Consider the following 72,089-nt stretch of genomic DNA (forward strand, 5'->3'; position numbering starts at 1 on the left):
GTGGCTCACCCAATCCCTGGGCTATGTCTACCAAACAACAAGTCCAATATTATTAGGATCCAATAATAACAACCTAATTACAATCTATAATCCCTTACAACTCAATACCACTACAAGAAGCAATTTTCACATCACACCTTATTAAACAATCCCTAACCCTAAGCCCTTTTATACAAGTTTTTTTTTGCTTTAGGGTTAAAATTAGTTACAACATGTCAGCCATAAATTGGTAAATAATTGGCCATAAATTGGTGAATAATATCCAATTGGCCAATAATAACCAAAAAAAATTATGAATTATGTATAGTACTTCCCTGATCAGTCACCACAAACTAACAATCTCCCACTTGGAGACTAATCAAACTCCACACTAGACAACAATCTCCCGCTTGGAGACTGATCCTATAGCTATGTTGCTACTCCATGAGGCTCCCACTAGATCAAAATACCCTAGACCATGTTTTTCATTTATTCTATTTAGTTTAGAAGACCAACCAAAGATGAAGAGGAATTCAACTTCTTCTTGTCACTACCTTTGTTAACATATCTTCTGGATTGTCATTTGTATGTATCTTGTCCAACTTTAGTTTTCCATAATCTAAAACTAACCAAATGAAATGGTACCACAACTAAATGTGTTTTCTATTTGAATGCAAAGTAGAGTTCTTCACAAGATGAATGGCACTCTCATTACCTATAAATAAATATTTATCCTTCTATGGATGTGTCAATTCTTCTAGGAAGAACTAAAGCCATATCATCTTTGTGGATGCCTCGGTAGAAACAACATACTCTACCTTTGTAGTGGATAAAGTGTTCACCTTCTATAACCAAGAAACCCAACTCACTACAATAGTAAATACATAACTTGTATTACTCTATCTAGTATCAATATCCCCTACCAAATCTAAGTCAACATAGCCCTGCAAGTCAGTAGTAGAGCCACCAAAGTGTAAACACTTACTAAATGTTCCTCTCAACTATCTGAGAATCCATTTGATTGTATTCCAATGCTCAATTTATGGATGACTCATATACCTGCTAATGACTCCCATTGCATGTGCAATATCTAGACTTGTACATACCATAGCATACATCAAGTTTCCTACAGATGAAGCATAGGGTACCTTGGACATCTTATCCTCCTCTTCTTATGTCTTTGGACACATCTCCTTAGTCAACTTCAATAACCAAGTAAAGGTGTGCTGACAATTTTAGCATTCTCCATAAAGAAAAGTTTCAACACCTTCTTAGTATAATCAACCTATGATAAACTCAATTCCATGTTCTTCCTATCTCTACAAATCTTCATACCAAGGATTTGTTCTTTCTTCCCCAAAATCCTTCATAGCAAATGCATGTGCTTACTAGAATTTTAGCCTCTTAATGTGATCCATGTTAGACCCAGCTACAAGCATATCATCAAAACATAAATATAAAATAATGTAGTTTTCATCATCCAACCTCTTAAAATAAACATAATGATCTGAATGACACCTACTATATCCATACTCATGCATATAACTATCAAATTTTAGATGCCATTTCTGAGGTGCTTGCTTCAAGCCATATAAACTTTTCTTAAATTTGCACACTAAGTTCTCCTTACCATTGACCTCAAATCCTTGTGGTTGTGCCATATATATCTCTTCATCCAAATCAGCATGGAGAAAAGTTGTTTTAACATCAAGCTTCTCCAAATACAAATTTTCAGTAGTTACAATACTCAAAATAGTATGAATAGAAGTCATTTTAACAACAAGACAGAATATCTCATCAAAATCAATGCTTTTTTTCTATGCAAATCTTTTTACAACTAGCCTGGGTTTAAATATTTTTCTTACCTCCATCCTCTTCTTTCAACCTATAAACCCAATTATTCTATAAAGCCCTTTTACCTACAAACAACTTGCATAAATCTCAAGTCTTATTTTTTAGCAAGGAGTCCATTTCATATTTCATTGTAGACTCCTATTGAATCTTAGTATCCACCTGCACAACTTCATCTTAACATTCAAGTTCACCAGCATCAATTAGTAAAATAGAATACAAAGAGGGAGGAAATCTTTCTAGAGGTCTACTTAGCCTTGTTGATCATCTAACATTCACTGGTGTGTATGGTATTTGTTGTTATAGTTGTTGTACATCATGAAGAATTACCAAAACATCATCTCTTGGAGTATCATATAGCACTACATAATCATCTTCTTTCTTCTTATGTTGCTACAACAATTTTTGTACACCACTTTCTCGTTAAATATGACATCCTTACTTTTTACAATTTTTTATTTTCAAAATCTCAAAGGCTATAACCAAATTCATCAATGTCATATCCAACAAATACACATTTATTTGACTTAGCTTTCAGCTTGGTTCTATTTTCAAAATCTTTATGAGAAAATGCTTCACACCCGAAGGTTTTGAGAGAATAATAACTCACCTTCGTACTAGTCCATGCTTCCAAGTGCCTTTCTACCAAGAAGATTTCAGCCCTCCTTTTTCATAGTTCCCTAGTTCTTAGTTTTTCCTTCCAATGGCTTCCATAAATCCTTCTAATAAAGATAGTCCTCCATTTGCATCTTTCATAACTAAAAGTTCTACCCATTTGATGCAAGAGCATCCTAGGTGTAAGAGCAATCTTGCACTCCCCAAAAATATTTTCTTTTCAATCTATTATATTTTAATAAGGACTAGTAAACATATCTATTAATGGAAGCTTACTATTATTAGTAATTTTTTAATATGATCTTGGAATGTTCTCATTTTCTACAGGAAGGTTCATTTTAGAGCTGTAAGCCTGCCATGAAAATTACATCGATCCAGCTTAAGTATCAGAGAAGTTATTGCAGATATTCTGTGAGAACATTTGTAGAAAAATATTTAGGCTCACTATTGGAGGCCTTAAAGTGCCTAATTGAGGTCCAAAAACTTGAAGGAAGGGCACTTTTATAAATCTAGGCCTATATATCATGAGTTCATGTTTTCAAAAGCTGGCTATAATAGCCAATTGGAGCAACGGTTTGAGAGTTATGGCCTTCTAAAGTTGGGCTACCCAAAACTTCTAAAATAATTGTCAAAGATGTATTTGGCCAACTCTATATGTATTTTTTGGGTCTTTTGGCCCTAGGTATTAAGTTTCAACGTCTAAAACCTTCTCAGGAAGTATAAAATTGCTTATTTAAGAAAGGCTCGAACATTGTCTAGAACAACTCTAAGTGGTAGTTTGTAGCCTAGTCTTGCATATTACTATAATGAAGGTGCCTATGTGGGTTAGCATATTGTACATGTGAATTCTATAATTTTGCATTTGTCGTGCATATAAGAAGTCCATATTTTGTTCTCACATTTATTGTTGTTTCTTTGTTTATGGTATGTGTTTATGATATTAAGGGGAGCACCCTTCATCAAGTGGTGTCAAAGCTAGAGTTATTGAGTATGTAGATAAATCATCGACTATGAAGTAGATCACACTAGACTATGGTTTGGGTTGAGCATGTAGACATATCACCAATTGTGAGGCAGTTTGTACTAGGTTTTTAGTGGAAGTGCGAAAATACCTCCACAAAGAGAGCATGGTAGAAGAGTCAAAGGTGTTACACCGAAGGATTTTAGAGACCTCTAGAGGAAAATGCAATTGATGCAAGAACAAATTTAGAGAGGAATGAATCTTTTTCTAGGAGATGATGAAAGTGACAATAAAAGAGAAGTGTAAGGAAATGTAGACCTAGATGCAGTAGAGGAAGTTCTTAACCCAGAGGAAGCAAAGCTTTTTAGGGTCATTTCTAGTATTTGAAAAAGACCTAAGTTTGATGTTCCCACATTTTTGGGAAATCTCAACCTAGAGGAATTGATCAACTGGATCAATGAATTGGAAGAGTACTTTGAGTATGAAGATATTGAAGATTTGGATAGGGTCAAGTTTGCAAAGGCCAAACTAATGGGTCATGCAAAGATCTAGTGGTAGGAGATCTAGTTGGATCAAAATAAAAGAGGAAAGGAAAAAATCACTAGATGGGATCAGATGGTAGCTAAAATGAAGTGATAGTTCTTTCCTATGGATTATGATTTTGATCTAATCAAGAAAATACAAGGGTTGAAGCAAGTGGAAAAATCTATTCAAGAGTATATTGAAGATTTCTATCGAGTTCTCATTAGAACCAGCTATGAAGAAGTGGATAAGGAGAAAGTTGTTTGTTATCTTAATGGGTTATAGTCAACCATTTAGGATGAGATGAGTCTTCTTCAAGTGACTAGTATTAAGGAGGCATACTAGTTTTCCCTAAGGGTTGAGGAGAAACTAAGAAAGAAGTTTGATAGCAAGAATAGTGGAAGAGGTCACGATGGAAGATCTGGTAGACAATCTTATGGAGGCTATAATGATGATTAGAAGAACAAGGATGAGGCTAGAAGTAGCAGTCATAACTAGAGGGGGGAAAATTCCAACCATTTCCATGATCAAAACAATAGAGATCAGAGAGGAAGAGGTAGAAGACAAGGATCTAGAAGAGGAGGCTTTTGTGGAAATGTTTTCATTGTGGAGAAGAAGGGCATAGAGCATTTGAATGTACCCAGTGCCAAGGAAGGATGAATCAAAGAACCAAAGGTCAGGCCAGAGTTGTACATGTTGATGAAGATGCCAAATCATCACATTCTAAAGATGCTAAAAAAGGAGAGTTCCTAGTTAATAGAAGAGTCCTATTGAGTGGTTAGAATGAACCTGATCAAAGAAGGAGCTTGTTTTGCACAAGGTGTAGATGTGAAGATAAGTGTTGTGATGTGATCATTCATGGTGGAAGTACTGAGAATCTATTGTTAGAAATGATGGTCATGAATTTGAAGCTGAAGAGATAGAAACACCCGTGTCCATACCAAATTGCTTGGCTACAAGATGACCACAAGGTCATGGCCAATGAACAGTGCTCAGTAATGTTCAAGATTGGAAGCTACCAAGATGAAGTACTATGTGATATCATACCTATGGACATATCTCATATGTCACTTGTATACATGAAAATGTGACCTTAGATCTTTCACCTACACTTCAACATAGTCATTATATGTCAAATCATCCTAGAATAAACATGGAGTCATTTATCCAAGAGGCTCAACAATGTGACTTGTTGCCTTCTAACTAGAAGGATTTTGCTTATATGCTCTTAGAATGAGAAGTGGGAAACCACACCTTTCTATAATGAAGGATTTTATGTAAAGATATGATTATGCAATTAGTCTATATGAAGTGCAAGCATTAATCTAAGAAGCAAAAGATATTAAGCTAAATGTATGCATCTTAAATCTAAATGACATTAGAATATTCAAGCAAATATGAAAGCTAGAATGAGTGATTATTTCGATAGAAATTCAATATAAATGCAAATTCCAACCTCTATAATGAGGGATTGAGAGTCCCTTAAATAGAATACAAGAATTGATCAATGGTCAAGATCAATTGGGATGAACAGTTTGGATCAAAAGAAGATTCAATTGAAATGGAAACTTCCTTGTACAGGTGAAGTTAACTATTTCATATCTAAGTGTGATGAGTAGTTAACTAAGCTTTTCATGAGTGTGAGAACAAGTTAACTAAATTAATTCCAATTCGAGATATAGTTCACTCAGAGTTTCCATTTTGGAACTGAAGAGAAGATTTTGAAGAGATTATTTAATTTAATAAAGTGATATATGACCTCACAAATTCCTTTTTCATTTAATTGAATAATCAGATTCAATTAATTAAAGTGAGCATAATTATTAAATTAAATATTTTTAATTCCTTACTACATTAGCCTTAGGGGATAATTTAATTTAATTAAAGTATAAATTCTTAAAATTAAATTAAATATTAATCAATAGGTTTTAATGTGACTAATTCAAGTCAATACTTTAGGAATTAAATAAGTAACATGATTAATGTAGATTAGGATTTTTTGCATTTGACAATTAAGTCAAGTAGCAAAAATTAGAATAAGAATTGCCTATTAAAATAGACTTAGGTGTTGATCAAAATAGACTAGAATTGATTACCATGGCAATGAGCCAATTTTCCTAGTAGCATTACATTTTGCCCCTCTATGAATAAATGTGCAAGTAGCACGTTAAATTCAAAGAAAATTAGAAAGCCTGATGCAAAGATTAAGAAAAGAGATTGATTCTACAATTCGATGATGTAGAAACCAATTGATAAGCTTTTAAAGATTATCTCCAGAATGGAGCTTAATCTTAAGAGATCCAGATAGAACACCTAGATACCTAAGACGAATAAGCTTTTAAAGATTATCTCTAGAATGGAGCTTAATCTTAAGGGATCCAAATAGAACACCTAGATACCTAAGATGAATAAGCTTTTAAAGATTGTCTCCAGAATGGAGCTTAATCTTAAGGGATCCAGATAGAACACCTAGACACCTAAGATGAATAAGCTTTTAAATATCATCTCTAGAAAAGAACTTAAACTTAAGGGATCTAGATAGAACACCTAGATACCTAAGATGAATAAGCTTTTAAAGATTATCTCCAAAATGGAGCTTAAGCTTAAGGGATCCAGATAGAACACCTAGATACTTAAGATGAATAAGTTTGTAAAGATTATCTCCAAAATGGAGCTTAATCTTAAGGGATATAGATAGAACACCTCGATACCTAAGATATAAAAGATAAAAAGATTTAATCATGAGTTGTAGAATCATCCCTAGAATGAGGCTTGATCCTTAGGAGTTAGGATTTAGCATATCTCGATACCTATCCATTGAACTCTGACCAAAAGTGTTATAAGGTTGATCAGCGGATCAAAATATGAGATAGATGAAAAAGATGTCTGATAGAGGGGAACAAGATGGCCCTAGTGATGAGATGCCCAAAGCAAAGAAGATTCAAATCAATTTGAAATTCAAATTCAATGATGTAATCATCTTGCCCCCTTGGGAGCGAAATCAAAAGATGACATGCCAGAAAAATGATAGAAAGCAGTGTATTAAGAGATACAAAAGAAATTCAAGAGTTAGTAGGATATAGAAGAGATCAAAATGATTAGAAGAAAATTCAGAGTCAATTCAACATGATTTCAAGGTCCAGAAGATCAAGTTTGACCAAAAGTTGACCAGATTAGACCATACTTGACTTGAGTTGACTTTTTCCAAAATAAATTTAGAAAATTTGAAGAATTTTGGGTTGAAAAAATTATAAGAATCACAAAGTACCAGAAAAAATTGGACTCCACAAGCATTCGATTGCATAAGTCCCAAAATCTTAAAATGCATTTTTGAGCTACTTAAGTGTGTTAGATTTTGAATTTGATCCCAAAAATGGATTCAAAGCAATCAAAATAACTAGAGGCTAACTTTTGTGCAAATTGAAGCACTTTGAAAAATTAGGTCAAAACCTATAGAAGGTCCCAAAGGGTCATTTTCAAGTCATTTATGCTTTTGTCTTTAGTGAAGAAGTGAGCTCTGAAGGAAGATGGCAATTCCTATGCGGATGCATCATTTTGAGCACTCTTGACAACACAACCAGTCGGCGGACTATGAACCTTCAATAAGTAGTCAACAATCCCTCTTTGCATTTAATTTTTTCATGCATTTCAAGGTGTTTTTGTACATTTTTAGCTTGTTTTTAGGTTAGGTCTGTTGGTTCTCATGTGAGGGTTTCATTCCTCACGTGAACCCAATCTATCTTTCCATGAAGATTCACTAGCCTAGTGTTTCTTTGTGCACACTAGTGGGGAATCTTGCCTGCGAGATACCCATATATCACACAAAATGTGTGAGAGTTTGCACGCATCTTGATTATAGTCTTGTTATTTCTCGCGTGAGAATGTGATTTCTTGTGTGAAGACATGAAATCTCATGCGAGAATGCACTTTCTTGCACAAAAAATTGGTGTCCTTTTTAGCATTTAAAGTTGAATTTTTTTTCATTTCATTGAATTTTTGAGCAACAACTGACTGTGTTCCTATTTTCATGTGCCATGTGTGTAGGTTGTCTTTGATGACATCATGTTTAGGTCCCATTATCCACCCTATAGAGCTTTGTTATGGAGTCTTGACGATGTTGATATGGCACATATAAATCAATTGGGGTTAGCATATCTATGTCAGATCGCAATAGTGCTAGTGAATCACGGCTTGTTAACTTCCTTGGTGGAGCACTTCTCTTTGGAGGCAAACACCTTTCACCTACCCCAGGGAGAGATGACCATCACTCCTAAGGAAATCTATAGGATTTTGTAGATACCCTTCCATGGGCCACAAGTGGTCTATGACATAGTGCCCAGAGTAGGTATAGAGGCCCTATAGACCATCTTTCAGAGAGACCTAGCTATAGGGTGAGCCGTTACATGGGACGAGCTCATCCATACATATGGCCCTACTCACAAGTTGGCCTCAATTTTGGCCATTTTCATCAGTTGCTTCCTAGTACCAGATAGAGGGTAGAATAGACTAGAGTGTGGTTGGGGTGTGATGTTGCAATAGATGCTAGATGCCCTAGAGAGATTCGGGTGGGGATAGTGCATGCTTACTCTTATGTATCATGAGATGCACAAGATAGTCTATCATGAGTGGAGGAGCATGGCTGTCAGCATCTATGTTTTGCAAATTTGGGCATGGGAGCACCTACCGATTACCAAACCCATTTTTTAGGATGCATAGGAGCCTATGAAGCCTTACATATGTAGGTATAGAGGCTAGCTTACCCAAGTAGGTCTGGGTAAGACTGAGTACTAGAGGACATGTCTCGATGACCTAGTCTTTATCGTATGGCAGCCCTAGAGAGAGACCAAGGACTACGACAACACTCCTAAAGAGATAAGCTGTATGTTTTCCTCACAGTCACTGTTAGGCCAAGCCACACAAATTGTAGAGAGATTTCCCATTACTTAGGTATTGCAACAGTATAAGCATCCCCAGGACATCTCGTAGGAGTATTGTTCATATGCTAGATTAGCTAGAGATCTAGAGCAGGGATGGTCAACAAGATTAGACCCCAGGATATCAATGATAGATGTGCACAATCTAGTTGCAACACAGTGGGACTACTTCCTAGAGATAGCAAATGTTAGAATGACGCCTACCTACTAGGCATATTTTGTCATCCATCCCTTCCCATAGTTCACAGATCCATTGGGGATGGCAACTCCCATGCCACAAAGACCTTAGTAGGTACTAGTACAAGGACCAGTGTAGTAGCCAACACAATATCCACCACAAGGACCCATTGAGTAGGTGAGACATAGAGTGAGGCAAGTATAGATTCCCCCTAATAGATGGGGTTAGATCCAAGTGCTGGTGACAATGGGGCAGAGCAGGGTCGATGGTAGAGACCACATACAAAGGAGCAGGTATTAACAGAGTAGTAGGCAAAGATGTTAGATGAGGAGATGTAGGACCAGCCTAAGGATGCACTAAGGAGAGCTAGGGAGAAAATTTGGTAGGCCTCTCAGTGACTAGGAGAGCTCCAGATACAAGTGGCCATATGGGACACAGATAGTGGAGCGTAATTCCAAGATCCTGAGACTATGGGAGTAGGTATAGGTAGCTGAGTGGAGAGTAGAGCTATTGTAGGATGAGGTCTAACTATAGACAACATGAGCAACCTACTATTTTGTAGCTTACTCCATAGTGGTGCCCAATGAGGCTTAGCAGGTTCCCATATTCTCCCAGTATGCTCAAGATTTAGGAGGTGCATGCCCACTAGCTAGGCTAGACATGTTTTCGCAACCTCCTCCTCCTCTAGGAGGTGAGAGTACTAGACAGAGCTAGAGCTAATGTTATTTTGCCTCTAAGTTTTGACTAGGCTATGTATCAATTGTTGTGCCAGCACCATTTTATACCTTTTTTTATTAATAGTGCTCGAGTAGCACCCATTTCTACACTAACACATTCATGGATACCGATATATATATATATATATATATATATATATATATATATGATATTTTGAGTCAAGTAGCATGTGTACCTATCATTGTCATTGTCTGACTTTTAATTTTATGTAGATGAGATGTTTATGCTATGATTATGAGATGCACAACATGATGTATGGATGCATGTTTGATTTGATTTGTACATGTAGCGAAATGAATTTATGGATTTATAGACTTATGGATGAAATGCACAGGTAAATGTACTAACATCTCATGTAGTGTTCCATGTTTTTGCTTGATAATGACAGCTATTCCATTGAGGAGTGAGAGGATGAACTAAAGAATCGAATGCTTGTGTAGCCATGAAGAAGCATGATATTGTGAAGAGACCAACAATCCTACATCATTCAAGATGGAAGTAGATTTGCAATTGAATTATGTGCTGAACCAAATAATGTATGCAATGTTGATCTATGCTAGATGCAACCTTAAACTAGATGCAACCCTAGTTTTGGTTACCAAACTTCAACAATTATCATCAATGAATGTATAGCATAACCCTAGATGTAATACAATTCTCACTGATATTGCAATCATGAGAATATGAATATGACACCTATTATAGTTTTGTCAAGATGAAATGTAAGCATTCAAGACACTAGAAGCCAAAATGACCAGAACATTTATCCCTTTTGATATAGCAAGTTAACATAAGCATCAAACCATAAATGCTAGGATGACCAGAATGTTTCTTGTGTATAGATACACTAGACACATGAGAGATCCCTCTTATGCTAAGTAATCCATAAGTGTTCTATCCACAATGACCCTTGCATTCATAACCTGAGATAGAAGTGTGCTAGATATACTCGCAATGACCCATGAGTTCACTTAATAGGATGAGTATTAGTATTTAGTATAGTAGTAAGAGTTCACTCCAATAAGCAAGGAGAAGGACCAGCATTATTGATGTATCTATATAAAAGGAGTCAAGGTACACCCAGCCATCCAATACGAGATGGAGGCTCTTATAGTGGACACCCCTCTTATATGGATGCCTCAAATTTTTGGAACTAAACCACAAATAGAAAGAAAAGAAAAGATCATGCCCCTATTCATTACTTCTCTAGTCAGAATGACATCATCAAGTTGCTCAAGGAGATATGATGAAGTGAAAGCTAAATAAACAAAATAAAATGTTCAGCATATCCAAACAAGTATACCATTTTGATTTTTTGTGTTATGGGATTGATGTCAAGTCTCAGTGTCTAGAACATTGATCAAAGAAATCTCTTCAGTAGGGTGATGACAGTAGACAGACACAATTAGAATGACTAGTGACTGAAGTCAAGAGGAATCTTCAATGTGAAGAATCTGAGTAGAATTGAGTGATAGTAGATAGACATAGCCAGAATGACTGGTGACTAACACAAGAGAGATCTTTGATGAGAGGAATCTCAAAAAGTGACATGAACAATAGTAGGTAGAAATAGTTGAAATAACTGGTGACTATCATGAAAGAGATTATATGAGGAGAATCTCAAAAAGTAGTAACACAAGCGATAGTAGGAAGATGCAGCTGAAACAACTGGTGACTGTCATAAAAGAGATTCTATGAGGAGAATCTTGAAAAGTAGTGACACAAGAAATAGTAGGAAAATGTAGTTGGAACAATTGGTGACTATCACGAAAGAGATTCTATGAGGAGAATCTCAAAAAGTAGTGACATGGGCGATAGTAGGCAGACACAGCTAAAACAACTAGTGACTGTTGCGAAAGAGATTCTATGAGGAGAATCTTGAAAAGTAGTGACACAAGCGACAATAAGTAGATGGAGTTGGAATAACTGATGACTATCATGAAAGGAATTCTATGAGGCTAAAGGGCAGCATCCCTAAGTTGTGACGAGATTCAATCCATGAATACATGAGCAAAAACTAGGAAACTAAAGCAGGAAAGAAACTATATAGGAAGCCAAAAGATGCATTGTAAGGTGGAGCATTAGGAACAAGAGGCACCTGTTTACCAAGTTTTCACCTTCTTGGAAAAGCTTCTATTTTTTTTGCTACCATGATGCCTATTTCTAGGTTTTCACAAATGGCATTTTTCTTGTTTTTCAATTTTTTTCTATTTTTTGAATTTTTCACACTTTGGATTTTTTTAGGTTGTTTAGATATGTACATAGAGCTTTTGAGATTAGATAAACTATAGAACTACTTCAGGTGGAGAGTGTTAATAGGCTCCTTTAGCACCTCTCCCTTAGCTATTGAAAGTTGGTAAACATCAAATCTATATACTACAGTGACTATGTAAGGACCAAGCTACTTTGGTTTGAACTTCCCTTTTTGGACCCGTTGTTGCTGATTCTTAAGATTTTCTCTCAAGATGAGATCACCTAGTTGGAAGTCACATGGCTTAACTTTCTTATTGTAGCTTTTGGACATTTTTTGTTGATAGGATCGCAAATCATCATACGCCACTTGTCGATGTTCATCTAGCAATACTAGCTCTTGAAGCTGAGATATTTTGTAATCGTCATCATTGATGAAGCCTTTCATAGAGATTATTAGAGTAGGAATCTCAACCTCTATTGGAATCACAACATCCACTCCATAAACCAAAGCAAAGGGCATTGTACCTGTCAGAGTCCGGATACTTGTTCTTTATGCCCACAAGGCTAGATTAATCTAGAGGTGCTATAGTCCCTTCTAGATTTGTTGACTATGCAATGGAGGATCTTGAGGATAGCCTTGTTGGATGCCTCTACTTTACCATTACCCTGGGGGTAATAGATAGAAGACCAATGTTTTTTTAATTTTGAATCATTTGCATAGCTCCTTAAGGTCTTTGTTTTTAAATTGTCCTACATTGTCAGTAATGATTGAGGATGGTACACCATACCTACATATGATGTAGTTTGTGATAAAAAGAGCTATAGTTTTTCCATTTGCTATTGTGAGAGGTACTGCCTCTACCCACTTTATGAAGTAGTCTCTAGCTATAATAATGAACTTATGTCCATTAGAAGAAGATGGGTGAATCTAACCCACCAAGTCAAAGGCCCATTGTTGAAATGACCATAGTGTGGTAGATGGAATTAGCTCCTAGGCTGGAGTGTGGATCAAATTCCCATGGAACTGGCACTGCTTGCAAGACTTGGCATACTTGATTGCATCTTGCTCCATTTTTGGCCAATATTAACCAGCTCTAATGAGTTTTCAAGGTAGTGTCAAGTCATTTGAGTGAGATTTGCAAATCCCTTCATGAACATCAATTAATGCATGTTTGGACTCTTCTGGTTCTAGACACCTAAGGAGTGTTCCTTTAAGCAATAATGACATACTGTGAAGCATTATGGATAAAGTAACATTTTTTATTTTGGGTTAGACCATCCAGAATGTTTTGGTCATGGAGATACGAGTAGATGTGGTGGTAGCGAGATGAGTCTCATCCTACAATATAACAAATCATCCTAGAATTAGGAGTATTGTAGGCAGGATAGAGTAATGCTTCCACTAGGAACTCATGCCAGAGATCATTTTCAAGCATCTGTAGCAAGGAGCCATGGCATCAACCACTTTGTTATCTACTCGAGGAATTTGTTGGAAGGTGATGTGAGAAAAATATTTCTTCATGTCATCAACCATGCATTTGTGAGGGATTAATTTCTCATCCTTTTTCTAATACACATCATTAACCTGGTTGATTATGAGCTGAGAGCCCCCAAAGATATTCAACTGATCCACTCTCTATTCAGCTACAATCTTCATGCCATTAATCAAAGCCTCGTATTCCACAATGTTGTTTGTGCAAGGAAATACAATTTTATATTATTTGGGCAATGAATATCTTTGTGTTGTTATAAAGAGTAACCCAACACCGGATCTTTGTTGTGTGAAGGACCCATCAAAGAACATTACCCACATTTGGTGTGTGAGTGTCAGAATTGCCTCATTAGGGAAATTGATGTTCATCAAGAGAAGACTCTGCATAGGTGCATCTACTAGCTTATTTTCAATTGCTTGTCCCTTGATAGCCTTTCATTCGACATATTGAATGTCAAACTCACTGAGTATCATGACCCACTTAGCCATTCATCCTATGAGAGCCACCTTACTAAGAAAGTACTTCAGTGGATCTATTTTAGCCACTAGCCACATAGTGTGGGCAAGCATGTAGTGTCTCAAATTTTGGGAAGCAAAAACAACTACCAAGAAAGCTTTCTCATTGATGTTGTAATTCATCTCATAAGAGATCAGTGTGTGACTCAAATAGTAAATAGCTCTTTCCTTGTTATTTTTGTCCTCTTGAGATAATAAGATACCTACAGATGTTTCAATTACTAAAATGTAAAAAATCAAAGGCTTCCCATAGATAGGAGGCATTAAGATTGGCAAATTAGCAAGATATTATTTTATCTGTTTCAAGCTTTGCTCACAATCCTGACTCCAGTTATATTTCACACCCTTATGTAAAGTCCTTGTAAAAGGTTGTGATCTATTCGCCAGCTGTGAGTTGAACCTGTGAATAGATTGGAGTCTTCCTTGTAAACCTCTCATCTGACTAATATTATGGGGTGGAGGCATATCCATGATTGCATGAACTTTCTCTAGATCCACCTCTATTCCTTTCTCAAACACAATGTAAACCAGTAATTTCCCCAATGTGATGCCAAATTCACATTTCTTAGGATTAAGCCTGAGACTAAATTTTTCCATGCGATCTAGGATAGGTCCCAAAACTTGTAGATGATTATTATGTTTTGCACTCTTGACCAAGGTATCATCCACATAGTCCTCCATGGTCTTATGCATCATATCGTGGAAAATTTTAGTGACTGCTCTCTGATATGTAGCACTAGCATTTTTCAAGCCAAATGGCATTACATTCCAATAAAAGGTTTCCCATGCACGTGTCAAATCAATCTTTTCCTGATCCTTTGGTGCAATTTTGATTTGATTATAATTGAAAATCCATCCATGAGTGAGTACATCTCATATCCTTCTATCATGTCCACTATCATATCAATGTTGGGAAGTGGAAAACCATCCTTAGGACATGCTAGGTTGAGATCACAAAAGTTGGTACAAACTTTGATAGATTTTTCATGCATGGAGATTGGAACAATATTGGATATCCATTTAGTGTAGTCAATAGCACAAATGAAACTAGCTTTCAGAAGCTTCTCTAGTTCAACTTTGACGAGCAATGCAACATGAGGATACCTTTTCTAAAGTTTTTGTTTAGCTAGTTTAATGCCTAGTGCAATGGAAAAATGATGCATAATGAGATTAGGATATAGTCCTGGCATGTTAGAATATGTCCAAAAAAAATTTATCTTCTTCTCTCTAAAGAAGGCAATGAATTCCTCTTTTTCTTCTGGAGACAGTGACTGTGCCAGACATATCATATTAGGATGGTCTTCTATACCCAAGTTGATTGGCTGTGTTGGCTCTATCAAAACTGATGATCTCTCATAAAAGTGACTTAGAAGTGCATCAAATATCTCATCTACAGGCACCTCAGAGAGGTTTTCACCCTTGGATGCATCTTTTTATTTTTACTTTTTTGGGTTCTGACACTGCCACAATGTGGTTTTTACCATCAGATATTCTTTTCTTTTTTTTAATTGTATGACTGAGATATTTGATGTCATCTTCAGTCATATTGATGCTTTGTTCACTAGTGGAAGATGTTATTGGTTTGATAGTGTTCAAGTAGCAGGCAAGAGCATAGTCATTCTAGAATGTGGGGACTTCACTAGATGTATTAGGATTCCAGTCTATAAGCTCGAGATATGTGAGTGAAAGAGTAGTGGTGGGTTCGATTGTGTCTATAGTATAGTCATTAAATGCTTGGACTAAAAATTTGAGACCTAGAGTGGCTTCATCTACAAGTGTGTTTGAATGCCTTTGAGTATTAACATCATCAACCAAAGACTCGAGGACACTAGTTGGATCGAACCCATCTGACCTAACCCTAGATGTTTCACCCACTCCAAGTTGGTTTTCATAGACATGAACTTGGTCAATGTCCTTATTTGTAGTTGCTTCTAAAAGGGAGTCAAATTCATATTCCCTAGAATCAATGTTGCATGGCAATAGGCTGTAGAGTTCCCCAATAGTGATAGGAACATACTCTCCTTCATCATCTAGATTTTCACATAAGTACTCAACATATAACACCTGACTAGACTCTCCCTATTTCGAATGAGCACAGTGTGGATTAGTATTGTTCTTAGAAGAATCACTAGTACCATCCATAGTGCTAACACATGGCACAAAGTCATTCAGCTCAGCAAAGAATTTAGCAAGATCATGAGGAATAGGATAAGGATAAGGATCCTCATCATCAAAATTATCTCCTTGAGTATCTGACTCAGCTTGTGACTCATTTTAGGATGAACCCTTAGGCTCTGGTATGAATTTGTTAGCCCCTAAAAGGAAGGGAACCTTCTTAAAGCCTAGACCAAATGTATCCCTATTTCTTTGAGCTACTGCTTTGATAGGATCAACTAGACCATTGTTATTGCATCCAATAGGACCAATTCCCTTATAGCCAGAGTGCTTCATGAGTCTAAGACCATGGCCATATTTCTTAGGAGTGATCTCATGAGCTTATTCTATGAGGTCAACTGGAGCCTCCTCTTTGTAAAGCCACATAGAAATGGCTCTATTTTCACTTTGATCCTCTAAGGGGATTGTAGCCTTGACAAAAGTTCCCTTATACTTGGTTTGAGGTGTCAACACAAATGGATTATTTGCCTTAGATGGTCTCCCATAATGACAAGGAGACTCAAGAAAAGATGTTAATGACAACATTGGTTCGATATGGTATTCACCCATGCTAGTTTATTTCAGCTTGAATGACTGCTCCATTTTCTTTAGCTTGTTATCATGGTAATCAATAGATTCCCTATTAGTGGGGACAAAATTCTTGGTAGCTTTCAGCATATTGCAGGTGTAGCTAGTATTGGCAGGAATAGTGACTTTGGAGTCATGAAATAGGAATTTTATGCATTGTGGTATGTGGATGACATAGTGTACATCTCATGTATCCATGGCTTTCTTAGTAGTATGTTGTAAGCCAAGGGAATGTCGAGGACCTAACAAGTGACATCCCTTTCTACAGGACCAATGTGGAGGGGCAATACCACAAGACCTAGAGACTTTCACTCGACTTCATCATATGCTTTGATAGTGATCTTGCGATGAAGATCAACAAAGTCCTCAAAATAATTTAATTGTCTAAGCAGCATAGCAGAGACAATGTTTAGCCTAGCACCATTATTGATGAGTACCCGATGAACATGTGTCTAATGTATCATGATCTCAATGTGTAGAGGTTGATTGTGTGGGTGACTCAATGAATTATCATCCTCCTTAGAGAAGGACATATAGTAAGATGAGTTCAAATTACCTACCATAGATTGAAATCACTCAAGATCAAGATCTTGAAGAACATTTACCTTAGTGAGGGCTTTATCCAGAATTTTCTTATGGGCAGGCAAGATTTTAAGTAGCTCAAAGATTGTGATTTGAGTATTAGTTCATTTTAATTGATCAAGAACGCTGTAGCTAGTAGTTGCCAAAAATTTTACTAGTTTTGTACCTTTTCCAAATGGATCGGCAAGGATTTTATCTTTATGTTGTTCAAGATCAGGAGTAGAAGGCACAGGGCCTTTGAGTACCAACTTGGCATGAGAGTATGTAATAGCGTTGGCACAGTAGTGCAAAGATATATTGTTAATTGTGTGGGAAGTAGGACCCCTCAAGACAAATGGTGTCTTTGGTTTATCATTATCTTGCTTGCCCTTGATGCTAATAATGTCACAGTACTCCAAATCCACTAGTTCAACCATGTTGATCACATTGTTATCATTAGAGTATGTATAGTTGACCTTGTTGTTAGATTTTGGTTTTGAGCTCTCTTCTTTTTCATAAGATGGAAAGGGATCCTTGAAAGCCTTGTGATCTGAGTTCTTTTTATGTCCGTCTACCACAATGTCACCATCATCAATCATGTCCTAGACTTTGTGACCCAAATTTATGCATTTGCTAGTTTTGTACCCCTTATTTTGGTGGTACTCGCAGAATGTGATCTCATTCCACCATGTGGGTGTGGTTGCAGATTATAGGGGCTAGAGGCGTATGCTCTCATTTAGGGTGTGTAGCCCATGAGTTTCTTGGTCTATTCCTGGATGTCTTGTTGTTAGGAGGAGGTTTCTCAACATTCTTGGTTGCATTGAGACCCTCTATGAGATTAAAGGCTGCCTTAGCAAGTTTAGGAGTGACATTGTCAACAACCCCATCATGTAAAATTTCTTGGATCTTGTTGACATACTTGGGTTTGTCCTTGTTAGAGGGGGATCCTTGTTTTGTGTCCTTCTAAAGGGTAAGTTCACCCTTCTTGACCATGAATTCCTCTATACAGATAGCTTTTGTAACCATGTCTTCAAATGTGTGTGGACCTTGAAGTTGGACCCTATACCCAAAATCGGGTAGGAGATTATCAGTAAAGATGTCAAGCTTTTCCATTTTAGGAATCTTGTGTGAATATTTAGTGTAAATTTGTCTCCACCTCTAAAGGAATGTGAGGAAAGGTTCCCCAACCTTTTGCTTAAGGTTACATTAATTTTGAATATTAACAGGGTGTTGAATGTTATGAGAATGCTGATGAACAAACAAGATGGCAATTTCATCAAATGTCTTGATACCAGGAGGAAACTGTGAAAACCACTCCATAGGCTAACCACGTAGACTTCTTAGGAATAAACACATGAGATATGTCTGATTATGCATAAATTCCATAGACAAGGCACCAAATTCTTACAAATGATCTTGGTGGTCGGCAGTTCCAAAGTATTTATCATACTTAGGTAGCTCAACTCCTCTTGGAAAAGGAGGCATGTCTAGACTCTTGTCAAATGGAAATGAACAAAAAGCATCTAAGGTGTATATTTTTGTAGGTTTTTCTTTATCACACATCATCTAAGCTAGTTAGTATTGTATGATTTTTAGTTGTTTTTGGAGTTTGGAAGTCTTAGTTTCCTCTTCAGGCATGATGATGTTTCCACATTGAAATGATGAGGTAGCTTAGCTCCCTCTTGGGCAAGTTTGAGAAAGCATTTTTCTTTCTCTTCATTAAGCAGGATTTATATGACCTTTTGAAATTTTTTGTCTTTACAAAACTTTTCTATGTATTTAGGAAGTATTTCCACCTCTCCTTGTTCCTCATTGGTGTCATGGTCATTTTCTTTTTTATTCCTAGGTTGATCGTGATTTATGTTGTGACTACCATGTTCAGGTTCATAATCAGCCATTATAGGAACGTCTTCAATTTTAGTATGTTTTGATTGAAAAGGCCCTTTGAAAAAGAATCTAGATGCTTTGTTTGGAGATGTGGGACCTTTGCTAGTCTTAGGATCCTCTCGATACAAGGGATTCTTGGTTTTTTGTAAGTTTATGGAGAATGTTTGTTGAACTCAAGGTGATCTGATAGGTGAAGGAAATTGCAAAGATTCCTCGCTAGAGAAATTGGACATAGATCGTATATAAAATGGAAGGTGACCTCTTCCATGATTATGACCCTTAGCTCTACCTCGCCTGAGTCTAAGGGAATAAAACATGTTTCCACTTCTTGTTGCAATAGTCATAGACAAGGACAAGAAGGAAAGACCAAGACAAGGATCACACTAAAAGGTAGTCTCAAAAAGAAAAAGAAGAGTGTTGTATACTAAGGTATGAGTGGTTTGAGTGAATGCTAGAACAACCAAAGATTATGACGATCATGACACAAAGTATAACAAACAGTAAAGGATGAGAATAAGACATCTAAGATATGAGACTAGTTAAAGTATAGATCATGAGTCATTAGTTAAGCAAGATGTCATTGTTTGGGACTGTTTACATATAGAGGAGAGGTAAATTGATGTAGCAAGTAGACTAGACATAGAGTGCAAATAACTCTAATAGATCAATTGGGCAATTTTGACTCAAGATCTCATGTGAAGATCCTCTAGAAGGCATATGAAAAATAATACAGGTACAGGAAAAATCTTAGAACAGTAATATAAACTTGTGTGAGGATGTGTTATAGGCCATGTGAAGAAGTGCTAGGATTTGGCAAGTGAAACAGAATGTTAATAGCAAGATCTCATACAGGGATGTACAAGTGCTCACACAAGGTTCTAGATAGAACTACATGAAGAAGTGATAGGACAAAAAGTACTCATGCAAAATGTTGTAAATTGTGCACAAAAATTGAGACCAAACTGATAACTAAACTAGATTTTGAAGAGATTTGAAAATTTTAGACTATTCTGAATAGGATTTTGGTCAATTTGATAGATTTCAAACAAACAGAAAGGTTGAATTTCAAGTTGAGAAATAGCATTGGGTTTCGAATAAGACAAAGTGTTTTCAACAAGACATGGGAAGCAAGTAGTAGTTGAATACAATCCAACTGAGGACAAAGAAACTCAGAGGGATAGGGGAGTCTTGACTTTTAGTTTGTTTAAGTAGGTTTGGACATGTTTAAGACTCAATAACAAACAAATTTTATCCCTAAAAAAAAAATGGTAAAGAAGGAAAAACCTTTATCCCACAACTTATGCACATGCATGCACCTCACACAATTATGTCACCCCCTAGAGGGTGCCTGTGTTTTTGGTGTATTCAAAGGGATCAATAACATATACACTGAATGAACACCCTTATGGTAGGGGTCAAGTAGGTATACCACCTTCCAATGCCTAGTAGCATGCCTATGGTGAGTTCTACATGAGAGATTCTTCCCCCTCCTTGCACAAAGATTATGCCTCCATTCGAAGGTGAATCGGGTAGCTTCTAAGTAAAGGTTTTTACTTGGTTTCCATTCATATTAATCCTCAGTAGCTCTATAAGAAGATTTGAGACTAGTAGCCCACACCAGAATCTAAAAGTGCACACACTTGCTTAGCAAGACTAGGGCCAGCATTGACCAATGCAACAGACAAAACCTCCCCTTGATATGTGATATCAAGAATCAAGAGGAAGAAATTAATATGGTGTTGGAGTCTTTCATTCTACAAAACTTCTTTATTATAGTGAGTTGGAATCTCTAGCAAAAGGAGTGTGCTCACTTGGGTCATTACCGAAGGTTGGATCACTCTAGCAATCCCTCTAAAGGATTGACTCAAACTAGTGGTTTGAATATAAGGGTCAAAGTTTTTGATTTCCCTCAAGGGGAAAGAGCATAATCCTCTACCTTATTTCCTCACCCAAACACAAAAAATGCATTAATCACTGACTTAGCTTAATCAATCTAGACTTATCCTTTCTAAAGATTTTGATTCTCCTAAAAGGAAATCATTGCCCCCTCATAGAAGAGGATTGACACAAGAGAACCACTAAGTTTCTTGTCCCTCAGATGTCATCTTTCAAAGGCTTATAGGTTTTTTATTCACCCTTGGTCATGACTTCCAAGTGGTGAAGAGCATAGTCCCCTACTCCTCTATCTTGCACCCTATGAAGTTTGCAAGCCCTAATTAGACTATGTTTGGAAAGAAAGAAAAAGACACATTGTTTTAGTGGGTTTTAAGATTGGTCTTTAACAATCGTATCTTTGACAACATCCTACAAACACACAGTCAGTTCATGTTTGGGAGAGTTTGTGTAAAGGAGTCTTCATCAAATGTCTTGCAGACAACTGTTAGGCTGTAGAAAATTAGAAAAACTGAAATAAAGATGCTTCAGAGAAAATATGTTAATGAAAAATGATAAACAACATACTGGAAAACTACATCTTAACTGTGTTGTTTCAAGATTGTTAGGATAAACCACGGACAGAAATAAAAATTACATGCAAATATAACCAATAACAGAAAATAATAGAACACACAGAAATGAACACAAGGCACCAAGATTTAACGTGGTTCACCCAATCCCTGGGCTACGTCCACCAAACAGCAAGTCCGATCTTATTACAATCCAGTGATTACAACCTGATTACAATCCGTAATCCCTTACAGCTCAATACCGCCGCAAGAACCAATTTCGTATCACCACACATCAAAAATACCCAACCCTAAGCCCTTTTTATACAAGTATTAAACCGCTTTAGGGTTATAACATGTCGGCCATATGTCGGCCATAATATGTCGGCTACCATGTCGATGTCGGCTACTTCCAAAAAAAAATTTTTTCGGGGCGATGCCCCGAACCCCACTATTTATGAAGTATGTACAGTACTTTCCTGATCAGTCACCACAATCTAACAATCTCCCACTTGGGGACTGATCAGGCTCCACACTAAACAACAATCTCCCACTTGGAGACTGATCCTGTAGCAATACAACTACCACATGGGGCTCCCACTGGATCAAACCACCCTGGACTCTGCTGTTCTTTTATTCATATTTAGTCTAAAAGACCAACTGAAGCTGAAGAGGAGGTCAGCTTCTCCCTTGTGACAACCTTTGTCAACATATCTGCTGGATTTTCATTGGTATGTATCTTCTCCAGCTTTAACTGTCCATCCTCCAAAACTGACCGAATGAAATGGTACCGCAACTGTATGTGTTTGGTCTTAGAATGCAGAGCTGAATTCTTAGCAAGATGAATGGCACTCTGACTATCTGTGAACAAATAATTATCCTTCTGAGGATGTCCCAATTCTTCCAAGAAGAACTGAAGCCATATCATCTCTTTGGCGGCCTCTGTAGCAGCAACATACTCTGCCTCTGTAGTGGAGAGAGCATTAATCTTCTGTAGCCTAGAAACCCAGCTCACGGCTGCCCCACCAACAGTAAAGACATAACCTGTAGTACTCCGCCTGGTATCAATATCCCCAGCCAAATCTGAGTCAACATAGCCCTGTAAATCAGTAGTAGAGCCCCCAAAGTGTAAACACTTATTGGATGTTCCTCTCAAATATCTGAGAATCCACTTGACAGCATTCCAATGCTCAAAACCTGGATGACTCATATACCTGCTAACGACTCCCACTGCATGTGCAATATCTGGCCTAGTGCATACCATAGCATACATCAAACTTCCTACAGCTGAAGCATAAGGTACCTTGGACATCTTATCCTCCTCTTCTTGTGTCTTGGGACACATCTCCTTAGTCAATTTCAAATGACCAGGTAAAGGTGTGCTGACAGCTTTAGCATTCTCCATAGAGAAACGTTGCAACACCTTCTCAACATAATCAGCTTGAGATAGCGTCAATGTTCTGTTCTTCCTATCTCTGCAAATCTTCATACCAAGGATTTGTTTTGCTGCCCCCAAATCCTTCATAGCAAATGCATGTGCTAATTGGCGTTTCAGCCCCTTAATATGATCCATGTTAGACCCAGCTATAAGCATATCATCAACATATAAACATAAAATAATGTAGCTATCATCATCCAACCTCTTAAAATAAACACAGTAATCTGAATGACACCTATTATATCCATGCGTATGCATAAAACTGTCAAATTTCAGATACCATTGCCGAGGTGCTTGCTTCAGGCCATATAAACTTTTCTTCAATTTGCACACTAAGTTCTCCTTACCTTTGACCTCAAAACCCTGTGGCTGAGCCATATATATTTCTTCATCCAAATCACCATGAAGAAAGGCTGTTTTAACATCCATCTGCTCTAAATGCAAATCTTCAGTAGCCACAAGACTTAAAACAGTACGAATAGAAGTCATTTTAACAACAGGAGAAAATATTTCATCAAAATCAATTCCTTTTTTCTGTGCAAATCCTTTTACAACTAACCTGGCCTTAAATCTTTTCTTACCTCCTTCCTCTTCTTTCAACCTGTAAACCCATTTATTCTGTAAAACCTTTTTACCTGCAGGCAACTTGCACAAATCCCATGTCTTATTTTTCAGCAAAGAGTCCATTTCATCTTTCATTGCAGACTCCCACTGAATCTTAGTATCCACCTGCACAGCTTCATCATAACTTTCAGGTTCACCAGCATCAGTAAGTAAAATAGAATACAAAGAGGGAGAAAACCTTTGTGGAGGTCTAATTGGCCTTGTTGACCGTCTAACATTCACTGGTGTATGTGGTATTTGTTGTTGCGGTTGTTGCACATCATGAGGAATGGCTGGAACATCAGCTTTTGGAGTATCATCCAGCACTACATAATCATCTTCTTTCTTCTCATGTTGCTGCAACAGATCTTTGTACAACACTTTTTCATTGAATATGACATCCCGGCTTCTTATAATTTTATGATTTTCAAAATCCCAAAGCCTATAACCAAATTCATTAATGCCATATCCAACCAAAGACACATTTCTTTGATTTAGCTTCTAGTTTGGTTTTATTTTCAGAGTCTATATGAGCAAAAGCTTCACAACCGAAGGTCTTGAGAAAAGAATAACTCACCTTCTTGCCAGTCCATGCTTCCTCTGGAATACCACAGCCCAAAGGAGTAGAGGGACCTCTATTAATCAAATATACTGCAGTATTGACAGCCTCCGCCCACATGTGTAAGGGCAACCCAGCATGCAACCTCATGCTCCTTGCGCGCTCCATTATAGTTCTGTTCATGCGTTCAGCCACTCCATTTTCCTGTGGAGTCCTTGGAACAGTTTTTTGTCTATGAATACCATTAGTGGAGCAATAATCTTCAAATTCATGACTGCAATACTCACCACCATTATCAGATCTGAGACATTTTAATTTCTTACCAGTCTCATTTTCAACCAAGCATTTCCATTTCTTAAAAGTTTGAAATACATCAGATTTCTGTTTAAGGAAATAAACCCATACTTTTCTAGTTGCGTCATCAATAAATGTAACATAATAATGAGAGCCACCAAGGGAAGATACCTGAGCCGGTCCCCATACATCTGTATGCACAAGTTCTAATTTCTCCTTTTTATTTTCCTTCCCTGTCTTTACAAAACTCACTCTCTTTTGTTTTCCATACACACAACTTTCACAGAAATCCATATTCACACATTTTAGACCTGGTAAAACTTTCCTTGAATGAAGTACTTTCATACCTTTCTCACTCATGTGCCCAAGTCTATTGTGCCATAGCGCTGTATCAGAATCCACAGCAGCTATTTGTTCTCCCTGCTCATCTGCAATAATTGTTCCTGAATATTCATTTTTCTCTGAAACAATCAAAGTAGAAGGAACAATATGACCTGTACAAAGATATAAGGTGCCTACTTTCACACCTTTTGCTACTACAAGGGAACCTTTTGAAACCTTCCAATTTTTATCATTAAAAGTAACTACACAACCCTCATCACCGAGTTGCCCTGCTGAAATTAAATTTCTACTTAGTTTTGGAACATGTCTTACCTCATGTAGTAGCCAATGATTCCCATTCTGCAACTTAATCTTAATTTTTCCCTTTCCAACAATCTGACAGGGTTCATTATCCCCCAAATAAACAAGCCCAAAATCCCCTTGGACATAATCAATGAAATAACCTCTATGAGGTGTAGCATGAAAAGAAGCACCAGAATCTAAAACCCATGAATCATCAACACTCTCTAAAGACAGAAGCAAAGCATCCTCTTCGGATTTATTACTTACCACATTTGCCTCTTTGTCTCCATCTGATTTATCTCCTTCATTTTTCTTTCGAGTCCAGCAATCTTTCTTTTTGTGCCCTGGTTTCCCACAGTACCAGCAATCATTTGGTCCTCTTGATTGAGACCTCCTCCCCTTTGACTTTCCTCTTGATTTCCCACGATTTCTAGAGTTACTTCCTCTTTCAGTCGTTCTGCCCCTGCTTTGTGCATTTAAAGCACTTCCTGATGTAGATCCACCTGAGGATTTTCTACGAGTTTCCTCACTTAAAATAACACCGATCACATCATCATATTTTAGGGTACTAGATCCAGGAACAGAATTACTCACCGCCATTACCAAGCCATTCCAGCTTTCAGGCAAAGAACACAAAATCAAGAGAGCCCTAATTTCTTCATCAAAATTGATACCCACAGAAGATAATTGACTAGTAATAGTATTAAACTCATTTAAATGATCTGCAACAGATCCACCTTCTGCCATTTTCATATTAAATAAACGCTTCATGAGAAATACCTTATTTGAAGCGGAGGGCTTTTCATACAGTGTCGCTAGGGTTTTCATCAAATCTTCTGTCGTCTTTGCTTTTGTAATATTAAATGCCACCGATGGTGCCAAGCATAACCGAATGCTTCCAAGTGCCTTTCTATCCAAAAGATCCCATTCAGCCTCTGACATAGTTCCCTGATTCTTGGCTTTTCCTTCCAACGGCTTCCACAAATCCTTCTGATATAAATAGTCTTCCATTTGCATCTTCCATAACTGGAAGTTCTGCCCATTAAACCTATCAACCCTCAGCTTACCATCATCTGCCATTGCTCCCACTCAACCGTGAGACTCCCACTTAACCGTGAAACTTTCCTGCAGAGGATAACTGAGAAACAACTAGGCTCTGATACCACTTGTTAGGATAAACCACGGACAGAAATAAAAATTACATGCAAATATAACCAATAACAGAAAATAATAGAACACACAGAAATGAACACAAGGCACCAAGATTTAACGTGGTTCACCCAATCCCTGGGCTACGTCCACCAAACAGCAAGTCCGATCTTATTACAATCCAGTGATTACAACCTGATTACAATCCGTAATCCCTTACAGCTCAATACCGCCGCAAGAACCAATTTCGTATCACCACACATCAAAAATACCCAACCCTAAGCCCTTTTTATACAAGTATTAAACCGCTTTAGGGTTATAACATGTCGGCCATATGTCGGCCATAATATGTCGGCTACCATGTCGATGTCGGCTACTTCCAAAAAAAAATTTTTTCGGGGCGATGCCCCGAACCCCACTATTTATGAAGTATGTACAGTACTTTCCTGATCAGTCACCACAATCTAACAAAGATTTTGCACAAAATTTTGTGCAGGTCCACGCGAAGTCTTTCACTTATACATGCAAGAAAATGAGGTGTCATGTGAGAAACCATGCAATAGGAAAAATTTTCATGCAAGAAAGTGGAGAGACACGAGAAAAACCCTCAAATCTTCGCACAAAAATCTAGAATATTGTAAGGACAAGTATGGTAGAATGATGAAAATATCAGAAAACCAAATAGATAAGGCTAGAAAAATTATTTTTCTCTACCCCACAGTGGGTGCCAGAAATGTATACGTGAAAATGTGACCTCAAATCTTTCACCTACACTTCAACATAGTCATTATATGTAGAATCATCTTAGAATAAACATGGAGTCATTTATCCAAGAGGCTTGATAATGTGACCTATTGCCTTCTAACTAGAAGGATTTTGCCTATATGCTCTCAGAACGAGAAGTGGGAAACTAGATCTTTTTAGAATGAAGGATTTTGTGTAGAGATATGATTATGCAATTAGTCTATATGAAGTGAATTCATTAATCTAAGAAGCAAAAGATATTAAGCTTAATGTATGCATCTTAAATTTAAATGACATTAGAATATTCAAGAAAATATGAAAGCTAGAATGAGTGATTATTTTGACAGCAAATCAATATAAATCCAAATTCCAACCTTTGTAATGAGGGATTGAGAGTCCCTTAAATAGAATCCAAGAATTGATCAATGGTTAAGATCAATTGGGATGAATGGTTAAGATCAATTGGGATGAATGGTTAACATCAAAGAGAAGATTCAATTGAAATGGAAACTTCCTTGTGCAGGTGAAGTTAAATGTTTCAGATCTGAGTGTGATGAGTAGTTAACTGAGCTTTTCATGAGTGTGAGAACAAGTTATAATTCCAATTTGAGAGATAGTTCACTTAGAGTTTCCATTATGGAACTAAAGAGAAGATATTGAAGAGATTATTTTGAAGTAGCAAAAATTAGAATAAGAATTTCCTATTAAAATAGGACTTAGGAGTTGATCAAAATAGACCAGAATTGGTTACCATGGCAATGAGCCAATTTTGGGGTATTACATTACTAGGTAGGTCATGCCAATTTCATAGGCATGTTGTACACAATGGGCAGCCAAACACCTATACTTTGACCAAGGAAGGATTGAAACATAAGTTGAATCAATTGAAGGATAAAGAAGAAAAGGTATGTAATGCTACTAGAATATGTTTTGTTGATGGAAATGAGTTGGTGCAGGAGCACCTAGGTAGGCTAAGTGTGAAACCTAGGTATTTATTTATTTTTGGCTTGTAATGATGCTAGCCACATCACTATTCTAATAATAGGTCCTATGTGGTCCTTAGGTGTGTTTAGGAGACTTGGCAAGACCCAAAGTGACCAAGTTGCTAGAAGTTGCCGACTATTGTCAACTAGGTGACTTAGGTCCGGAAAAGGCTAAAATGGTCTAGAAAGGTTCCAATGGCTTTGAATTGTTTATTTGAAGTCATTTTATGCATATTATATGTCTACTTTGTTTTTGTACCAAATTTGGAGGTCTAACTCCATGTAGAACAAAAGTTGCTGAAATGTTGTCATGTTGTCATGACAACATTTTCTTGCAAAAAGAAACTTTTTGGCATTTGTGTGTTTAGAACATCCTAACTATTTAGAAAAGTTATGGAAATGATGGAGGAGCCTTTAAAAACATGAGGACAGCCATTTTTAGGGGGTTGGACAAGTTGGTTTTGCATTTTTGTACGAATTGAGCAAGTATTTTGTTGCCGATTTTATGCATTTGAAGGCATTTTTAATAGAGGAGGATTGAATGGCCTGATTTTTGTGTTGGAAAAGTTCTGAAATATTGTTTTTAATCTTTTTTTAGTGTTGGTTTGATCATTTTAAATCGTTTGCATTAGTGTAGAAAAATCTTTTTGTTCTTGGCAAGTTGCTGATCTGAACAGGGCTGCACTTAGAAAATGGGATCTTAGGGCCACTTCCCACCATTGGAAACCTCTGGTATTTTGGGATTTGGAACTGGGATCCATGTACATTATGTATCAAGAAGGAGGGCCCTTGAAAGCATCAGCAAGCATTTTTAAGGTGATGCCCTAGGCAAGCCAAATGCAACTTGGCTAGGAATCACAGTTGGAAAATGAGTTATGGAGAGGATTGAGTGTACAAATACCTTAATCCGGCTGCACAGCGAGTAATGAGAAGGTCTAACCTTGCTCTAGTCCAAAGGAGAGGTCTTGGAAAGGTGTCTAAGGTGGTTTTCTATCACAACAGCGATAAAGCACTTGAAATCCTCATTTTTGGCCTAAAACTGTACTTTCATTGTACAGAAAGTTTGGAGGCTAGAAAATTATAGAATCTTGAAGTACTCTAAAAAGGGTATCCAAAAATATAATTTTTTTGTAGGGTTGTTAAGAAGTTTTTCAAGAAATCTTGTTTCCAGCTATTTAGGAGGGCTAATTCCTAGTAGCCTTTTTGGAGCAATTTGGTGTATCTTCCCTAGTAGATTGAATGCGCCTATGAAATCAGCAATGTTTAGGGTCATGGATGTTAGAAGGAGTCTAAAAAAAAACCTAGATGAAGAACTGGTACCCTTGGAGCTATAGATGGACTTGAGGGTTAATAGCGGACTGGAGTCGGCTAGTAAGAAATTTGATGTTACTTTGTTGGTGTACCCCCAACTGAAGGATTAGGATCTCTTGAGCAAGGTCCTAGTAATTATAGGGTGTGAAGAAGCCCTAGTGGGTCTAGTGAATGACCTAAGGTAGCCCTGAGAGAGAGCTTGGGGTTTGGAAGCAAGGTTGGGGTGTAACATCAGAGTGGTATTAGAGCCAGTTAAAGATTTGGGAAAGGTAGTTTATGTTGGAAGCCACTGAAGAATTAGTAGGAGAATCCATGATGGTGACAAATGTGGAGTTAGCTAAAGAAGTTGATGAGCAAAGGCAAAGAAATCAGCTTCTTCAAGAAGCACTAGAAGAGGTGAAGCAAAAACTAGATGCAGTTGTAGAGGCAGCCAAGAAAAGAGATGAAGAAGAAGATGGGAATGGTAAAAAGGTAGCAGAGGAAGATATTGTACATGAACCTGATCCTATCTTGCAAGAAGAGCCCTTCTTGAAGGCAATCAAAGCCTTAGGAGGTAAAGCTTTGGAAGGAGTGCCACTTTTCAGTGGTAAGATGGATATTGATGCAGTTATGGATTGGTTAGAGGGTATGGAGAACCACTTTGAGTGTGAGGGTATCTCAGAGGCACAGAAGGTTAAGGTTGCTAAGTCAAGGCTTAGAGGCTCAGCCTTAACATGGTGGAAGTATGTACAAGATGAAAGAGTCAGCATGGGCAAGAATCCAATTGCAAATTGGAGTGCTATGGCAAACAAAATCAAGGAGAACTTCCTACCTGAAGACTTTGAGATCCAACTCCATAAAAAGAGGCAAGGACTGAAGCAAAAAGATCTTGATGTGACCTCCTACATTGAAGAATTTCAGAGGTTGTGTTTGAGATCCAAGAAGCAAGAAGAGGAGTCACTCAAGGTGGCAAGGTATCTTGGTGGCTTGAAGTGGAACATTCAAGAGGAGCTTAGCTTATGGGCCCCTACCACTATCCAAAGATGTCATCAGCTAGCTTTGAAGGTAGAAGAAAAGAACAAGAGGAAAGGAGATTCTAACTTCAAAGATAGAGGCAAAGGCAGAAATCAGAAAAATCAAAGAGGAGGCTACCAAGGCAAAGGTAGTGATCAAAAGAGCCAAAGTGAAAGCAAACCCATGGAGCAAACTATTGACCACTCTTCAAGAGGTGGTTATAATAGAGGGAGAGGCAATCAAGGAGGATCAAGCAGGGGTAGAGGAGGTAGGAGCAGCTCTTACTTTGCAACAATGAAGTGTTACAATTGTGGTCAACTAGGCCATCCTGCCTATAGGTGCCCGGACAAACCCTCTTCCTCAAGCCAAGATAAAAGGCTAGCATATGCACAAGAAGATAATAGAAGTTGCAAGGATGTTGACATAGACCATATTGAGTCTGAAAAAGTTGAGAATCTTATGTTTAGGAGGGTGCTGATCAAGCAACCAGCTTCTAATGAGCCTAGACATAGAAGGGCATTGTTTAGGATCAAGTGCAAGATCCTAGGAAAAGTATGCAAGGTGGTGGTTGATTCTGGATCAACTGATAATGTAATATCAGAGGAGGCTGTTACAAAGCTGAAATTGAAGAAGATACCTCATGAAAACCCTTACAAGGTCACATGGCTTAAAAAAGGGCAAAGCATCCTAGTGAATGAACAAGCATGGGTGGACTTCTCAATTCCAGGATATAAAGACCGCTTATTATGTGATATTTTGCCAATGGATGCTTGTCATCTTTTGCTAGGGAGACCTTGGCAATTTGATAGGGAAGTGGTCTATGATGGCAAGGAAAATACCATAACATTTAAGAAAGGAAGCAAGACCTTCAAAATTCAGTCATTGTTAGAAGGGGATGAACCACAGTCCAAGGTGCCTAATGTGTTGCTATGTGGAGAGAAAGAGTTTATTAGAGACCTCAAGCATGAGGAGAGCCAAGGATTTGCAGTCATACTAAAGGCTACAAGTGAAGAAAAGCCAGTCCAAGAACCTTTACCAGCAGAGGTACAAGAGTTGCTTGTAAAGTATAAGGAGATTGTTAGTGATGGTATACCAGCTACCCTACCACCAAGAAGAGTTATCAGCCATCAAATTGACTTTGTTCCAGGTGCCTCACTACCTAATAAGGTAGCCTACAAGTTAACCCCAGATCAGAACCTTGAAGTGGCAAGACAAGTCCAAGAGTTGATGGACCAAGGTTTGATCCAAAAGAGCATAAGCCCTTGTGCAGTCCCGGTGGTTTTGGCATCCAAGAAGGGAGGAAAATGGAGGTTGTGTACTGACTCAAGGGCCATTAACCACATTACAATCAGGTATAGGTTTCCTATTCCAAGAATTGAAGACCTTATGGATTGTCTAGGAGGTGCTATGTATTTCACTAAGCTGGACTTGAAAAGTGGGTATCACCAAATTAGAATAAAGGAGGGAGATGAATGGAAGACAGCATTTAAGACTACTGATGGTCTTTATGAATGGCTTGTGATGCCATTTGGTCTTTCCAATGCCCCTAGCACCTTCATGAGGCTCATGAATGAAGTGCTCAAAGACTTCACAGGCAGATTTCTGGTGGTGTATTTGGATGATATCCTCATCTACAGCAAGACCAAAGAGGAACATGTCAAGCATGTAGAAGCGGTTTTGAAGAGGCTTCATGAGGAGAAGCTATCTATCAAGCAAGAGTTGGTGTATCTAGGATTTGTGGTGTCTAAAGGAACTTTGAAGATGGACAAGGAGAAAGTTGCTGCTATCCTAAGTTGGCCTACACCTACCACATCTAGTGAGGTAAGAAGTTTCCACGGTTTGTCTCAATTTTATAGGAAGTTCATTAGGAACTTTAGTGGTATTTGTGCACCATTTCTTGATACCATAAAGGGGGGAGTCAAGTCCAAGTTTAGGTGGACTTTAGAGGCTAAAAAGTCATTTGATATGTTAAAAAAATAAGTAGCTACTCAACCCATCCTAAAATTGCCTAGCTTTGAAAAGTTGTTCACCTTAGAATGTGATGCAAGTGGCCTAGCAGTGGGTGGGGTGTTGAGTCAAGAAGGTAGACCAGTAGCCTTCTATAGTGAAAAGCTAAATGAGGCCAAGAAGAAATACTCATCCTATGATCTAGAATTGTATGCCTTAGTCCAGTGTCTTAGGAAGTGGAGACACTATTTGTTGCCAAAATAATTTGTTGTGTTTACAGATAATCAAGCTCTTAGCTACATCAACACACAGGAGAAGTTGAGCAACAGGCACTTGAAGTGGATGGAATATTTGCAGGCCTTCACCTTTACAATCAAGCATAAGAAAGGACAAATGAACAAGGTTGCTGATGCATTAAGTAGAAGGGTTTTAACAGTCCAAGAGATTCAGCTCCATAGCATTGGAGTGGAGAGTTTTCAGAATCTTTACAAGAATGATGAGGACTTTGCTGAAGCCTATAAGGTATGCATGGATTTTGGAAACCACTTTCATAGCAGATTTTCATAATACACTTTGCAAAATGGGTTGCTATTTAAGGGTACCCAGTTGTGTGTACCAAGAGGTTCCATGAGAGAGAACCTAATACAAGAGAAGCATAATGGCAGCTTGAGTGGGCATTTTGGTATCAGCAAGACAATAGAACTAGTGCAAAGGTTCTATTATTGGCCTAAATTGGTCAAAGATGTAACCAAGCATGTGGAGCAATGTATGGTGTGTATGAAGGAAAAAGGAGGAATGAACAATGCAGGTCTTTACCAGCCCTTACCAATTCCTAGCAGACCATGGGATTGTGTAAGTATGGATTTCATTGTTGGTTTGCCTAAAACTAAGCAAGGGTATGATAGCATTTATGTTGTTGTTGATAGATTCAGTAGAATGGGACATTTCATTCCATGTAAGACAACTAATGATGCAATTCATATAGCTCATTTGTTTTTCAAAGAGTTCGTAAGGATTCATGGACTTCCATTAAGCATTGTGTCGGATCGAGATGTGAAATTCATGAGTCACTTTTGGAAGACTTTATGGAAGAAGCTTGGCACTAACATGTCTTTTGGTTCAGCTTACCATCCTCAAACTGATGGTCAAACTGAGGTGGTTAATAGAACTTTAGGTAACCTTCTTAGGTGCCTAACTAAGGAGTATGGTCAGACTTGGGATGTTATCATCTCACAAGCAGAATATGCCTACAATGATAGCAAGAATAGGACTACCGGAAAGAGTCCTTTTGAAATTGTTTATGGCATGCACCCAAGAGGTGTGTGTGAACTAAGGTGTCTTGGAAACATGGATCAGATTAGTGGTCAAGCTGAAGACTTTGTACAAACCATGAAGGAGATTCAGGAGCAAGTCAAGAAGACTATTCAAGACAACACTCTAAAACTCAAAGCCAAGGTGGATGAAAAGAAGAAGGATGTTCAGTTTGCTGTTGGGGACTATGTGATGGTCCATTTGAACAAAGCAAGGCTTCAAAAAGGCATTCCTACTAAGTTACAGATGAAGAGGGTAGGGCCTTGCAAAATATTGGCTAAATATGGAGCAAATGCCTATAAGGTAGATTTACCTTTCGATTTGGGCATATCCCCTATTTTTAATGTGCAAGACTTGGTGGCATACAAAGGTGACCCATCTCAGCTCAGTCCCAATGTTCATGAAGATCTTGAACTTGCTTCAACACCTACAAACAACAAGTTGGAGGTAGAAAAGGTGTTAGATTCAAGGGTAAAGAAGACTACAAGGCACAAGGTTTACATGGAACACCTCATCAAATGGAAGGAGAAACCAATTTCAGAGGCTACATGGGTTGCTGAGATAGAGTTCAACAAGGTTGGCATACCTCTAGATTTGTTGCAAACTGATCCACCTTGAGTTCTTTGTTGGAGGGGGGAGTATGGTGCAGGAGCACCTAGGTAGGCTAAGTGTGAAACCTAGGTATTTATTTATTTTTGGCTTGTAGTGATGCTAGCCACATCACTATTCTAATAATAGGTCCTATGTGGTCCTTAGGTGTTTTTAGGAGACTTGGCAAGACCCAAAGTGACCAAGTTGCTAGAAGTTGCCGACTATTGTCAACTAGGTGACTTAGGTCCGGAAAAGGCTAAAATGGTCTAGAAAGGTTCCAATGGCTTTGAATTGTTTATTTGAAGTCATTTTATGCATATTATATGTCTACTTTGTTTTTGTGCCAAATTTGGAGGTCTAACTCCATGTAGAACAAAAGTTGCTGAAATGTTGTCATGTTGTCATGACAACATTTTCTTGCAAAAAGCAACTTTTTGGCATTTGTGTGTTTAGAACGTCCTAATTGTTTAGAAAAGTTATGGAACTGATGGAGGAGCCTTTAAAAATGTGAGGACAGCCATTTTTTAGGGGGTTGGACAAGTTGGTTTTGCATTTTTGTACGAATTGAGCAAGTATTTTGTTGCCGGTTTTATGCATTTGAAGGCATTTTTAATAGAGGAGGATTGAATGGCCTGATTTTTGTGTTGGAAAAGTTCTAAAATATTGTTTTTAATCTTTTTGTAGTGTTGGTTTGATCATTTTAATTCGTTTGCATTAGTGTAGAAAAATCTTTTTGTTCTTGGCAAGTTGCTGATCTGAACAGGGCTGCACTTAGAAAATGGGATCTTAGGGCCACTTCCCACCATTGGAAACCTCTGGTATTTTGGGATTTGGAACTAGGATCCATGTACATTATGTATCAAGAAGGAGGGCCCTTGAAAGCATCAGCAAGAATTTTTAAGGTGATGCCCTAGGCAAGCCAAATGCAACTTGGCTAGGAATCACAGTTGGAAAATGAGTTATGGAGAGGATTGAGTGTACAAATACCTTAATCCGGCTGCACAACAAGTAATGAGAAGGTCTAACCTTGCTCTAGTCCAAAGGAGAGGTCTTGGAAAGGTGTCTAAGGTGTTTTTCCATCACAACAGCGATAAAGCACTTGAAATCCTCATTTTTGGCCTAAAATTGTACTTTCATTGTACGAAAAGTTTGGAGGCTAGAAAATTACAGAATCTTGAAGTACTCTAAAAAGGGTATCCAAAAATATAATTTTTTTGCAGGGTTGTTAAGAATTTTTTCAAGAAATCTTGTTTCCAGCTATTTAGGAGGGCTAATTCCTAGTAGCCTTTTTGGAGCAATTTGGTGTATCTTCCCTAGTAGATTGAATGCGCCTATGAAATCAGAAATGTTTAGGGTCATGGATGTTAGAAGGAGTCTAAAAAAAAACCTAGATGAAGAACTGGTACCCTTGGAGCTATAGATGGACTTGAGGGTTAATAGCGGACTGGAGCCGGCTAGTAAGAAATTTGATGTTACTTTGTTGGTGTACCCCCAACTGAAGGATTAGGATCTCTTGAGCAAGGTCCTAGTAATTATAGGGTGTGAAGAAGCCCTAGTGGGTCTAGTGAATGACCTAAGGTAGCCCTGAGAGAGAGCTTGGGGATTGGAAGCAAGGTTGGGGTGTTACATCATGAGTTTCTCAAAGGTATGAAGTGTACGCATATGTGTTTTGATATAATTCCAAAAGATAGTAAGGAAGAGGTAGAGGAGGTACCTACAAAAGTTGCATCTATGTTGGGAGAGTTTTTAGATATTGTATTAAATAATGTACCTAATGGATTATTCCCAATAAGGAAGATTAGTCACCACATGGATTTGGTTCTTGGAACCAATTTGTAAAACAAGACAATGCACAGAGTGAAGAGTTGAATAGACAAGTTCATGAGTTATTGCAGAAGAGGCTGATTTGAGAGAGTCTGAGTCCATGTGTCGAACTAGTTGTATTAGCACCAAAGAAGAAGGGAGAATAGATGATGTGTTTAGATTCTCGTGCTATAAACAAGATTACAATCAAGTATAGATTTACATTGCCAAGGATGGACGACATTATGGATTGTTTGAGTGGAGCTAAGTATTTCACAAAGATAGATCTGAAGAGTGGGTACCATTAGATTTGTATCAGAGAAGGAGATGAAAGGAAGATTGCTTTCAAAATAAACGAAGGATTGTATGAGTGGTTAGTCATGCCTTTTGGGCTAACCAATGCACCGAGAACTTTCATGAGGCTCATGAATGAGCTACTGAAGGAGTTTCTGGGTATGTTTGTCATTGTTTAACTAGATGATATTTTGATCTTTAGTAAGACATTGGAGTAGCATTTGATCCATATTCACAAGGTGTTTGATAAGTTTAGGCAAAAAAAAGTTGGTGAGAAACCTAAAGAAGTGTAGTTTTGTAAAGGAGTTGGTGTACCTGGGATTTGTAATCTCAACAAAAAGTTCTAAAATGGACCTAGAGAAAGTGAAGACTATCCTTGAATGGCCTACTCCAAGGAGTGTATCAGAGGTAAGATCTTTTCATGGATTGGCTAGTTTTTAAAGAAACTTCATAAGATGTTTTAGTAGTATTTGTGGACCCTTGACTGAAACAATGAGAGGGGATAGGAAAGAATTTAAGTGGACTGTAGGAGCAGATAAGAGTTTTAATCTATTGAAATAGAAAGTTATAGAGTGGCCTATTTTAGCACTTCCTAATTTTAACAAGGTGTGTAAAGTAGATTGTGATGCTAATGGTATTGCAATAGCAGTTGTTATGAGCCAAGAAGGTAGACATGTTGCTTATTTTAGTGAAAAGTTGAATGATGCAAAAAGAAATTTTATGCTATAGTTCAAGCATTGAAGAAGTGGAGACACTATCTTCTTCCCAAGGAGTTTTATTTGTATACTAACCATCAAGCCTTACAATATTTGAATAGTCAACAAAAATTGAACCAAAGGGATTTGAAGTGGTTTGTGTTTTTGCAAAGTTATACATTTGTTTTGAAACACGAGAGTGGGAAGTCTAATAGAGTTGTAAATGCTCTTAGTAGACCACAACTTTTTTTGATAGAAATGTAGATAGAAGTGGTTGGATTCAAGGAACTCGGTACATTGTATCCAAATGATCCTGATTTTGGTGATATATGGAAGGCTTATATAGAACCTATTACACTTGACAAGACAAAGTGGTTAGATTTCATCATCGAGGATAATATGTTGTTTAAAGGAAGCAAGTTGTGAATTCCCAAAAGTTCCATGAGAGAGAATCTCATCAAGGAGAAGCATAGTGGAGGATTGGATGGACATTTTGGCTGAAATAAAACTATTTCTTTGGTTGTTGAGAATTATTACTTACCACACTTGCAACAAGATGTGAAGAAGTTTTTACAAAGGTCAAAAGTATGTCAAATGGTGAAATGAGTGAAGCAAAACACAGGGTTGTATCAACCATTACATATACCAATAAAGTCATGGGAGGATGTCAGCATGGATTTTTCTCTTGGATTATTTAGGATGCAACATGGTCATGATTATATTTTTGTGGTGGTTGACAGGTTTTCAAAGATGGTATATCTTATTCATTCCAAGAAGACTAGTGATGTTGTTCATATGGAAAAATTGTTTTTTACGGAAGTGGTGAGACTACATGGTCTGCCCAAGAGTATAGTTTTAGATCAAGATGCCAAATTTGTTGGGTATTTCTAGTGTACATTGTGGAAGAAATTGAAGATAGAGTTGAAGTTCAATTTATCACATCATCCACAGACTAATGGATAGATAGAAGTTGTGAATCACAGTTTGGGAAACTTGTTGAGATTTTTAGTTGGAGATAAGCCAAAAGGATGGGATATGATTTTATCACAGGTGGAATTTTCATACATTAAATCTATCAGTGGGAGTACTGGTAAATCACCATTCCTAATTGTATATGGGAGTAGTCCCAGAAATACTTCTAAATTGTGGCAATAAGATAAAGGAAAGATAAGTAGTGTTGAAGTAGAAGAATTTGTTGAACATTTGAAAAACATCCATGAGGAGGTGAGGAAGCACATCATAAAGATCAATACATAGTACAAGGCTAAGATAGATGTGAAAAGGAGGTATAAGGAATTTCAAATTGGAGATAAAGTAATGGTCATTTGAGAAACGAACATTTTCCAATGGGTACATATAATAAGCTAAAGATGAAGAAGTTTGGACCATGCAAGATAGAGAAAAGGCATGATTCTAGAAATGGTTATGAGGTGGAGTTGCCTACTAAATTGAATATTTCATATTTGATAGAGTATTATGAACGAGGTGATAGAGATGAAGTTGCAAAATAACAATGGAGTATTCCAACAGCTAGTTCAGCTACAAAGGAGATTGAGGAGATATTGGACTATCGTATTGGAAAAAGTACAAGGAACAGAACTTATGAGGAATACCTAGTCAAATGGAAAGGGAGGCTAGTAGAGGATTCATCATGGCTAGCAAGGGAGAAGGTTAACCATGTTGGTTTTCCTCTAAACACATGAGGCATGACAGAGTCACTTCTCAAATTATCTTAAGTGTCTGATGTAGGAGCATCCTGGGTGTAAGAAAAATCTTGCATCACCCAAAAATATTTTATTTTCAATCTTCTCTATTTTAATAAGTACTAGTAGATAGGGGGTTGCTAAATATGGGAGCTTACTATTTTTAGTAAGTTTTTCATATGAGCTTGAAATTTTCTCATTTTCTACAAGAAGGTTCATTCTAGAGTTGTATGACTACCATAAAAATCTCATTGTTCTAGCTTAAGTATCAGAGAAGTTATTGCAAATTTTTGATAGAAAATTTTGAAGAAAAATCTTCAAGCTCACTATTAGAGGCCTTAGAGTGCCTGGATGAGGTATGAAAACTTGACAAAAGGGAACTTGCACAATTCTAGGCCTATAGATCATGAGTTGTCATTTCCAAAAAGTGGTTATAATAGCCAATCAAAGTAATGGTTCAAGAGTTATGGCCCTCTGAAGTTGGGCTACTCAAAATTTCTAAAATAATAGTCAAAAATGTATTTCTCCTACTCTATATGTATTATTAGGGTCTAGCAACCTGAGGTATTAAGTTTCAATGTCTAGAACCTTCTCAGGTGGCATAATATTGATGATGTTGCTTCTGGATTTGATTGTGTAAGTTTTTTTTATCATCAACATTTTAGATCACACTTTGTGATCCATCATCAGGATGAGAGAAGGATGTCAATTTAAGAAAGGCTCAAACATTGTTTAGAACAGCTCTAGGTGGTAGTTCACAACTTAGTCATGAAAACTACTATAATGAAGGCACCCATGTGGGTAAGCATATCGTACTTGTAACTTCTATAATTCTGCATTTGTGGCACAAATAATATGTCGATATTTTTTATCACATTTCTATTGTTTATTTTTTTATGGTATTAAGGGAGCACCCTTCATCAAGTGGTATCAGAGATAGAGTTTTTGAGTGTTTGGACATATCATTGACTATGAGGTAGTAAGCACTAGGACTATGGTTTGGGCTAAGCATATAGACAGATTGTCAATTGTGAGGTAGTTTTCACTAGGGTTTAAGTGGAAGCATGAAGAGGAATCCACAAAGAGAGCATGATGGAAGAGTCAAAGGAGTTACACCTAAGGATTCTAGAACCCTCCAAAGGCAAATGCAAGTGATACAAGAATAGATTCATACAGGAATGAATCTTTTCATAGGAGAAGAGGAAAGTGAGGATGAAAGAGAAGAAGGAAACATGGACCCAAACACAATAGAGGAAGTTCTTAACCCAGAGGAGGTGAAGCTCTTTAGGGTCATTTTTAATATTCGAAAAAGACCTAAGTTTGATGTTCCCACATTTTTTGGAAATCTCAACCCAGAGGAATTGATCGATTGGATCAATGAATTGGAAGAGTATGTTGAATATGAAGATATTGAAGATCTAGATAGGGTCAAGTTTGTAAAGGCCAAACTAAAGGTTCATGCAAAGATCTAGTGGCAAGAGATCCAGTTAGATCAAAATAAAAAAGGAAAGGACAAAATCACTAGATGGGATCAGATGGTAGCTAACAGTTCATTCCCATGGATTATGAGCTTGATCTATTGAAGAAAGTGCAAGGGTTGAAGAAAGTGGGAAAATTTATTCAAGAGTATAATGAAGAGTTCTACCAAATTCTCATTAAAACTAGCCATGCAAAAGTTGATAAGGAGAAAGTCTCCTACTATCTTAATGGGTTACGACCAAGCATTTAGGATGAGATGAGTCTTATTCAAGTGACCAGTATTGCAAAGGCATAACATTTTTCCCTAAGGGTTGAGGAGAAACTAAAAAACAAGTTTGATAACAAGAACAGTGGAAGAGGTTGCAATGGAAAATCTTGCAGATGATCTTATGGAGGCCGTAATGATGATCAGAGGAACAAGGATGAGGCTGGAAGTAGTAGTTAGAACCATAGGGGAAACAATTCCAACCATTTCTATGATTAGAAAAATAAAGATCAGAGAGGAAGAGGCAGAGGACAAGGATTTGCAAGAGGATCCTTTCATGGGAAATGTTTTCACTATGGAGAAGAAGGCATAGAGCATTTGAGTGTTCCTAGAGCCAAGGAAGGATAGATCAAAGAATAGACGGTTAGGCCAAAGTTGCACATGTTGATGAAGATGTCATGTTATCATATTCTAAAGATACTAAAAGAGGAGAAGTCTTAGTTAACAAAAGAGTCCTGCTAAGTGGTGAGAATGAACCTGATCAAAGAAGGAGCTTGTTTCACACAAGGTGTGTTAGGATTAAACCATGGGGGAAAAAAATAGTTACATGCAAATATAAACAATATCATAAAATAATAGATCACACAAAAAAGAACATAAGACACCAAGATTTAACATGGTACCCAATCCCTAGGCTACATCCACCAAATAGCAAGTCTAATATTATTACAATCTAGTGATTACAACCTTATTACAATCCATAATCCCTTCTAGCTTAATACTTCCATAAGAAACAATTTTCACATCACAACATGGAAACAATCCCTAACCCTAAGCCCTTTTATACAAGAATTTTTACCACTTTAGGGTTATAATTAATAAGTATTGTTGGAAATATGTCCAAGCAATCAGTTAAGGTAAGTTATGGTTATCGTTTATGGCAACATATTTTTTTTGCAGATTAGCCTCATTTAGTTGCAAAAGAAAATTGTCAAGTATCAGACAGTGTTACAGCAACAGGATAGTTTTGATGATAACAAAATATTCCCTTGAAATATTCTCTTACACAATTGACCAAAGATCCATGACATCATAATGATGATGTATACCAGTGTGCATGTTCATATAGTCAACCAAGTTCAAGTTATGAAGAAATAAGTGATGCAGTAATGATACAGCGCAGAACAAAGCACATTAGTAGAATGAGTTTAACAAATTGATTTATTATTTTGAGTTATGAATTTTTGTTAAGCCAACTCTAATAATTTTATTTGAGCTAACAAAGGAAGAATTTATCAAAAAAAATTGTATAAGTAAAGAACAACATGTAGGAAAGTGAATGATGATTCAGTGATCAGTAAATGCGAAGACAATATGATCTTGTGAAATGCGAGTAACAAGTGAATGTGATACTTTGCTATATGATGCAATCTGATATGTGTATAGTCACTCTTGTGTGAAGAATCATCAATCAAAAGATTTTTGAAGTGCAGCAAACTACTCAGTATTGTATGTATACCTATTTCTTGAAGAACTTATTGTATAGCTACATGTTAGGGCAGTGGGCTCTACTTGCACACATTTGTATGTAATCCACCAACTCCTAATAGGGTTGAAGCAACTCCTAACAAGGTTGAGGCTTCTAACAAGGCCATATCTCTTAACAGGGACTCAAGACACTATACATGCTTTATAGACTCCTAATAGGGTCAATATCCTTAACTAGATTCTTTAAATAGTGGATCATCTAGTGGGTTCCATTCCCACTAGGGTTTTCCCTTGGCCAAGTTTTCCCTAGTTAACAAAATATGGTGTCATGATCTCTCTTTGTGTATGGTTGTTTACATTGTTCTACACTATTTTTTTATTTTCTTATGTACATAACAAAGTAAATAATAATATTCAGTTGTGGGTAAACATATTGATAATACCGATTCACCCCCTGCCCCCTCTCAGTATTATCTATTTCTAACAAATGGTATCAGATCCTAGTTATTTAGAAGAGGCTTAATAGCTTGAAAAAGATCCCTATGGATATGGAACAACTAAAGAAAAATCTTAAAGCACTTGAACAAATTGATCTTCTTATTGATGAAAGAGATGGCCTCAAAGATAGATACTAGGATGCAAAAGCCTACATTGGTGAACTGAAGGACAAAATAGATGACCTAAAATAAAAAGGACCTACTAATCAGAACAGTAATGATGACATTGAAGATCTGAAGAAAGAAAATGAGATGCTAAAACATGAATTAAAGATAGTTGAAATCAAGTTGAGTCTAAAGAAAAATGGAGGTAAGATTGACTTTGAAATAAAAACTAAAAATATAGATATGAGATCCTAGTTAAGCAAGACAACATCAAAACTAGAATCTATTAAGTTAGAACATGCAAATTTAGAAAAATACAACACCATTCTGAAAGGTGAGTTGACACAAACCAAGAAGCAACTTGAGAAATTATATACCAGCAGTGATAAAATTGAAGAGCAAATATGTGCACAAAGACCCAGTTATGATAAAACTAGACTTGGATTCTTTCTTGGTCAATCCACCAAGAAATCTAGTGAAACAAAAGAGCCTGTTACTCTTGAAGTCAATAAGGACCTAAGCAAGATTGATGATACATCTAAAGACAAAGTGAATATTTCTCACTCTAAGAAAGATAAAGAATTTGATCAAGATATGAATACCAAAAGAAAGGAATCTTTTGCCTGGTGTGATGAACCTAAAGACACTAAAGTCAATTGTGAAGGTAAGTCTTTCAAACCTATTTCAAATTTTTATTATCATAATTGTCATGGATATGGTCATTATGCAATAGATTGTAAGAAACCTAAATTTGATAGTGATAATGTAAATGGTAGGATGCATAGGAACACTAACCATGCAATAAACAAAAGAAGACCTCAAAGTAATAAGAATGGAGAATGAAGATAGATTATTTGCTATAGATGTAGCAATCTTGGACACATTGTAAGGAATTGTAGAATACCTAATGAAAAGTTGAATGAATAGAAAAGAGATGTACATGTATCTCAGTTGTGTAACAACTTTGGACACATAGTAAAGTTTTGTGAAATGGACAGAAGAGACCTAAATAGGAATCAAAATTTTAGAAGGAACAATAGAAGAAATGAAGTAAAAGATCAGCCAAATGAATTGAAGGAATAATTTGTGAAGCCAAAGGAACTAGAAAGCTCTCATATAGCTATAGAAAATGCACCTAATAGGACAATGAATTCACTTATTATCTATGACTCCTTTCACCAGAATTTAGCATTCTCAGTGGAATAGAGTATTAGTTGCTAATAGTTGATGCTAGAGGAAGTATTAAGGGTTACGTAGTTAATAGTAAGTAGTAGACATTGAGGAAAGTTTACAGTAAAGTGTGCATTTCCTGATATGATCAAGATAAGGATATATTAAAGGATCAACCTCTCTATTACACCGAGATAGTATACTAAACTTGTGGTAGATATGCATTTATTGTGTAGTACAGATTGTGAAATATTTAAAGGATGTGAAATGACTTGCATACATCATTTTCTTTTGCAAAGTTTGTGTGCAAGATTGAAGTGAGATTTGGAGAATTAAAGAGCCCTACAAGCACGTAAAGTCACCAAAAACCCTAGAACGCAAAATTTGAGGTACTTTTCTTATTTTTTGAGAATAATCCTTCAAGAATGGCAAGGCAATAAGTTTATAATGTAAGCAACAAGCCTAGGTATAATTTTAAGAAATGCCCATTTTCTTCTTTACTCGATGACCCCATTGGAGCATTTTTGTGAGTTCCAAAAAATGTTCTTCATGTGGAAGATATCAGAGGTTATATACATTGCAAGATCAAAAGTATAGGTGATTTGGAGATTCACAAGGACTTGGAGAAGATGTGCAATAATGATTTATCATTGAAATCTAAACATAGGTATCTAGAACGTCTTAACCTAGTTAAGTATATGTTCTACATAGATTTTGATAATAATGATTGGACAAGAATAATTCTTAGCAGAATACATGATGATCTTCTATTTCTGGGAGATTCTATCATTAGTATTGACAATGACCTAATTCACAAGATCATTGGATTGAGCAATCAGGACAGCAATCTAGTAAACATCAAGAATGTGTGCAAACTTGTCGAGGTAAATCTCAACACATATTTTGATGGAAGGAACATGAAAGTCAACTCAATCTAAGATGATGGAGTGAGACTTATTTGCAAGATTTTGGGTTACAAGTACAATCATGGATCAAGAATAGATTCAACCCCTACAAGATTTCTACATGCAACTTACCTAGCAGTAAGAGTTGAAGAAGTGAACATGTGTAATATTGTTAGAACACAACTGTTGGACAATAACTCAAGAATCAAGAAATCAAGAAGTGTAGTATTCAGATTTGAATCCCTTCTAAGACATATTTTTCTATGCTATCAAGAAATTTCCTAGCATCATAGTATGGAATGAAAATTAGTGTGCAATGTAGTAGATCACTCGAGCTTATAGGTCAAAACTTGAAGTAGTCAGAGACAGTGATTTGGATAGAATAATGAAATCCTTTTAAACAGAAATGAAGAAAAGGTATAGAATACCTCCAGCACCAGTGGAGAAATATAAGGATGAGTTATGTTTCATGGTTGAGATAGATTTTACATGCATGGAGGTAGTAGTTCCTTGGGTGAAATTTATTGGAACTATGGGATATGAGATGAGTGAGGATCTAATTGAAGGGTATGCATAGATAATCCTTCATTCTGAAGTTGATTCTAACTATCCCAGATGGGGAACATATATAGAGAAAATGAGAGAAGTGAAAACCAGTCAAGTCATGAAGAACTCCAAGAAAAAGGTAGAGTAAGTTATTGATTCTATCTTGAAAGAATCTAGAATAACAAGGAAAGAGTTTGATGAAGTAAAGGGAATTGCTATGGAAATGAAGGCCAGTGGTCAAACTGGGCTCTTATCTCCTACACCCATTGTAGTGGCAAGACCTACTAAAGAGGTCATAGTTGCCCAAACAACTATGTAGACTTATTTTTTGCCTTATGCAACAGTTGCACAATAACAACCTCCAAGCAAACTAGTAAAGATGGAGGAAAAATCAGCATCAAGGAAATCCATGAGGATAACAACCCCTCCTAAAAAGAGAGTAAAGTAGACCATTAGTGCCCCAAGAAAAATAAGGAAAACTCTATAGATTAATTCATTTGAGTCTGAGGAAGAGACTGGTGATAGAATAGTTGAAGCAGCTGATCAGGAAGCCAAGACATTAGTAGGACATAGAGCATGGAAGCCAAAGGTTGAAAACCTTAACATGCAAATTATTAATGACAGCAATTTTGTATAGTTAAATAAATACTATGACTTGTATAATAACATGGATAGGAAATAGCTAGGAAATGTTGTAATCAAAAACATGATTTTGAAAGATAAGAGGTTTGATACTATAAAAGGGAAAATACCCAAAGATTTGTATAATAGATTGCTAAATAGGAAGAGTAGAGTTATAGAAGAGGATAACCAGATAAGAATAAACATGGTAAGAAAGTTATGCACTATAAATAGTAAAGAAGACATTAAATAAATTTTGAAAGGTATAGCACCATTACTGAGGAAAAAGAAAAGATCCATTCTTATTATGGGAGGAAATTATGAGGAAGTCAATAAAGAAACTCAGGAGGGTATAGTTTCTTTCATGTCCACTATACCCAAGGACAGTGCACAAACAAAGGTAGGAAGCTAGATGCTTAGAGTAAGTGCATAGATGCCTGAAGTAAGTGTGAAAATGTCAAGATAAAGTGCACAAATAGAAGAGGAAAGTAAGATGCCTGAAGTAAGTGTGCAGATGTCTAGATCAAGTTCACAAATAGAAGAGGCAATTAAGAAGCCTAAAATAAGTGCGCTGTTAATAGAAGTCAGCCAAACACCCAAGGAGAGTGCACAAACATAGGAGGATAGTCCTACAACTTACAATCCTCCTCATAGTACTAAACCAGGAGCTACACCAAGTTATCCTCCTCACATCACTATTGGTAGTGACTCTATGCAAGTAGACAACACCAAAGTGACTGTTGACAAATCAGAATATCCATTCAAGGACTTAAGTGCTAGCATTATTGGTAATATTATGTATTATAGTAGTTCTAATGAAGAAGAGGTTTAGAAGACTACTAAAGAAGTAACATAGAAAATAGAGACCAGCAATGTAGCAGGTATCTCAAGTGTAACTTTAATAGGAACGGTAGTAGTAGGAACTTCCACTCCTCCTGCCCAAATAGTAATAGTAGTAGATCTAGCTCAATCTGATGAAGAAGATGAGAGTACCTTATATCTTCTCTAAGAAAACTTCTTGAAAAAAAGAAATCAGTCAAGTCACTTGAGAAGACTTTGAGCATAGTTTTGGACAAGATGGGAAAGATAATAAGCTCTATTCACACCCTAGCTAATATTCAATAGCGTGCAACAATTTTGTGCATGGCTTTTGATGATGAGTTTTCTACACTCATGAATGTAGCTACCATTAAAGCACAGACTAGGCATGATGGTAAGCTTCTAAACACCATGTACACTAACATGATAAATGATATAGAAACTTTGAACATATGTATTAAAGCACTAAGGTAGTGCATAGAGGAAGGAAAATAGGCATATGCTAAGTGTAACGTAGCATACATTTATCTAAAAGAATATGATGATCAGATCAAGGATAAAGTGACTGAGCTTTAGATAGTCATTGACAATTTTTTGAAGCAGAATCAGAAAGTGAAATCCATTGAGCATACAATTCAGATACTTCATGATAATATAAGGGAAATACAAGCAAATAAGGAGAAACTTCCAAAGAGGTTCACTCTTTTGAGAGTACACTGATTTCCTCAAATAATATTATTGGAAAATCCATTGGAAGAATGCTTGTCTACAAGTTCTTCATATGACAAATGTGTGGCTATAGATTTGAATGCAGTAGAATTAGCAGCATATAATTTATGTGCACTTATTGATGTATATGATGCACTAAAGGATAGTTGGAAGAAACAAGTTGAGCAGTTGAAGACCAATTTTAGCGACTGTTTTTCCAATTTTTGATATGTAGCTACCAAATTTTGCCAATTCTATATACCTTTGTCATTGATGTCAAAGGGGGAGATGTATGGAAAATTGTATTGTAAGAAACTATAATATTAATAATATGTAAGGGGGAGCAATAAGTTGTAATAGGAAAAATAAGGAATGTAGTCTTTCATAACATAAATACAAAAAAAAAAAAATTATGTTCTTATGTTATGGCTATTTGCTTTGATTGGCATGCTAGCATGTTTGGGACTTAGCCAATTTTTCCAAAATATTGCCATCAATGCCAAAGGGGGAGATCATTGGAAATATGTCCAAGAAATTAGTTAAGGTAAGTTATGGTTTTCATTTGTGGCAACATATTTTTTTTGTAGATTAGCCTCATTCAGTTTTAGAAGAAAGTTATCTAAGTATCAGATAGTGTTATAATAGCAGGGCAGTTTTGATGATAATAGAATATTCCCTTTGTATATTCTCTTGCATAGTTGACCAAAGATGCATGATTTCATAATGATGATATATACCAGTTTGCTTGTTTGTACATTCAACTGAGTTCAAGTTATGAAGAAATAAGTGATGCAATAATGATACAGTGCAGAACAGAGCACATCAGCAGAATCAGTTTAACAAATTGATTTATTATTTTGAGTTATGAATTGTTATTGACCCAACTCTAATAATGCTATATGAGGTGACTAAGGAAGTATTTATCAAAAAAAATTGTATAGGTAAAGAACAATATGTGTGCAAGTGAATGATTTCAGTGATCAATAAATGCGAAGTCAATATGATCTTGTGAAATGCGAGTAACAAGTGAATGTGATACTTTTCTATATGATGTGAAGATATGATGCAGTCTAATATGTGCATAGTTGCTCTTGTGTAAAGAAACATCAATTAGAAGATTTTTGAAGTACAGCAAACTACTTAGTATTGTATGTATACACATTTCTTGAAGAACTTATTGTATAGTTTCCTGTTAGGGTAGTGGGCTCTACTTGCACACATTTGTATGTAATCCACCAACCCCTAACAAGGTTGAGGCTTTTAACAAGGCCTATTCTCCTAATAGGGACTCGAGACACTATACATTCTTTATAGACTCCTAATAGGGTCAATATCCTTAACTAGATTCTTTATATAGTGGATCATCTAGTGGGTTCCATCCCCACCAGGGTTTTCCCTTGACTAGGGTTTCTCTAGTTAACAAAATATGGTGTCATGGTCTCTTTTTGTGTATGGTTCTTTACATTGTTCTATACTATTTTTTTATTTTCTTATGCACATAATAAAGTAAATAATAATATTCAATTTTGGGTAAAAAAATTGAAAATATTGATTCACCCCCCCTCTTAGTATTATCCCAAAATCTCAATAAAATAGGGCCCAAAAAAAATTTTGGGTCGATGCCCTGAGTCCCAAAGAATTTATGATGTGTAGTACATTCTTGATTAGTCACCACAAACTAACAATCTCCCACTTGGGGACTGATTAGACTCCACACTAGACAACAACCTCCAACTTGGAGACTGATCTAATAGCAATACCACTACCACATGGGGCTCCCATTGGATCAAACCATCTTGGACTTTGTTGTTTTTTATTCCTATTTAGTCTAGAAGACCAATCGAAGATGAAGAGAAATTCAACTTCTCCCTTGTCACTATCTTTGTAAACATATCCACTAGATTGTAACCTATACGTATCTTTTCTAGCTTTAACTGTCCATCATCCAAAATTGACCGAATGAAATGGTATCACAACTATAGTGTTTTGTCTTTGATGCAGAGCTAAATTATTTGCAAGATGAATGGCACTTTGACTATCTATAAGAAAATAATTATCCTTCTGAGGATGTCCCAATTCTTCCAAGAAGAACTGAAGCCATATCATCTCCTTGGTTGCCTCTATAGCAACAACATACTCTACCTTTGTAGTGGCTAAAGAATTAACCTTTTGTATAATCTAGAAACCCAACTTACATCTACTCCACCAATAGTAAATACATAACCTGTAGTACTCCACCTAGTATCAATATCCCCTACCAAATCTGAGTCAACATAGCCTTGTAAGTTAGTAGTATAGCCTCCAAAGTGTAAAAACTTATTGGATGTTCCTCTCAAATATCTAAGAATCCATTTGACTACATTCCAATGCTCAATTCCTGGATGACTCATAACTCCCACTACATGTGCAATATCTAGCCTTGTACATACCATAGCATACATCAAGCTTCCTATAGCTGAAGCATAGGGTACCTTTGACGTCTTATCCTCCTCTTGTTTCTTGGGACACATCTCCTTAGTCAACTTCAAATGACCAGGTAAAGGTGTGTTGATAGTTTTAGCATTCTCCATAGAGAAACATTGCAACACCTTCTCAAAGCCTAATATAGAATCAATTTCATATTCTTCCTATCTGTAAAAATCTTCATACCAAGGATTTTTTTTGTTGCCCCAAATCCTTCATAGAAAATGCATGTGCTAACTAGCACTTCATCCCCTTAATCTAATCCATGTTAGACCCAGCTACAAGCATATCATCAACATATAAATATAAAATAGTGTAGATATCATCATCCAACCTCTTAAAGTAAATAAAATGATCTGAATGACACCTACTATACCCATGCTCATGCATAAAATTGTCAAATTTTAGATACCATTGTTGAGGTGCTTGCTTCAAGCCATATAAACTTTTCTTCAATCTACACACTAAGTTCTCCTTACCTTTAACCTCAAATCCTTGTGGCTGAGCCATACATATCTCTTCATCCAAATCACAATGAAGGAAGGTTATTTTAACATCAAGCTGCTCCAAATGAAAATCTTTAGTAGCCACAATACTTCAAATAGTATGGATAGAAGTCATTTTAACAATAGGAGAGAATATCTCACCAAAATCAATTCCTTTTTTTCCTTTTACAACTAACCTAGTGGTCCACCTCACAACTAACCATAACTAACCTAGGTGTATCATAGTCATGCTCTAGGCCATGCTTAGGAATAATATATTTGAACTAAGGACTATTTTTTCCACTATGAGGTGCATTTAATCTTGTCAACCCAAGGACATATACTTGAAATGGTTGGCATAGTATGTGTACTAGGTCTCTTAATTAGTCACTAAGCTTATGTTGCAGGAAAGTAAAATGCAAGGAAAATAACTTACACTATTGTTGTAGGAAACTAACACACTTAAATCTATGAATACTGGAAATACAATGAAAGGATAACAAATATTCCAACTCAATTCATCCACTATAACTGTTCTCACATATGTTGTAGGAACATTCACAAAGTATGGTGCTACAGGAAGGAATTTACAACTTCTACTTACAACACTACAAATTCTTGGAAATAAATCTATTCTATCCTAATCTAATCCACCTTCCAAGTGGGCCCCCTTGGTAGGCTTCACTAAACTACTAACATAAGATAGAATCCAAAAACTATTTCATTAGATTTCAAAAATTCATTACATAACACAAAACTATAAAAACACAACTGCAAAGGTCAACAGTTTGTTCTCATAAACTCTTTCTTCTAACTGGCTAAACTAATACACTTGGGTCAATTCCTATATATAGGAGATCAACACTTATTCCATAATAGAAAATTAAATGACCTAGCTTTAAATTCATAGGAGAGAAAGAAGGAAATAACAACTCAATGTGGGAAGAAGAAATAAAAGCTTAGGGCAAGAATAATAAAGTTTGAAGATCTGCTTGCCATAGAATAAATGCAAAGAAGACAATAAGTCTTCATAGCTCCTCCTTACTCATTTTCATGTCTTTTGGAACCATTACAACTTTCCTCCACTATGGCTGCTCCTTAGATTTCTCTTCTCCTTGAATGTTGTTGGTGCTCAACTTTTGAATTCCTCCAATCATCTTTCAGTTTTCATTAATAGGTTAGTTACAATACAAAGACATGTTTACAAATAAACATTTATCAAATCAAATTCAAATATAAGAACACACATTTTGATAACTATATGAAATACTACATAATATATATATATAATACTAGCAAAGATGGCATAATTTCTACCCATAGGTTTATCATAGGTTCGATAAACATAGATCCACAAATGTTTTGACAAAGATAAAATAGATTATCAACAAAATATCTTAAAAATATCATAAAATAAAGGCAATATTTGGTCTCATCATCTGCCCCGTACTAAACTAATGCTTGTCCTCAAGCATTCCACTTCCTTGTTAATGACCTGAACTCTCCAATCTTTATCCTTCCTTTCTCATTTCTCTTGAAAGTGTAGTAAAATCCTCTGGTTCTCTCCTACACCTCGCTTCTATGATCCTCCTATAGCTTGTGAGTCTATCGACATTAATATAATACAAAGGCCACAGGAGCATTCAAGATTACATGGTTAAGGGACACCAAAACTCTGGTGTGGTCTGCTTCCCTAACTCTAAATATTTTGGAACCCTATGAAGTGTTGCCTCCAAGTTAATGGGACTATGTGGTTTTGACTTTTTAAGAGATTCAAGTAATCTAGCCCATCTACTCCTAAAACTAGTCATAGCTCTCTGGAGAGAAAAGTAGGGAAAATTTTCATAATTAGCATAAACTTTAGCTCTAGTAACGAAGATCCTATCCCTTACTTCTAGATTCTTCTTTCCATATGTTAATTTGAACCAATCCCTAAGAACTTCATCTGGCTTACTACTCTCTACTCTTAAAGGCAAGGGTTCTATCCTTTCCTCATCCCTGTAATTATTTAGCTGCCTATCATAATTTGCTTCATTGGACATCCAAGACATTAGGGCTCTTAAGTGTATATCCCCTATGTAAAGTAATGGATTCCATTGAGTCTCTAAAGGGATAACAAAAATATGAACATGTAATTCACAAAATAAATTCTACTACCAAGGTGGTAGAGTCTGATATAGTCCATAAAATTCTTGTGCTGATTTGAACTTTGCATTAATATTCTTAAGAGTTAACATTAATTGAAAAAAAAGAAATTTTTCTTTCAAATAGAGAGCATAAAATCTTGGTGGTGGTCTACAAGCAAGGGCCTAATTAGCTAACTTGAGGGCATGTTCCATTCATTTCTTTTGGATTTCTAATTGTTCCTTTAAATCTGCAATTTCTTCACCTTGAGATGTTATAATTTTATTCATCTTTTTCTTCTCTTCTTTCCATAAGGCCTCAGCAAATAGATGTTGTCCATACAACTAAAAAAGGAGTTTATGCAGTGTGATAGAACTATTGTCTTCTTTATGATTTATTTTCCTCTTCCTTTGTTCCTTCCACAAATGTTCTACAAGACCAGTAATCCATGTTGATTAATGGGGAACTAGGGAAGTGTTTGGATCAACATATTTAGGAATTGTTTCATCCCTATAGCTAGAAGTACCTGATAGGTCTACTGGGGTATCATCTAGATTTTCTTTGATTTCATCCCTACATTCCTCGATAGGATTTTTGGGAATGCTTGTAATCTCAGGATGGGGAGGAGAGTGATCAAAAAAAATTTGAACAAGGGATTCCCTAGTGGATGTTTTAGAAAAATTAGAATCCTTAGAAACTTGCCCTCTCACCCTAGGGCTTCTCCTTATGGGGGTTTCTTCTTGCATCACGGCCTTTTGCTTATTTTTCCCTTTGGGTGTCTCTGCTACAAGAGTAGTTGTTGCAGGACTTTTCTTTGTTCTCTTTTATCTTACAATTGTAGGGTTCAACTCTTCCTTTTCCTGAACAAAGATTTCTTCTTGCAATTTTTGTTTTCTCTTGGCTCTACTAGAATTAGGTTTTGGGGTCTCTTGCATAGGTGAAGGCATGGTCTCTTGAATAGGAATAGTTTCTTGCACATTTTCTTGGGTATTTTTGGCTTTAGCCTCTTGGGTATTTTGTTTAGTAGGCTCATTGTTAGGGACATTTTCCTCACTAAGCTATTCACTAGGTGTAGCTTAGGGTTGTAGAGTTTTGGCTTACACAAATTCATCCCATGTCATGGGAGATACATCCCTAGGTGACCTCTCTATTAGTAACTCGATTAAGGTATGATGAGTAACAAAATTATCTTTTCCTTTTTGAGTCTCTTCCACACTAATACAAAGCATATTAGACAAGAAATTTGGAATGTTTACTACAAGATTATGCCTTACACGACTAAGTAATTTGAAATGATGTTCATGCAAGTATGAGAATCTACCTTTGCATGTAGAATACCTGATAATATACATAGCTAATTCATTGTATGGTAGCAACAATGACATTCTCTTGCAACCTTGCTTTGTAATGTCCATTTGAGGATCAGGCAGTCTAGTAAATTGAGCTCTTGTTGACCTCGCATCATGGGTGTTGGGGTAATGTTCTCCAACTACAGGCAACCCAGTTACTTTAGCAATGCATTCCTCTATTGCAATCATTGTTAAACCCCAAATGGAAGCTTCACCCTCATCGAATGTCTTTGTGAATTCTGCAGTCACCTCTTCATCATATGTAGTCAAAATCAAGAAATACCCTAGGCATCCGCATGCATTAAACCTTCTCATGGCTTCTACATCTAAGAGAAACACAGTATGTTCCACTCGTTCTCTCGTTTGCAACTATCCACCCATTTTCTTAACACTTTCTCTGCTTACTCTGTTTTCCCCCTTTTGATTTCAAGCTACTTCATTATTTTACATACTCAACTCACATGTCTTTGTTTTAATAGGCAATTAATGTCATAACAAATTGTTATGCACAATAATATGGCTTTCAATGAAGGTAAATCATGAATATGTGGGAGAATCATCCAAAAATGGGGTTTGGATCACATAAAATTTAAACACAAGTCGCATAATAGCTTGACACAAAAAATCATTCAAAAATAAGAGGTACGACACCTCACTTGTGTACTTATGGAATTAATTTTCATTAATGAAGGGAATGCAAAGATTTGGAAAAATCTTTACAGATAAATAGAATTACCATTAGATATTAGTGACCTTCCCTGGCCCTTGCTAAATATGGACCATCATCATATAAATTATGCAGTATTAAATATAATTAACAAAATCTATGGACTATAAGTGAATAATAATTTGAAAATGTTATACCTATCAATCTAATTATTGCACGTACCAAAAAAAAGGTGACGAAAGTGATATCATCATCAACAACATCCATCAATATCTCACGGGGTTTATTGAAAACATAAGAAATTGATGACATGGAAAGTGGGTGGATGGAAGATAAAGAAATGAGATGTGGTGGATGGGTGGAAGGTAAAGAGATGAGATAGAAGGAAAAAGTGAATAGAAAAGTGAACTTTATGTGAACATAAAGTCTTTATTATGAGCATGCACAAAGAAACTAATGTTGAAGAGTAGTAGTCAGAAGGTTGACACCTTCAGCTGCAGGAAGAGTTATCTGATGTATATTTGAATCCAACTGCTGAAAATGTTGTAGGAAGTCCTCTTTGATTTGTGGACATTTATATAATTTGATTCTATGACCATTGACTAATAATTTGAAAGGTATTGGATCAATAGTAGTTAGTTGAATAGCTACATTATCAAAGACATGACTAATTTCATATGGTCCCAGCCATCTTGTTTGTAGCTTTCCTAGCATATCTTTAAATCGAGAATCATATAGTAATGCCTAGTCACCAACTTGAAATTGTTTACTTATAATATGAGATTCATGCCATTGTTTCCTTTGTTTTTGTATTAGTTCAATGCACTCCAAAGTAGTTTTGTGCATTTCATCCAGAGAGTTGAGATGTAGAAGATGTTCTCTTTGTGCTACAGGAAGTTCAATATCTAATGCCAATGTTGTCCGTAGAGTTTTATGTTCAAATTCCATTGGAAGCATTGCTACCTTTCCATACAGGAGCTCAAATGGTGTAAATCATGTAGTAGTCTTCCAGGTTGTTTGTAAACCCAAATAGCTTCTTGTAATTTGCTAGTCCAATCCTTACAATGTAGATGAACTATTTTTGTTAGGATGTTCTCCAATTCATGGTTTGTGACCTCTGCTTGCCCATTGGCTTGAGAGTGATAAAGACTAGATTTTTGATGTCTGATGTTAAACTATTTCATCAACTCTAAAATTAGATTAGAGGTAAATTGTGCACCTTGATCAATGACTAGCTCTTTGGGTACACCATAGCCAGTAAAAATTTCTTCATACATAAATTCAGCAACTTTTTCATCATGAGCATGCTTCATGTTCTTGACTTCAACCCATTTTGTCAGGTAAACAGTGCATACAAGAATATAGGATTTTCCATTAGATTGAGGATCAATTGGACCAATGAAGTCCATACCCCATTTGTCAAATGGTGTTAATGCCATCTGAGGATTAAGGGGCATTTCATCTGTTCTTGTTGGTCATCCCATCCTTTGACATTTGTCACACTTCCTTGTATAGTTAGCTACATCTTTGTGAAGTGTAGGCCAATAGTAACTAGTTATCAAGATTTTCAAGGTTGTTCTTTTTGTCGCAAAGTGTCCTCTACATGGTTCATTATGACATGCATGTAGAATATCATATGTCTCATCTTCTCTCACACATCTTTGCATAACTTGATCAAGTTCAATGTAGAACAAGAGATTATCTATCGAGGAGAAACGAAAACTTTTCTCTACAAGCAACTTCTTTTCCTTGTAAGAAAAATGTTCTGGTATTTTATTGGTTGCAATGTAATTAGCAATATCTGCATACCATGGAGTTTGAACAGTAGTATGAAATAAATGCTCATTTGGAAATGCATCATCTACCAAAGTAGTGTCAGTATCATCATGATGGATTCTTGATAAATAATCAGCTACAACATTGACTTTTACAGGCTTATCAATGATAGTTATATCAAATTTTTGCAATAATAGTAACCATCTTGCTAATCTGCCTATTATAACAGGTTTATTCATGAGATATTTAATTGTTGCATGATCAGTATGAACAAATATGGAATAGCCAGTTATGTAATGCCAAAATTTGTTCAAGGCATAAACTACTACTAACAATTCTTTTTCTGCCACTGTGTAATTTAATTCTGTTCCATGAAGGCTCTTGTTGATATAATAGATTGCACTTTCAATATTTTTGGATCGTTGTGCTAGGACTACACCTATGGCATAATTAGAGGCATCTATATATATGTGAAAAGTTAAATTCCAATCAAAGCCTTGTAAGAATGGGGTTGTAGTCAGAAGTTTCTTAAGCTGCAGGAAGGCTTCATCACATTCAAATGTCCAACTAAATTCAGCTTCTTTTGTAACTTATACAAGGGACTAGCTATTTTTCTGAAATCTTTTATGAAATGTCTGTAATATCCAGCATGGCCTAGAAAAGATCTTACATCTTTTGACTTTGTAGGTATGGGCAATGTTTGAATTACCTCTATCTTAGTTGGATCCACTTGTATTCCTATAGCTTATATGAAATGACCAAGTACCACGCTTTCCTACATGAGCATGAAACACTTTTCACTATTAAGTGCTAAGCTATGTTCTTGACACCTTACCAAAACCTTTTCAAGATTCACCATTGCTTCTTCAAAAGTGACTCCAAATGTTGTGAAGTCATCCATGTATATTTCCATACAATCATGTGATATATCAACAAAGATGTTAATAACTGCTCGTTGGAATATTGCAAGAGCATTACATAGACCAAATGGTAAAATAGAACATGCAAAAGTACCCCATGGACATGAAAATGTGGTTTTGTCTTGATCTTCAAGAGCAATACTAATTTGGTTATAGCCACTATACCCATCTAGAAAAGAGAAATACTTTTTTCCAGCTAGTGTGTCTAGAACTTGGTCTATGAATGGTAAAGGAATGTGATCCTTTTTTTTAGCCTTGTTCAATTCTCTTTAATCTACACAAATTCTCCATTTTCCTCCTTCTATAGGCACTATGGCCAAGGGTGACACCCGTCTACTATCAGATATAGGATAAATAAAACCAACATCAAGCAATTTTTGTAATTCAATTTTAACTATTTCTCTAAGGCTTAGATTTATCCTTCTCTAGGGTTGATGGAGTGGTAGAGAGTCTTCATTGATGCATATCCTATGAGTGCACAGTGTAGGACTCAATCCTTTCATAACACTATAGTTCCATGCAAAGGTCTTTTCATGCCTTTGAAGAAATTCTATTAAGTGTTCCATCTATGTGGGTGTTAATTTGGGATGAACACTGAGATTATGACCTTTAGTTAGTTCAACAGTAGCAGCGGAATCTATCATAGCAGCTTCAGATATTGGACTTGCTTCTAATTCACAAGCTGATAGCTCCTTTTGACCATGGAAAATTTTTGCATTTTATGGTGGAATTTTCAAATTTGTTTTAGTAGGGTTGGGATCATCTTTTCATTTTTAGTAAACCCTAGTGAATTTTGTAATCATCATCTTTCCCTAACCCTAGGCCATAAGTATGAGCAGGTTTTCATTTTTAAAGATAACTTGTTCTTTGATCTTTTTTGATCTTACAACAAAGGGATTGGTGTAATATTGTGGGCATGTGTTGTGGTCTTTCATGATCTCATGATAGTTCTTGTATCATGTCATCGTAGGAAAGTTTCCTTTCTTTCTCAATCTCACGGTGATCTTTATATCATAAGATCGTGTCGCATTGTGTTTTGCCTATGAAAGGGTCTTTTCTAATTTTATGATCAGTGTTTTTTCATGGCATCGGAAGCAAAAGACAAAGGGGGTCACGAACCTACAATAAAGCTTTTTGTCACCAGGTCATAAAGCAGATGGATGGGCCCAGTGATCTTACCAGGCATATCGCATAATCGAGGAATGAAATTAAAAGAGTTAAGACATTACAAAAAAGGCCTTATCGTATGATCATATGATGGATAAAGGTATGTTATGATGGCACGACACCCTGTTGTCATAGGATCGTGGAATTCATGAATGCAAGCGTGTCACTTGCTGACATGACAGATGTCAATTTCTTGTTGAAATTGAGCTAGCATACATGTGCCAAGTGTGCTCATAGTTAGCATTTGTGGGACCAAGGGTTGTGAGATGGCCAATGGATAACGGTCTCTGATCTTACGATAAGTTCTTTCATCGTAAGATCTCAAAACTCTGAGGTAGGGTTTCTCGATGTTGGGACTAGGGTTTTTCGTAGCATTGCATGGATAAATTTGTGAACCCACGATGTAATGATGTAATGCTTTCAACTTAACTGTAACATCATAGAAGAAAACATGAAGGTTTGTGAAGCTACAAGGTGGTAAGCTCAAATTGTGATCGTGTGATTGTAGGACTTATGAAGATGACTTACGATGCCCCGAAACCATTTTTTGTGAGATCGTAGAACACAATGAGTAAGTTATCGATGCTACGATAAAAGGGTTATCGTAGGATCATGAAAGATTTTGTCTCTCTTGTCGATTGCTTGATATAAAGTTTTAAAAGGATATTGTGGGATCAAAGAGCTGTTAATATAATGTTACAATATTATGGAAGTTCTTTTTAGTTACCTTGTCATAATATCGTAGAATCTAATCTTTGCAGCAGACATAATGATGAGAAAAGAGGTTTGAGCTTCTCAGCCAATCAGTTTTGAATGCAATATGAAAAGTGCATAGTTGGAAATCAATTTGGTGCTCCCTGAGGTTGATAGAATGGGTTATGATCATTCTCAAGCATGTTGAAATCAATGCAATTTAAACATCCATCTAAGCCTATCAACTTATAAGTTTTTCCATTCTCATTATCACTGTTTATTGTCTATAGAATCAAATTTCGTGTCCATCTTGTATTGTCTGTGTGAGCTGCATCATTATTTTAGAGGTTTATAAGGGATAGTTTTCTACAGTTACAAAGTTTCCAGTTGCAGCATTTCCAGTTGTAGATTCAAAATGTCAAACTAGGAAGTGGAAGAAATTTTAGCCAAGGAAATGGTAGTATCAGAGACATTGACCTAGAAGGGAGGTAAAACCAGATAGAAGAAACCTAGTTGATTTCCTAAGGAATTGATAAAAATTTTCCCTGGATCCGCAAATGCCAACTCTACTTATGATCATGCTTTCTTTGATCCATATGCCAAATGCAGAGATGCTAGGTGCCCTGGTACCAATGGTGCTGAGATTTTCTACTTTTTGTATTGTAACTGGGAAACGAAGGTTCCTATTTGCAATCCTTGGAAGAAAAATCTTGCTAAGCTGATTTTCCTAGAGGTGTTTGTGGATGTGGATTTGATGAAAGCTTTGTTTAGATGTTATAATCCTACCACCAAATCTTTCCACAAGAAAGATGGGACTTTTCTATGCACCTTGGATAGAGAATCTTTCATTGAGTCTTTTGGGTTGACTAGGGCAATGGGTCAACCTCTGGATTTGAAGGACCAAGGTTTGAGGCAAACCTGACTACTTTCACTAGAAATTCATTGCTACAGCATATTCTTGAAGAATTGAAAAGGGTGGGTAATTTCCCAAAAAAGATAGACAAGAAGATGCCTATGGATAAGTTCAAAAATTATTTTGTCAAGACCATATATGGTGTCCATAAGGTTATTGGAAAGGATGGGTCTGATGAAGTCTGGGGAGCTTAATATATAATTGTTAGAGATGTACAAGATGCTTTCCATGCTTATGAATATGACTATGTTAATCATATATTAGATATCACGATATCACGAAGGAGAATATTGCCAAGGCAAGGTCTAGAGAAATGAGGGAATTCACTTTCTCATATTACTCTCTGCTAATGCATTTGATCCTCTACAGGAATGTGGGATACATCAGCTCTAACTTTATTGATCAAACCTTTGATCTAGATGGAGCCTTGCCAGTATAGCTATGGACACGGGTATGGGATAGCTCTTACCACTTTTTTGACTATGTCATTTTTCAATAATTTTAGTGTTGTTATAATGAAGATGTTAGACTCGAGGTACTTTAGGACCCTTGAAATTTTGAAATATCTCTTAAGACCATCCTTGTTGCCTAATGGGAAGAAACTAGATCATAATTGCGGGGATATCTTTTTGTTTCCTATTTTTTCTTTAATGAGAGTGTATGGTTGTCCTCAACCACCCTACATTTTACCAAAGTTCATCCCTCCTAGATTGGGGATAATTGAATTTATTTGGCAGTTGTTCATGGTTAATAGGGAATACCTAGGTCGTATGGTACATAGGGGAACCTTTTTATGTAGATGCTTTAAAATTGGTGATTTCACCATTGGTAAGGAAGCCCTAGAGCCTGTCCATTTCTTTCTGCATCATTTCAACTTATGCATTGGTCCTTATAGAATGTATGACCCTGATAGATGGATGAGGGCCACTTTAAAAGAAATAAGAAACTATGTGCTACCCTATTCCAAATAATTTCCCATGAAGACATCATTCCAAATATAGTAGTAGAGGGGGAGGCAGTTGATAAACTTGCAAAGTTGGATGATGTACTGAGGGTAGAGAGGGAATTCAAAAGAATTGACCCCCAATTCCTAGGTTTTTATATGGATATCCCTTACCCTCATAGAATTAGGAATATGGTCATAGACTATGCTGAAATTATGGCTAAGATGCTAGAAGGTCTAGTGGGAGAGGAAGAAAGGGTGTACCCAAATAGCCCTAAACCTAAAGTGGCCCTTGAGGTAGAAGAAGAGAATGCACCCCAAGCATCTTGGATGGCAAAGGGGAATAAAAGATAGAAGATTATTCGGATCCCACCTCAGGTTAGGAAAAGAACATTGCAAATTTTGCCAGGGAATAGTCAGTATTTTGCTGACATGAGGTAAAATTATCTCCAAACTAGGGTTGATGTAGCAAAAAGCAGTTTGACTGACCTGGAGTTAGTAGCAGCAAGATTGGATGATAGGATCATCCAGGCTCAACAATTCTTGGAGGATGATGAATTCATCAAATCCAATGAATTCAAGAGTTTCTTCTATAAGATAAAATAGATTGAACTTGTCCTCCAAATGAAACCTAATGAATCAGATAAATACAAGATGGAGTTGATTGAAAAGCTACACTCTTATGACCCTAAAAGTGAGGTAATGACCTTGGAAGAGGCTAGGAATCTTGTTTAGAGAAGTTGCATGTTGCTAGTACCTAGTTGGGACGTGGAGCAAGCATTTATGCTTGATCAAATTAGAAGACAAGAGAGTGCCATCTCTTATGAGGCAATTGGTGCTGGTGGTTTGAAGAGGGAAACCAATTTTAACATTGATACCAAGTCCTTGGTAGTTTGGAGCATGGCTCCTACTTCTATTAAACCAAAATTGATGGATGTGCAGAGCACAGAGTAGGGCAACATGATAATTTGGACTCTGTAGGGTAGCTCTGGCAAAGAAATCTCCAAGGCATTGAAACATTTCCCATTCATGAATGAGGCCATGGTGGAGGAGATAGAGGATAAATTATCCCAAGCTATACATGACTACATTGATGTTAGGAAGCTCTATGAAAATTAGCTCAGAACTAGTCATATATATAGAGAGAAAATTGCTAAACTAGAAGATAGGGTCATGGCACTTGATGATGAAATTGCATCCCTCAAAGAATAGTTAGTACAAACAAAACAAAGAATTGCTCTAGTTTAGGGAGAAGAGGGACAAGGGACTTCAGTGCCAGCCAAGGATACCACAGAAGCTCTGGTACAAACTAAAGGACACAGAAGAGGAGCAATCCTTTTAGCCTAGGAGGATGAGAACTGACACTCAATCAATTCAGCAGGGAGGAGATGTAAGAATTGGGATCCTTAGATACATGATGAGCCATAGGGTTGATACTCTAAAGAACCTATCTCAACAGGCTCATAGCAGAGTGTTGAGAAAGTTTGCAATGAAGCACTTTCATGGTTAACTCAAACTTTCAACCTCTAGGGACCTTACATGCAATTTCTAGATAAGTTGATAATGTTGATGGCTAAGAAGCCAAACTTACTAGATAAAATTTTCAAAGTAAAGGAAAGCTTTAAAATGGTAAAAGAATCAAGTGGTTTCTTTTCTGGTAAGTTACAGGTTATACATGGTAAGCTTAGAACATTGTTAGATGGAATTGAACCTTGTATACCATAATTTATGGCTAATACTAATGTAGTGAGAGACTGGTAGGAGTGGTCAACTTCTTTTGATGGCATTTTGACTCGGGAGTCTACATCAGCAATTTTTGAAGATACTTCAGATTCCCCTTTCCATGTTTTAGTTGATTCTCTCTTCAAGACAGAGATAAATTTAAATAAATTCATTGCTGAGTCTAAGGAAATTATGGATGCCAGGTGGACCAAGGCCACTCAAGATTTACAAAGGGTAAAGGACACTAACTAGCCCACCAAGAGAGAAATTTATGTTTGGGAAGCAGTGGGTGAAATAAAGGCCCTGCCGACTGGAAGTAGCTAAGATATTCTATATATTTACAGTAAAAGTATAGAGGAAAGAAAAGATCAAAGGCTTCAATATTAATGTTTTTCTGCTTCCTCAGCTACTTACTTTTTGATCGATTACTGTGGAAGATTGATCTTATGTATTTATTGTGTTCAGCTTCCTACAGTTTTAGTGTTCCATTCAAATTTTGACATGCGTCCTCCTCTCACCTGTAGCTTGTTGCAATCCTATTTATGGATTCCCAAGATGAGAAGTAGAGGTTGGTTATCTTTAGAATTTCTAATATGCAATATTATTATTTTTCAATCCATCCAAAGTGTGTTGTAGTTACTTGAATGATTGCCAAGATAGTGCATATTTGAATACAAAAGGAATACATTTTGAAAAATGGTTGTCTCTCTATGTGTTATAGTTTAAGTTTTATCAATAATATTGGAATGAAACAGGAGGATTTATCCTCAATCATCATTATCCTTGAAGTTTTTTCTCTTTTTCATATATCCATAGCCTTGAGACTGAGTAGAAAAATTATCTTTTCAGTTAAATGCAATTTAAATGATTGTATATCTCTTACTGATTGCTATTGATTTATAGAATCAAGTAATTGTTTTCTATAATTAATAACATTTAGGGTTTATGAGAAGGATAAGAATCAGAATGAAACTAAGAGTTTGATGTTAACTTTCTTAATCACAAGTTGATTAAAAGGGTTTAAATTGCTAACTATTCACTCTATAGCCCAATGGATAACACACTGACCCATCCAGAGGTTTGAAGGCATATTGGAATATTCATATAACTGCAAGACATTTGTATAACAATCAATATCATTTTACCCTTTTTTCTTTATGTTGAAGAGATAATAGTGTGGGTCATGGCTTGTTTGCTATTATTTTCCTTCATTGTAATTAGCTACTACAATCAGGAATTTTTTCAACAAATTATAGAAGAATATTGACCATTTTTTCTATAGGGGATAGTCTTGCAAAGAAGAAGTATCAAGATTAATCAGACAAATCCCTTAGGTTTACCCACCTTGTCTTAGTAGAGCCTAAAGTGAAGTGAGTCCTATTGACTCTGTTAATTGGTCCAGAACTAATATGTAGCCTTGCTGAACATAGGATTTAGCTCATCCTTAGGCTTGTCCCTAGTCTTTGTTTCTTGGTATCAGGTTTAAATCTACCTGATATGTTCTTTACCAGAAAGAACTCCAACAAAATGGTGACTCTACTGGGGATTTAAGAAGAAGTTACTATCAAACTATTTCATAAAGTGTTAAAGTGTTAGGGTTACTATGTGTTGCTTCTTTTTTGGTTTCATTTCATATTTTGCAAATATTGGGTGGTGACTCAAGTCAAGGTTTTGTAACTAGTGCTAAAGGGTTGTGAGAAAGCCCTATAATCAATGGCTGAGAAAAAGAAGAATACACATTCTTTTACCAAGAATCATCCTGAGATACCATTGTTAACTAATTTACCCCCTGGGGTAAAAAGAAATCAAAATAAGAAGAGATCTAATTTTAATTCTACGTGGGTCCCTACAAGTAATCTCTCACCCCAGTCATCATATCATCCTATTGAGGAGAAGGAACTTTCCCCTAAGAGTACTGAGTCAGAAGGAATTGCGCTCTTGGGAGAGACTTTCTCAGCCCCACCAAAGGTTTTCCAAGATAAAAGTGTGTCCCCTATGGTCAATTTTTTGCATAGATCAAACATGATAAATGAGATAAACCATAGTTGGGGTTTCAGGGAAAACATGAAAGTGGGTTTTAGTCCTAGACAAGAACCGTATGTAGGAAATCTTATGGATTTTGACCCAGTTGATCCTAAGGCTGCTACTACAGATCATGAGGAATTGTTTCCACAACTTGCCCTCCTCAGAAGGAAAGTTTTTGATTAAGAAGCCAGGCACCTGCATTTAGAAAAGGAGAAAGAAAAGATTATTATGAATACTATCATTGAAAGGGATAACTTGCTTAGGAGAATGGCATCCTTGCAAGAAAAAAAAAAGAGTTTAGAGGAGAGATCTTCTAATTTACATTCTAATATCTTTGGTGATATAGGTACTTTAAGGACAAATGTTCAAAGACAAGAACAACTCCTTGAGAAGTGTCAGGCTTTTTTTGTTGCACAAGTTCAACCCTATAGGCCTTTGGAGACCACAGTTGAGGAAGCTCGAAAGAAGAATGTGGACAAGGGTAAGCAAAAGGCTATTGGAGTACAAATCAATGAGCCAAATCTCCCTAGTAAGCCTACTTCCTGGGTTATGTCAAAGCTCGACCTAGATCTAGAGAAATCAAGAAAGGAAAAAAAGGACCTGACCAAGGAACTTGAAAGAGTAGCAAATGAAGCTCAAGCTACTAAGGCCAGAAGGAAAATCTAGTTTATCAAGTCAAACTCTACTCTAACAGTTCAACCTAGTCAGCCTACACAAGTTTTACCTTTTGTACCTAGTACCAGTACTTTTACAATAGGTCAAAGTGCACCACTCTTACCCCCTTCTACAACTCTTGCTACTGCTAGTTAGTTTCCCCTTCTCTAGCTTCCCCATCATACTCAAATTCCTTTTCAAAATTAGGCTTTTGGAGAAAGTTCCTCAGGCATCCTAGTTTTCCAGAGAAAAATGATTCATATGGAGAGATATAAGAGAATATCCTTTTTGGGTATCCTTGGTTTTCCTCACCTGGTTCCAAATGACCTTAGGGACAAGATAACCAAGTTTGTTGGAAATAATGTTGTTACTAGTGAAGAGCATCTCAAAAAGTTCATTGATATGCTAAATGATTATGAGGTTGAATATGAAGATGTGGTGATGAAGCTTTTTGTTCACTCACTAATCGAAGATGCTAGAGACTGGTTCAGAAGACTGCATGATGATAGTATCAACTCATGGAGTGATCTTGAGACCCTATTCAAAGAGCAATATGGTGACAAGAAAAATGTTGGTTTTATGTTGAATGAATTCAAAAATATCAAGAAGAATCCAAATGAATTAGCCTTTGACTTTAATGTCAGATTCCAAAAAGGTATGTACAAGCTTTTCTAAGTAATGAGATTGAATGAAGATGTGTGTCTTATTACTTATTTCAATGCATTTGATAGTAAGATGGTCTATGTCCTTAGGGATAAAGAACCAAAAACATTAAGGGAGGCATACACAATGGCTTTTAATATTGAAAATAATAGAAGAGTTGCAAGAAAGCTTGGGAAAAGGGATGACCCTAAGTTATTCAATACTAGGGGAAAGAAAGATAATGACAAACCTATTTTAGGAAAGAAACTAGAAGATGACCAAATGGGATAGTTTTTAAAATTGTTAAAACAATTAAATTCCCCAAATCTCTTAGCCAACAAAACAAATATCCCAAAGAAGTCTCCTTTCAATAATAACTTTAATAGGCAACATAGAATACAAAACTATCCCTACACTACTCAATGGAAAGATGGAAAGTCAATTCCTAATCCTACACAAGGGAACCTAGGAAAAGGGACACTAGATCCTCTACAAAGAAATTCAATAAATATGAATAATGACATTCCTTGGTGTCATATTTGTCAATCACCACATTCTCCTAATTTTTGTGCTATTGCTCAATCTTTTTGTGATAGTCAGCAGTTACAGAATAATGAAGACATGATTGACAAGGATCAAGAGGATATCACTTGCAATATGATTCATCTTTGTGATAGTGATGAAGAGTCAGATATTGAGGAGCCTCACCAAGATATTATAAATCAGAGAATGGTATACCACATACATGACCAACAAGTCTTTTCTGACAATGAAGACCAAGATGAAAATGTTATATGTAACACTTTAGCTCCTACTGATCATGTCACTTTGAAGAAACCTTTTGTTGAGGAAATTGATAGAATTACTTCAGAGTTAGTGGCCCAAGTCCATAGTACTTACAATCTGAGAAATAGGCTTGTAGATGGTGCCCCTCCTAAGTCATCTGGCATTTTTATCAAGGAAAATACGAAAAAATTTACCCATGAAAATAAGAAGATTTTCCCTGAGATCCCTAAAGATTAAAGAAAACAAGAATAAGAGATGGGAACAAAAGAAAAGGGTGCATTTCAAAAATGAGGAGGTTGGTAAGCTAACTATCTTGGGAAAGGAAACAAGTTCTAATAGTTTAAAGCAAAAATTTTCATCTACTATTCAAACTCCTACACATTTAGATGTTAATACAAAGAATATTTCCTATGATCCAATTAATATGGTCTCAATATTGTCACAAATCACTATTAAGGTCCCTTTGGCAAAAATGTTTAGGATAGAGGAACATAAAATAAAGGCTTTGTCTTGGTTGGGAGGGATACAAGATAGTGATGTGGTTACACAAGCACCAGCCAGTACCTTGCAGATCCTAGTGATTGATAAAGAAAAGGAAGATATTGGAGTCATGTCTTAGATACCCCAAATGTATCTAGACAATTCATCAGTAGCATATTTGCAGGATATTGATCCTTTTTTCTTAAGTTTTATCATAAAGGGTAGAACATTAAAAAACTACATGATTGACTCAAGAGCCTCAAATAATATAATGCCTTTTAAAGTGATGCAAGCTCTTGGTCTAGGAGTTGATACTAGACAAGGCAAGCATAGGGCAATGGATGCTAGAGAAGTACTTGTCATAGGTACTATTAATGCTTTACCTTTCAGACTTGTTGCACATCCTGATAAGGAGCTAACCATGTCAGTTCTAGTAGTGGATATTCCCCCCCACTATGGAATGTTACTTTCAAGAAAGTGGAGTGTTGCAATGGGAGGAAGCATGCAATGTGATCTATCATATGCCACCTTCAAAGTAAAAGAAAATGCCATCAAGGTTAATAGAGAACCTAGAGTGACTCATATCTTTGAGGAAAATATTGATAATGAGCAACTTATTTCATAGACATAGATGTGAATGCATTTAGAGCTGAACTGATCATTCAAGAGGTGGACAAGTTGCCTACCTTAATTGAGAAATAGGTCACATGTTTCTTAGATTCTCCAAATCTTTGGAGCATGTATTTTGATGGAGCAAGATCAAAGGAAGGATCAGGAGCTAGAATTGTCTTTGTTTCTCCAAACAAGAATACATTGAGGTATTCCTTTTCTCTAAATTTTACATGTACCAATAATGTTGCAGAGTATGAGGCCCTATTGCTAGGATTGAAAGTTGCAACACGTCATGGAATCAAGAAAATACATGTTATTGGTGATTCTGAATTAATTATTTCCCAAGTTAGGGGAGTTTATGTGTCAAAAAATAAAAGATTGAAGTAATATAGGAATGTTTTCTAGGATATGATTGAGTCTTTTGATGCTTTTGGGATAATGTGGAAGGACAGAAGTAACAATAAGATGGTAGACCTTTTGGCAAGTGTGGCCATAAAGCCTGATGATATATAATTTGTTGGTGTGTCCACCATAGAAGTATAGAACAGACCTTCAATTCTAGACAATGTCCATAGTTGGCAAGTTTTTGAGGATGAAAAAGACATTCTAAATATTCTAATCAATGAGGATAAATATCATGGATAGGAACTTGATTGTAGTGCATGGGTGGAAACAGTTGATGGGAAAGAAACAATTTTTGGACAAGAGATTCTGCAACTAAAAAATAACAAGGTACCCAAGGGTCTGGTTGTATTGGAAAGTTCTTTTGACAATCAAGACAGGATACTTTCAAATGCAAAAAATGATAACCCACAAGAACTAGAGGAGATTAATTTGGGTACACTTGACACCCCAAAAAAGGTGTACATTGGAAAAACTTTAAGTCCTGAGATCAAAAAGTCTTTGATTGATTTATTAAGTAAATTTAGACATGTGTTTGCCTGGTCCTGTGATGACCTAAAGGCTTATAGGCAAGATTTGTTCCAACATGTTATACCACTTAAAGAAGACATAAAACCTTTTAGGTAGAAGCAAAGACCTGTGAACCCTACTCTTTCTCCTAAGATGTAGGAAGAATTATTGAAGCTCAAAGGTGGGGGAATAATTAAGCCAATTAGACATTCTTCATGGGTGTCTAATCTTGTACCTATGAGAAAAAGGAATGGAAACATTAGGCTTTGTGTTGATTTTAGAAATCTAAATATTGCATCTTTAAAAGATAATTATGGATTGCCCAATATGGAGGCCATGCTTCAACAAGTCACTGGTTTAGAGTTGATGTCCATGATGGATGGTTTTTTAGGTTATAACCAGGTCTTGGTTGATGAAAAAGAGCAATTCAAGACAACCTTCACCACCCCTTGGGGAACCTATGTATATGTGAGAATGCCTTTTGGCCTCATAAATGCAGGGGCAACTTTTCAGAGAGCTATGGGTGTGGCTTTCAAAGATTATATTGACAAATTCATGGTAGTGTTTCAAGATGATTTGACTACATATTCAAAGAAAGTTGAAGATCATTGCAAGCATCTTGAAAATATTTTTCTCAAAGCTTTGGAATATGGAGTATCTTTGAACCCAAGAAAATGTGCTTTTGGGGTCACAGAAGGCAAACTTCTAGGTCATTAAGTTTCAAAAGAGGGTGTTAAGATTGATCCTGAGAGGGTAGCAGCAATTGACAATGTCCAAAAACCAAAAAATGTTAAAGGGGTTAAAGGTATACAATCTTTCTTTAGACAAGTTAATTTCTTAAGAAGGTTTGTGACTAACTTTATTGAGATCAGTAGACCAATCTCAAAAATGCTCAAGAAAGGTGCTGCAATAAATTGGGAAGGTGAGCCTTCTATTGCCTTCCAAGAAATAAAAAGTGTTATTAAGAATGCTCTAGTGCTTAGGACCCCTGATTATGGAAAGCCCATGCATATTTTTTCTTTTGCATCTTTTCATACTATTGCAGCAGTTTTACTTCAGAAGAATGAAAATGGACATGAACAACCTATAGCATTTTTTAATAAGTCCCTACAGCCTACAGAACTGAAATATGATATCAGTGAGAAATAGGCATATGCTCTAGTTAAAGTTGTTAAGGCTTTTAGATGTTATCTTGTAGGGGCTATTGTTATTACTTTTGTACCAAGTGCAGCAGTGAAGGATATTTTCTATCAGCAAGAGGTATCTGGTAGGAGATGCAGATGGATTAATAGGATCCAAGAATTTAATATAGCTATCCATATTACTAAGCTAATAAGATGTCAGTGATTAGCTAAGCTCATGGCACAAGAAAATTTAGATGCTAATCAAATCAATGTTGAAGATCAGGATCTTAGCCTTAGCTCATGTGACATAGACTATTGTGATTGGTACAAAGATGTAATATATTACCTACAACACATGCAATCTCCACCTCACCTAATAGAAAATGAAAGGAGAACTATAAAATTGCATTCAATTAGATATATTATTGTGAATGGAGCCTTATGATGGAGAAATTTTGAAGGTATATTATTGAAGTGCATTGATCAACAAAACTCTAAAAAAATATTAAGTGAGATGCATTCAGGTATATGTGGAGGACATTATATGGCAAAGACTACAGCCCATAAGGTTATGAGGGTAAGTTTTTGGTGGCCTAATTTGTTTAAGGATGCTCAAGTTCTGGTGAGAAAGTGTGATTCATGCCAGAGGTTTGCAGGAAAGTTGAATTTCTCAAAAAACACACCTTTGAAATCAGTTGAGGTTCAGGCACCTTTTCAAAAATGGGGAATGGATTTTATTGGTCAGATCTCACCTAGCTCTAGTAGTGTTTTTTCTTGGATACTAGTTGCAATTGATTACTTCACAAAATGGGTTGAGGCAATCCCTACTAGAAATTCAACCAACAAAGTAGTAAATAATTTCCTACTCAGCAACATCATCACCAGATTTGGATGCCCTGAAAGAATAGTGACTGATAATGCTATGTGCTTTAGGTCTAAAGAATTTATTAAGTTCTGTGAAAAATATGGCATCACTATGTCAGTTTCTTCACCTTATCATCCATAAGGGAATGGACAAGCAGAATCTACCAAAAAAAATCATTAAGAGAACTTTGGATGACAACAAGAAGGCCTAGGACTCAAAGTTGCACTTTGCTATTTGGGTTGATAGAGTGACAGTCAAGAAGGCAATAGGTGTATCACCTTTTGACCTTGTATATGGAATTCAAGCCAGAATGCCTCAAAATAATATGACAGGTTTATATAACTTTATTCAGATGTATGATGATGACATCATTGATGATATGCATCAGAGAATTGATGAATAGGTTGCATTAGTAGAAACAAGGAAAGAATCCTCTACAAGAAACATGAAATTATAGTTGCAAACAAAACATTTGTATGAAAAAAGGGTAGTAATTAGGAAGTTCCAGCCTGAGGATCTTGTTTTAATGTTGAATGCAAGGCTACAAGAGAAAGGTAAACATGGAAAATTTGACCCCATTTGGTTGGTACCTTATTTGGTTGACTCTTTCTGGGGTCAAGATTCATATTTCATTAAGGAATTATCAGGAAGCCTTCTAGAATTTCCAGTTCATGGCCAATTTTTGAAAAGATATTTTTGATTAAAGGTTTTTCCTTTTCCTAGAAAGTAATCTTATTTCTGTAAATGCTTGTACAAATTTGTATAAACTTTATATGTATGTACATTCTTGTTAATATTCTCTGGTTCCTCCTCAAAGTTTTGTGTGTGGTCTACTCAAACCAAAAATTCTGAATCCTTGCATAGACACAAGTTTTCCATCATCCCCAGCTAGAGCCATTGATAACTCCTCTTGAGCATGGCAAATTTTTGCATTTTATGGTGGAATTTTCAAATTTTTTTCGGTAGGGTTGGGATCATCTTTTCATTTTTAGTAAACCCTAGTGAATTTTGTAATCATCATCTTTCCCTAACCTTAGGCCATAAGTATGAGTGGGTTTTCATTTTTAAAGATACCTTGTTCTTTGATCTTCTTTTATCTTACAACAAAGGGATCGATGTAATATCACAGGCATCTGTTGTGGTCTCTCACAATCTCACGATAGTTCTTGTATCGTGTCATCGTAGTAAAGTTTCCTTTCTTTCCTGATCTCACAGTGATATTTATATTGTAAGATTGTGTCACATCGTGTTTTGTCTATGAAAGTGTTTTTTCCAATTTTATGATCAGTGTTTTTTTATGGCATCAAAAGTGGAATAAAATGGGGGTCACAAACCTAAGATAAAGCTTTTTATCATCAGGTCGTAAAGCAAATGGATGGACCCGGCAATCTTATGAGGCATATCGCATGATCGGGTAATGAAATTAAAAGAGTTAAGACATTAGGAAAAAGGCCTTTTCATATGATTGTATGATGGATAAAGGTATATTACAATGGCACGACACCCTATTGTTGTAGGATTGTGGAATTCATGAAGGCAAGCGTGTCACTTGCTGACATGACAGATGTC

Source organism: Cupressus sempervirens, chromosome 1 (genome assembly GCF_028749045.1).
Source record: "Cupressus sempervirens isolate cs-2001-9-10 chromosome 1, ASM2874904v1, whole genome shotgun sequence".
Lineage (NCBI taxonomy): Eukaryota > Viridiplantae > Streptophyta > Pinopsida > Cupressales > Cupressaceae > Cupressus > Cupressus sempervirens.